General features: G+C 58.7%; 2 protein-coding genes across 7 annotated transcripts in view; one reads left to right on the top strand and one right to left on the bottom strand.

The window, feature by feature from the left end:
• SH3TC2 (SH3 domain and tetratricopeptide repeats 2) overlaps positions 1-6,985 on the bottom strand; it is a 17,398-nt gene extending 10,413 nt beyond the window's left edge. The window contains exons 1-11 of the mRNA XM_050979779.1: positions 6,587-6,985; positions 5,330-5,434; positions 4,415-4,542; positions 3,912-4,017; positions 3,478-3,621; positions 3,174-3,375; positions 2,619-2,692; positions 1,922-2,117; positions 877-1,013; positions 426-467; positions 1-158 (exon numbers count right to left, since the gene is read on the bottom strand). The exon at positions 1-158 is cut by the window's left edge and continues 1,549 nt beyond it. Of these exons, the coding sequence (XP_050835736.1) occupies positions 1-158; positions 426-467; positions 877-1,013; positions 1,922-2,117; positions 2,619-2,692; positions 3,174-3,375; positions 3,478-3,621; positions 3,912-4,017; positions 4,415-4,542; positions 5,330-5,434; positions 6,587-6,866 (1,572 nt within the window). The 5' untranslated portion in view covers positions 6,867-6,985. The remainder of the gene's footprint in view (positions 159-425; positions 468-876; positions 1,014-1,921; positions 2,118-2,618; positions 2,693-3,173; positions 3,376-3,477; positions 3,622-3,911; positions 4,018-4,414; positions 4,543-5,329; positions 5,435-6,586) is intronic.
• Positions 6,986-19,229: 12,244 nt separating this feature from the next.
• Positions 19,230-60,114, top strand: ABLIM3 (actin binding LIM protein family member 3). 6 transcript variants are annotated; one of them, XM_050979757.1, is made up of 23 exons: positions 19,230-19,480; positions 43,602-43,742; positions 46,005-46,188; positions 46,318-46,430; positions 48,483-48,609; positions 48,692-48,785; positions 50,213-50,300; positions 50,617-50,675; positions 50,918-50,989; positions 51,348-51,503; positions 52,340-52,369; positions 52,832-52,961; positions 53,661-53,759; positions 54,984-55,034; positions 56,252-56,386; positions 56,631-56,695; positions 57,015-57,162; positions 57,737-57,766; positions 58,122-58,180; positions 58,765-58,825; positions 58,981-58,988; positions 59,455-59,535; positions 59,860-60,114. In XM_050979757.1, exons 1-23 carry the CDS (start codon positions 19,468-19,470, stop codon positions 59,971-59,973), a joined length of 2,058 nt encoding a protein of 685 aa, XP_050835714.1. In that variant the 5' UTR covers positions 19,230-19,467; the 3' UTR covers positions 59,974-60,114. The 6 variants fall into 6 exon arrangements, 1 of the variants encoding a protein (XP_050835714.1); XR_007778756.1 differs by lacking the exons at positions 51,348-51,503; positions 52,340-52,369 and having other exon boundaries at positions 19,232-19,480; positions 58,981-59,535; XR_007778758.1 differs by lacking the exons at positions 51,348-51,503; positions 52,340-52,369 and having other exon boundaries at positions 19,232-19,480; positions 56,267-56,386; positions 58,981-59,535.
• The last annotated feature ends 834 nt before the right edge of the window (positions 60,115-60,948 follow it).

Here is a 60,948-nt window from a genome sequence, read left to right on the forward strand (position 1 = left end):
CAAGTCATCCAGCTTCTCCAGGAGAACATCTTCCAGTGTAGCAGGACCTGTTTCACTGCCTGGACTGGACTGCTCTGAGGTGCTGCTGGTAGCCCAGTCATTGATTTCCTCCCAAGACTGGAGCACCTGGATTTCTCTACTGCCATGAAGAGCAGCCTCTGGAAGGGACAGGGAAACCACAGTGGGATCAGGAAGAAATTCTTCCCTGTGGCTGCCCCACCCCTGGAAGTGTCCAAGGGCAGGTTGGACAGGGCGTGGAGAAACCTGGGATGGTGGAAGGTGTCCCTGACCGTGGCAGAGGGTGGGGCAGGATGACCTTAAAGGTTTCTCCCAACCCAAACCATTCTCTGATGTTTCCTCCTGTCCAAATTCACCCTCAGAAGCCATCACCAAAGCCTCCCCCTCTGTCTCCTCCTCGTACTCACCTGGTAGCACTTGTGGGAACACAGTTGTGGGTTCAAACCCAGCTGTACAAAGAGACAAACAGAAAACAAACCCCCAAATCCTTGGTCAGTGTCAATGTGCAGAAATCAGCTGAAGTCCCAAAGCCACCCAGCCAGAACAGAGAAAGTGAGAACCCCCAGAAACCACAACCCTGGTCCTGCAGGCCAGGCTCAGTGAAGAGCAGCATCTGCCAGGGTGAATCCCGGCTCAGGAGCTGCCCTGGCAGTAGAGAGGGGCCCTAAAGACTCCAGCATGGCAGGGTCACCTCCTGAGGACACCTCCACCCTCTGTCACCATGCTGAGCACAGGTTTGTGCTGCCTCCACCCCAGAAGTTGCCTCCACTGCACCCCCATGGTCCTGGGGCTCTCCAGGCCCTGTCCAGCTCTCCCTGGGGATGCAGGGACTGGGATATGAGGGGAGGGGACACTCACCCAGCCTGTACACAGAGGTGATGTCAGTGTGTGCCAGGTCCCCCAGGAGGGTGGCAAAGTGCTGCTCGTCACCATTGCAGGGGATGTGCAGCACTGGGGACTTCTCCTCTTCGCTCAGGAACACAAAGCCCTTTCCCCTGGGGTGGGGCAGGAGAAAAGAGTCAGTGTGTGCCCAGCCCCTGACACTGCAGCTGGCCTGTGGGGTGGGGTGGGATGGGGTGGGAGGGGATGGGAGGGGAAGTTTTCCCATCCCTTCTCTTCCACCACAGAAGTTGTGTTGCAGATGAACACAGGGTTCTGGACACCTTCCCCATCAGGTTCTCCATGAAGGAACAGAAAGGCACCAGGGGAAAGGACCTGTTGGTCTGGTTTGGAATCCAGAAGCCACAGGACACCACCTGATCTGCTCTGTCCCTTCTGCAGTGTCAGAGGAAAGTGCTACAACTCACCTGGAGTGACTCTGAGAGGGGAAAGCCCAGCAGACCTTGGTTAAAACCTTGTCCTCCTACACCCACTCTTGGAAAAGCATTTTGGGATGGGCATTGAATGGAAGCCACCACCAGAGACAGCTGCTGAGTCAGGGTGGGATTTACCACCTTCCCTCCCTGGACAGCTCTCACTGGGTCCTTGGGAGGGTGTGGAATTCTGCTCTGTGCCAGTGGCCTCCACACCCAGGGCAGGAGGAAGGAGAGCAGGATTTGTTTCCTGGGCAGGGAATGCTCTCCCCATCTTTGCCAGGCTCCCAGCCCCTCAGAGCTACAAACTGAAGACATTTCTAGGACAAACTGGGAAGCCACCTTGCAGGAAGCCAGATTAGCCCAGGGCTGTATCTGTTCCTCTCCAAGAACCACCTGAGGCAGGAGAAATGCAATTTCTTTGTCTGGGCTGCAGCAGAGCCTGGCCAAAGCTTCTGCTCACACCTCAAACCCACCCTCTGTAAAGGTCCTGCAAAGGGAATCACCTGCCCTAGGCTCCCACACAGCCTTGAGGTGGGATTTGGAGCCTCCCCTCCCTTTTCTCCAGAATTTAATTTAAATAAACTCACAGAGGTTCGCAAGCCTCGGGATTTACGTGTCGGGTGGGAACGAAGCCAATGCTCCTGGTGCTGAGGGATTTGCCCACAAACCAGGGCAGCCCAGGGATGAAGAATCCAATGATTTCTATGGGGTCTCCTTTGGAAAAGCTCAGTTCATCCCACGCTGCTCCTCTGTGGTCCTTGGTGGCGATGCACCTGCCTCTGACTGGAAAACCAAGACAAAAAAGGGAATTTCAGTGGGATCCCTGCTAAAACCTCCTCACTGGAAGAGACCTGGGCAAGGAGAGGCCATGATTCCAGCTGCAGAGGGCTGCCCATCTCTCCCCTAAGATTTGCTGTGATCTTGGGCCCAGCTCTATGCCATTTCTCCTTGAGAAGAGGGTTATAATACAAAATAAAAGAGGGATGGATACACTCCCACCCCTCTCGAGCTGCAGCCTGGAAAGTGACTGGAAATATGGATTTTCACAGACACTGTCCTATCTCATCTCTGCCAGGAGTGAAATCCTGAGCAGTGCAAATATCCATCCCTACATGACAAAGTCACAGTTCTGATCTGCATTCCAGAGAGTCCAGAGATGCAGCATTCCCTCAGAGCCCCTGTGGTGGGGTCAGTCCCAGAAGAACAGATGGATTGGGGCCATTTGTGGTCAAACCCAAGTTCTGTGCCCAGCCTGGGACAGTGCCTTGCCCAGGAGTCACTCACCAATGGCCCGAGAGCTCGTCCCACTGATCTCCTGGGAGAGGCCAAAGCTCACAGCATAACTCCTCAGGAACCACCTGCAAGACAAAAGGGACCTCAGTGGTCCTCGTGAGCACCCCTGAGCTCAGGCCAGCCCAGGGATGGTGTCACACCACAGGGGAGGAGCAGGATAAATCTGCCATCTTTAGGAAAGGTTTCTCCAAGTAAAAGGCTCAGCCAGGTGGCAAATGTTAAGTCCCACTTTGGCTGGCATTGCCTGAATTTTTTCAGCCACTTCTTCATCTGTTAATCAGAGATAACCTCATGTATGACCTCAATCAATAGCTTACAAAAACCACATCTGAAGTAGGAGCATGTCCTTGTTGTGTCCCATTGACAGAGAATGCATCGATTCCAGTCTTTATGCCTAATGTGGATCCTCCTGGAAATATCCTCATGGAATTGTGAGGCTCTTGCCATTTGCCAGGGGCAGGAGGAGTTTCCCAGCCAGCCTTGGTGCCAGTCATGCACCAGGATCAGGAAAGAATCCTGCTTTGAGCTCTTTCATTCACCACTTACTGGTAAAAGGGGTGAGGTATTGGCTCCAGAGCAGTCACGGGCACCACGCCTCGCTGCCCCGTCAGCAGGGACATCCCTTCCCATTTGGAATCCTGTCCAGCACTCTTCACATGGATCAGCTCGTTCCTGCAGAGCTGCAGACCCTCCTCTCCCTCCTGCTCCAACCTGCAGATGCCAGGCACTGCCCTGCAGAAAAAGTTCCCTGCAGAGAGAGAGTCAGAGGTGGGATCAGTGCACCAAGGGGCTCCAGCACAGCCCTGCTGGAGGAGTTCCAGGAATTCCCCCATGTGCATTCCCATCACACCTTCCTGGAGGAGCAGATCCATGTAGATGGTGGCCAGGTGCTCCTCATCCACGGTGACCCTGAGCTCTGTGTCCTCCACCAGGGCACAGTCCAGCCAGAACTCCTGGGCAAAGAGCAGCTGCTCCAGGCAGGTCCCCACGTACCCTGAGAAGCCAGGAGGGGCATCAGGATCAGCACCTCCTTCTCTGAGCAGCAGGAAGGGTCTTGGGGATTTCCAAATGTCAGGCAAAAGCTTCTAATTTTGTCTCCAAAATTTCCCAAAAGGAATCCCCCGATTCTCACTGATCCAAACAGAGATTTCAAAAACAACGGATTGCAAAGTTTTCTAATTCATTTCTCACTGCCCAACCTGAACATTGCAGTTCTGTAGTGTCAGGCAATGCCTTCTCCAAAAACCCTCCTCACACTGTCTGTTTAGACCTTGGAAACATTACCTAAAGTCAGATAGGTGGAAAACTTCCAGACTTCCTCCAGGGTTTTGAAGGTGAGGAGGAAACGATCCTCGTGTGCCTGTGTGCAGACCAGCCTGGCTGACAGCTCCTGCACAGGGGAGACAAAGCAGCATCAAGGGACACTCCTGGAGCCTCGAAATCCAGCAGGGAAGGAGAGTTCAATCCAGGCATTCTCTCTGCAGCTGGGATTTGTTTATATAAAACCCAGCCTGAGAACTCTGTGCCCGTCCAGAGCTGTCCTCTCCAGCAGGGACATGGATTTGGTGATCCCAGCCCTGTGAATTCCTATTTAGGCTCAGATGCCCCAAAACAACACAAGGCTCAGCTTTGCCTCTCACTTGCCATCAGTTCATCTTCCCCATCATTCCAGTCCCCTCCAGAGCCCCCTGCAGTGACCTTGGAGGAACTCCTCAGCTGGGTTTGGCACCCCAGCACACCTCCCACCATTCCAGGAGCATGCCAGCATGCTGGCACGGGGTTTGTACCTTGAAGAGGGCACAGACACTTCTGTCATCGCTCTCCAGAGCCCAGAGCTTCCTCCTGGCAGCCTCCTGGAGCTGGGCATTGCGGCGCCGGCAGGAGCGGCTCTCCACGGAGAAGGAGAGCGAGAGCTCTTGGAAGGGAAAAGAGGAGGATGGAAGGGGAGGAGGAGCTCTGTGGCACCCAGAGCCACCCCTGCCACCCTGCCAGGGCCACCAGAGCCTCCAGCTGTGGGTTTCTCTGGGGCTGGATTGAAGGCACTTGAGGCAGCAGTTCACATTGGGACTCAGGTGTTTATTATTTATCTGTAAAACAGTCTCACTGCTGGGAGCTCTGCAGCCTTTCATTAGAGGGCACAAAATGCCCAACAGTCTCTTGGTACAAGGGCTTTTAAGACTAAAATCTCCAATGAAGAACTGACCCCTGGATTGTTTTCCCTTTTAACCCAATAACTGATCCCACAGAGCCCCCATTACAAAATGCCTCCCAAATTACAAAATGCCACCCAAACCCATGGAGAAGGAGGAAGAAGAAGCATGAAGAAGCCCAGGACAACACCCTGTGCCCTCCATCTTGCTTCCACCCACAGCACACTAAAAATCCCAAACCCTCAATTTCTCACCCAGTGACACACCTGACTCTCTCTATAATCTATTTCACACTTTTGTGGGTTCCAGTCTATCTTGAAGTCTGGGAAACTTTCTCCATGAATGAGGGTCACAGTCAGTGCTCCTCTGGGGGTCAGGGCACCCCAGAGCAGACAGAGAAATATTCCCTTGGTCCCTGGGTTTGCACATCCAGCCTGGCTGTGATGCTCACACAGCACAAGCCCAGCCTGTCCTCGTCCCTCAGGCACCAAGGTGAGACCCGAGGCTCTGTGGGGAGCCAGGAAATCTGTGAGGTGCCCAGGAGCTCCTTACCTGGGGGAAAGCTGTCCCTGAGAGCCAGCAGCACCACCGGGGGCTCTGGGGAGCCGTGTCCTGCCTCGGGAGCGGGGCTGCTCTGCCCTGTCAGCCCAGCCTTGCCTGGAGAGGAGGGGAAGAGCAGAGCTGCTGGGAAATGCTGTGCCAGAGCTCTGGGATGTCCTGCCTCAGCTGAGAGCTCATGGGAGCACAGCCCTGCACATCTGGCTGTGTGACTCTGGAACCACCCTGAAGTCATGCTCAATGTTTGAGAGATCCACGGGATTGATGGGGTCTAACTCCCTCATTCCCTTGATGTTGGGCTTTTTTCCCAGTGCTGGAGTGGCTCTGGAGTGAGGGGATTCCCCTCCTTTCTCCTGGCCAGAGCCTCAGATGAGCAGATCTGTTAAAAGAGTGAATCCCCAATAGAGATTTTTTTGGAGGAGGCCTCAACTCCCCAGCACAGGAGAGCCAAGGCCTTGCAAAACTCTTGTTTCAAAAATTTGAAAATCAAAATTAGATTTTCTCCCTTGCTTGCTCTGCTGGGTATCCAAAATGCAAGCAGCATTCTCCCTGCTTCACACATCATCAGCCATTGCCATAAAGGATTCAGGGCCTGCTATGTGAGCTGCTAATTATGTTAATGAAAGCTGAGGCACACACAACTCCAGCCCTGCTCTTCCACAGCTGCATTGGCAGTGGAGGGATAACCAGATTAAACCCCAATTTTTGTCAGTAATCAGACAGGATTTGTAAGATAAACATGTACCTGGAGATGTGGAGCTGGAATGTGCAGCAGCTTTTTAAAGTCATTTCTTTGACCAGAACTCTGCTCTACAGTTCTTTTCACTGAGCCAGCTTTGCCAGCCACTCAAATTAACTGGTGTTTGCATGCAGAAATAGAATTCTTATTTAAAGAAATAGAATTCTCATGTAGAGCTAGCAAGTATAAAAGACAGTCCAAGGGTGGACAGGCCATGAATAAGTTTTGCTTTGAAAGAAAAGGGTCTACAGTGAACAAAGTCTCAACATTTCATGTGGCAGCTCCGTCCCCTCCACATGAGGAAATGGAGAAGGGGAAGTGAAGGGAGGCAGAGGCAGAACTAAATCTGAGCTGGCTCCTGCCATTGCTGCACTCCTCACTGCCCTCCTCCCCTCTCTGTGCCCACAGAGCCTGGGGATGTGTACCTGGTGCCATTCCCTGGGGATGGGGATGGGTCCCTGGTGCCATTCCCTGGGGATGGGTACCTGGTGCCATGCCCTGGGGTTGGGTACCTGATGCCATGTCCTGGGGATGTGTCCCTGGTGCCGTGCTCGTGTCCCTCCACCATTGTCCCCGGCGGTGCAGGCGGTCCCCGTGGGGCAGGAGCTCGGGAGGGCGGGGCCAGCAGGACTCACACTCCTCACCTGGGGAACACGGAGGGGGGGCAGAGGCGTCCGCATCCCTGGCAGGATTCTCCCAGCCTGAGAGGTGTCCCTGGGATGTGCCACAGGAGGTGGCAGGTGGGACACTGCTCGTGCCACCTCTGCCAGCAGCAGGGCACAGCCCGTCCATGGGTCCCCGGAGCCAGGGCTCGCTCTGGTTGCTCTCACGGGTTCAGTGTTTATTTTCATTTGAGCCAGGCTCAGAAAGGGAACTGGGAGCTTTTTTTTCAAGAGACCAATTGAAACTGCAGCTGGGGAGTTGTTCCCAGCCGTGCCAGTGACTCACTGACCTCCTCAGTGCCAAAATATTTTGTACCAGTGGGCAGCAAACAGCCCCAGCCAGGTCCCAGCGCTCAGGGCTGCACTCCTGGCTCCAGGGCTGGGTGCTCAGGGCACCTCCTGGCCCTGGCTCTGCCGGGCCACACATGGCTGGCCCTGAGCCATGTCCCTCCTCCAGCTCACTGGGACACCCTGGAACAGGAATGGTGCCCTGGGGTATGCCAGCACCCCACAGGCTGTGCTTAGAGGGCACCTGGGCAGGGAGGGGAAACACCAACAGCATGGGAATAAACCAGCCCCAGAGTCACCCTGTCCCCTCCCTGGCCAAACACCCTACACTCCCTAACGCCCCAGTCCAAGAGGAGAGAGTGCCAGGAGCCATCCCAGAGGAAATGGCCAGAGGTGCCAGTGCTCAGTGCCAGGGTGTCCCCAAGGCTCCCAGCCCATGGAAGGAGCTCTGCAGCCCCACGGGCACCTTACCTGTGCATCCCAGCGCCAGGTCCTGGTGCCAGGGGGTTCCCAGGCAGCAGCCCATGTGTGCAGTGACACCAGCAGTGGGCTGGCAGAGGGCTGGCAGGGGCAGGGCTGCTCGCTGCCCGCCCGGCACCGCGGCTGGGCACGGCCACAATGCACAATGTCCCCTTTGAGCGGGCACTGCCACGGCGGGGGTGGCGGGCACGGGCTCAGGGGAGGGCTTGGGAGGGAGTCACTGTAGCAGTTAGCTTTGAAAGGCCTTAAGGGCATCAGGTCTGGCCACACACCTGCCAAGGGCACCACTAAACCGTGTCCCTAGGTGCCACGTCTATGTCTCTTAAATGGGGACTCCACCATGTCCTGGATGGGCTGTGCCAGTGCTTGCCAAGCCTTTCCATGGAGAAATTCTCCCTGATACCAAACCCAAACCCTCCCTGGTGCAGTTTGGGACCACTTCCTCTCCTCCTGTCCCTGTTCCCTGGAAGCAACCCCCTGGCTGTCCCCTCCTGGCAGGGAGCTGTGCAGAGCCACACGGGCCCCCTGAGCCTCCTTTGCTGCACTCTGCCTCCAGGAGGGCAGTGCCCATCCCACATGGCACATTCCTGCCATTCCTCCTCTCGCTCTGCCAAGCCTGCCCCAGCTCCCAGCTGATCTCCCCCGGCTGCAGAGGCAGAGCTGTTCCTCACCTGCAGGGATGTCCAGCTGGGGCCCATCCAGCCTCCTCCATCCGGGGCTGGCTGTGATCCTGCACCTCCTCCCTGCCCGATGCTTCTCCTGTGTCACCATGGGGGCAGCTGGCAGCACCACGGGCATCTCTGCCAGCTGCATCCAGGTGAGTTCTGCAGCCCAGGCACTGCAGGCACCCCGGGGGCAGCGCTGTCCAAGCCCCACATCCAACAGCAGCAGGAAAGGGCTGGCTGCCCTGCAGGATCCCTTGGGCATCCCAGGATGAGGGTGAGCCTCATTGCCTCCTCACTCACATCCTCAGAGCTCCCCCAGCCCTCAGGGTGGGGATTTGGGGTGGCTGGAGGGCTCACTGGGCTGGGGGGGGTCTGCAGAGCATCTTTGGGCAACGGCAACACAGCCCCTGCAAAATAAACCCCAAAGGGGTTTGGGGAGAGAACTTGCAGGCTGGGAGAGGTTTTAAGGATGGGTTTTTACTCCAGCAATCAGGCAGAGCCACCACTGCAGGGATTTGTGTGCTGGGGGTGCTCCAGGAGCATTGCTGGCTCTCCCAGACTGCATCCCAGGCCCTGGCAGTGCCTTGAACTTCTCCAGAGTTCAAGAGAATACTTGAACTACTCCAGGGAATAATTAATCCAGGCAGTGATTGAGGCCAGGCTGGATGAAGCTCTGAGCACACTGGTGCAGTGGAAGGTGTTCCTGCCACCAACAGAGGTAAACTTTAAAGTCGTTTTTAGCCCAAACCTGATGGTCTCTATGATTCCATGACCCCAGAGAGGGAATTTCTCAGCAGACAGATTCCCATGCCTGGCACAACTGCAGTGCCCCTAAAGAAAGCCTGAGGAGTACCTGGCTGTGGGAATGGCAGGATGGAACCCACCTGGCACGGAGCTGGCAACTTCCACATGAAAGGGAAGCCAGACACAACCCTCTGCAGGAAGGGCTGCACTGAGAGGGGCTCAGGGCACACTGTCAGAGCAGGCTGCAGGAGTGGGGATTCCTCATCCAGATCCCCAAATGCTGGGCTGGTCTGGAGAAGGGAGCACCCCCTCCATCCTCCTGCTGAGCCCCAGGGCTTTGCCCCCAGAGCTGTGGGGCTGCAGGAAGGGCAGCGCTGGGCCAGGCCAGCACTGCTCCCCCTGGGCAAAGGCAGAGCCTGGTCCCTGCTCACCAGCCCTGGGAAGCTGCACAGCTAAAAACCTCCCCCACTGACCCAGGTGCAGGAATCAGAGGGGGAATGCAGCCTGCCTGTGCTCAGAGCACACAGATGGAATTCTGTGATGGATTCAGGCACACCTTTACACAAGAGGTGTTGCTGCTTTGGGCCCATGCTGTCCAAGTGCTCAGAGCTCGAGCAAGGCAGTGTTTATAGACAAAGCTTTTTGTTTTCCTCATAATGTTCTTGCTTTTAGCTGTTCCTGCTCACCAATTAGCATAAATTTCTTCCATACAGGGGAATGTAATTTTTTTTTTAATCAACAAAATGGGGGGGTTAATTTTTTAAACACAAATGTCTTCCTTTGTGGTTGTGAAATATCTTTTTGTTTTTAAGTCTACCTGACAACTTAGCAACAAAATCCATCCCTGTACAAGCAAAGGTGTCACCTCCTGTTTGACCTGAGCTGGAATTTGCCTTTTGGCCAGCAAGCTGAAAACCTTTCACTCACTTCCTACCCTTCTGCTTCCCAACAAATCCTGGATCTCCCCTGGAGAGCCTCCATTGCTGCTGCAGCCTGGCCTCCCTGGAAAAGCCAGGGATAAGTTTGGAATATTCCCTGGGATCTCAGCCTGTTCCAGAGGGGGTTCTCTGCCTGTGCCTGCTCTCCAGGGGCTCTGCTCTGCAATCCCAGTGCCAACCACGCTCCCCTGCCCTGCAGGAATGGGTGAGAGTGGCTCTGCAGGCACCCTCGGCTTGGGGACAGAGCTGCCACAAACCCCAGAGCTCTGCAGGGCTGACACCCAGCCCTGGCACCAAACCCCCTTTCCCAAACCCATTTCTCCCATCGGTTCCCACACGACCCAAACCCTCCTGTCCCTCCCTCCGTGCCCATCCCTGAGCCCCGGACCAGGCAGTGCCAAAGCCCCCAACTCCGCACTCCAGCTGGGAATTCCAGAGGTGCTGGATCGCTCCAGCCACCGGCACCAGCACCCGGCTGGGTTTGCCCAGCTGGGCCAAAGGGCAGGGGACAGTCCCGGGGACACACAGCGGCTCCACTGACCTGCTCCCAGCTCCGCTTCCCTCCCGGAGAGCTCCCGCATCCAATTCCAGCCTCTCCGAGCCCCGAGGGAGCGCTGCGCTGCCGGGATGGAGCTGCCAGGGCTGCGGACGTGTTTGCGAGCGTGCCCAGCGCTGCCACTCCCTCACACGAGGGGAGGAATTCCTTCCAAGAGCTCCTTATCATCCTGGGAACCTCCGCTTCCCAGCAGAGGTCAATGAGTTACCCAGGGCTGGGTTATAAACACGGCACCGCGGCTCCCGCAATTCCCAGGCGCCTCCTTCGCCCGGCTGGGCAGGAAACAATTCCAGGGAGGCTCCATGGGCACCGTGTGCCCGTCCCGAGCTCGGAGATCTCCCCTCCCTGGCAGGAGCAGCCTCTCCCGGCCTCACCTGTGTGCTGCTGGCAGTCCTTGGGGCTGTGCAGCAGCAGAATCCCGGGAGAGGCATTCCCTCGGGAATCCCAGCTCCGACCCCCCCTTCTTCCCTGGCAAAAAGCAAATACAGGCACAAAGAACAAGAGATCTGTGGACCCAGCAGTATTTGTGCTGAAGTCCGCGGCAGAGGGAATCACGGGGAGGTTTTTCCTCTTGGAAGCGATGAAACAGTTAACACCGAGCTTTCCCGACGCTTCTGCTCCTTCTGAAGTCGGCCTTTTCTTGGCAGGTTCAAAACCGAAGCCTCGTGGCTTTTCAGCTTGTTATTTCACACTGAACCTGAAAGCAGAGGAAGTCAGCCCCGAGCCGGCTTCGCTGGAGGAAAAAGCAAACAAAAAAAGATGAAAGGTTTTGTTTGAGGCCAAAGAAACTCTTGGTTCATGGTTTGATCTCTGGTACCCACTTGGGTGTGAGATGGAGCAGAGCTTTCCTTCCCTCCCTCTGAAATCCCAGTGGGGGAGGGCTGGGCCGCTGGCAGGAGCACAGGGGACAATTCCTCGGGGACATTTCCTCATTCCAGAGCTCTGCCTTTGCTGTCACCCTGTGCAAATGGGCACAGAGCAGCGATAAGCACCTGCCCCCACCAGGTTCTCCAGGAATCCAGGACTCCTCGGGCTGCTCACCTGGAGAAGCTGCCTCCAGGAGCTCCATGTCCCTCCTGTCCCTCCATCCCAAGGCTGGCTGGCCTTGGGACAGCATTTTCCCAGGTGTTTTGGGCAGCTGGGGCACTGGGGAAGCGGGGGTTCAGGCGTGGCTGAGGACACACGGAAATCTCAGGGCTTTCACAGCCAAACTGGTGTGGCCAGTCCCTGAGTGCAGCCAGACTGGCCTGGCTTTCAGATCGTTCTCCTCATGGATTGCCCTCCCTCAGGAATTTTCTTCCACCTCCAAGCCCTTTCTGACTTCTCTCAACACAAGGCAATCCAAAGCTGCTGCTGATGCCCTGGGAATTCTGCTCCATGCCACAGCTAAAGGGTTAAGAGGGCTCTGGGGCTGAACTGAGCTGAACTCAGCGCTTCGTGTTCAGAAATGCTGAGTCCTGCTCCTCTTGCATTGTTTTCAGCCAGGGGAGGAAATGAACCCTCCTGGAAAACTGCAAAACTGGAAAATGGCAAAACTGGGAAAGTGGAAAATGGGAAAACTGGCTGTGTGTGTGTGTTGGATGGATCCATGTGGGTCTGGAGCCTTGGGCACACCAGGAGCTGTGGTTTGAGGTCTCCTCCCTGGCACTAGGGTGGGAATCCCAGGAACCCTCCCTGCTCCTGTCACCACCACTGCAGGGCAGCAGCTCAGTGCCACCAGCCAGGGCAGCCTCCAGACTGTCCCAGACACAGCCAGGGAAGTGAAGCCATGCATGAGGCATGGGAAGAAGGAAGGGAGGACCAGAGGCAGGGTGCTGGGCACTGCCCAGGCTCCCCAGGGAATGGGCACAGCCCTGAGGCTGCCAGAGCTCCAGGAGGGTTTTGGCAGTGCTCCAGGGATGCCCAGGGTGGGATTTTGGGGCTGTGCAGGGTGAGGAGTTGCACTGCTGATTCCACAGGTCCTGACAGCTCAGGATATTCCCATATCCGTGCATTTCAGGATGTGAGGGGCATTCACCCTGCCCCAGGAAGGGCAGAGCTGCTGGCACCAGAAGCATCATCCCAAAGGAGCTTGTCCTGAACTTTGCAATAGGAATGTCTGTCCCTGCCCTTCGCCGATGCCCAGTGTCTCCTCAGGAACATCGTGCCGTGTTTTGGGCTCTGTGTGACCTCCTGCAGCCCTGGGGAGAGCTCAGGGACTCCCCATGGCAGCGCTGGCTGCAGCCGGGCCCTCCCTGCTGGGTGTTCATTGTCAGAGCCGTTAGATGGCAGCAGGAACCGCTCCGCTGCATCCCAGCCTGGGGAAAACGCGATTGCAGCCTGCTGTCCCAGCCCTGCTGTCCCAGCCCTGCTGTCCCCATCCCTGCTGTCCCCATCCCTGCTGTCCCAGCCCTGCTGTCCCCATCCCTGCTGTCCCAGCCCTGCTGTCCCCATCCCTGCTGTCCCCATCCCTGCTGTCCCCATCCCTGCTGTCCCAGCCCTGCTGTCCCCATCCCTGCTGTCCCCATCCCTGCTGTCCCAGCCCTGCTGTCCCCAGCCCTGCTGTCCCAGCCCTGCTGTCCCCAGCCCTGCTCTCCCAGCTCTGCTGTCCCAGTCCAGCACAGGCAGCTCCACAGGCTGGCAAAACCCCCCAAGCCCCGTGGGGCTGCAGAATTGGAAAAATGAGGTGAAGCTCCAAAACAGGGGAGCAGCACCCTGAGCAGCAACAGGGACACAGGACCTGGGCCTGGAGGACATCTCCAGAGAAAAAAAAACCCTCTGGAGCCTTCTCCCAGGGATTTTGGGAGCTCCCAGCTGAGTGTGCCTCAGTGGTCAGCGAGGCCACATGCAATTCCAGCAGGGATTTTATGGTTCCTGAGTTAGACAGCCCAGGTCAGGTAATGCTGATGGGAATGTCCAGCTGAGCTTCATCCAGGTGCTGCTTTGGATGGAGCTGACTGAAAATCAGGAGGAAAAACTGCTCCAAACATCAAGGCCATTCTCCTCTGAGAGGCTTCCAAAGGAAATATGTTTCACCTCTAGAAAATGAGACTTCCAAAATATTCAATATTCAATTTCCCTTCCAGTCTCTCTTTTCTGTATTATCCTCTGCTTTTTCCCTGGTGCTGTTTTGCCACTGGAACAGAAATAAACAGGACAAGGAGAAGGAAAAATGACAAAGCGAATTTAAATGAACCACCCCATGTAATTCCCACAGCTGAAGCTCTAGCTTAACCATCCAGTGAGGGGATCATATTTAAAGAAATCTTTGGATAAAATGGAAAAAATCAATATTTTTAGACTTCCCTCTGGAAGAAAAAGAGAAAATCTAATTAAGAAATTAATTGCTTATGCTGAACTAAGTTTTTTTTTTTGAAGTGCTTAATGATCCAAGCTTCTTGTAAAGGTGTTGGTCTCGATGCCATTTCCTTTTAGAAAGCAACAAAGCAGCTCAGCGAGGCTCAGCATCTTTTTTTTGATATTTTCAGGCTGGAACATTTTGATTTTTCAGCTTCCAAAGCTTTGCTGCTTTAATTTTTTGTCCATAAAGCAGAGGCTGAAATCAGAATGAAAGCTTTCAGTTTAAGCTAATTAATCCAAACACTTTGAATCAAAGCCTGGGATGTTTGCACAGTGGTGTTCTCTGGGAATTTATTTTCAGGGTCTGCATTCCATTTTTAGACTGGGGAACAAAAAAAAAAAAAAAAAAAAAAGTGAGATTTCCTAGAAAAGAGATAACCTGCTGCTTACCTGGGGCGAGCCATTCTGCAGCTCAGAAGTGGAAAAAGAAATTAGCTCTCCTTAATTACAGCATTTGGCCTCCCCCTGAGGATCTGGAGACCTGGCCTGAGCTCCAGGCCCTGGAGGTGCCCTAAATTCCCCCAGAATCACCCTGATTCCTGTTTTTCCCATGGAAAAATCTGAGGAAGAAAAGGAAAACTCAATTATTGTGACAATCCCACTGCAGCAATAAGAAAGCAGCAACATTTCCCAGGTCCTTCTGAGCAGGGGGTGCTCCCTGAGGAGCTCTGGGAAGGTTGGAGAAATTCCAGGAGTGCACAGATCCCAGAGCTGGCCTTCCCACAGGTGGTCCATGCTGGGCAAGGCTGTCCATGAACATCTCCTGATCCCAGCCCAAGGGGACAAATTCCTTCTGCCAGCAACTCTCAATGCTCCAGGACAACTTCAAAGAGAAAACTGAAACGAATCCCAACTTCCCTTGCCCTCCAGTGGGGTGAAAGCAGGGCAGGGACCTCAGGCTGCAGCTGGAAGCGAGCTCCCTGTGCCAGGCAGGAGCTGCCAGCTGGGGTGGCTGTGCCCACAAAGGGTCCCTGTGTGTCACACACAGGGTGTGACAGGGAAATGAAGCAGCCTCAGCTCAGGCAATAATTCCCGACAGAGCCTGGGAGCCCCAGCCCTGCTGCGTAACACAAAAATGGCTCCTCCTTTTCCAGAGCTCTCCAGGGGGAAAGATTTGCAGGTTTTAGGAAAAACACTGACTTTTAATGCCCTTAGGCCTTTGCCATCACTCCTGCATCAGTGCAGGCCATGCAGCACCTCTCCTCTCCTGCTGCCCAGGTCTTGGAGGAGGGAATGTGAACATTCCTGAGGTTCAGAGCTTCTGCAGGACTCGCCTTGACTCACCTGCTGCTGGTTTGGGAATATTTGGAGCATTTGACCCAGAGGCAGCCTTGGTGAGGGTAAGAAGGAAGGAGGATGCAGGAGCCAGAGGATGGAGCCCTCCCTTAGTGGCTTTGCAGGATGGCTGCAGGTACAGATGGGCTGTGGTGCATCAGCTTTCCCTGGAGCACACCCAGATCCCACCCATCCTCCACTGCCTGGGTGCTCTTTTCACTGCCTCTCTTTGCACAGCACTAAAATTAATGCCTGAAAATGAGAGTTTGCTGGAAAATAATCTATCATTTGATTATCACTTTAATGCAGGCAGCCCGGGGAACATCTGCCTCTGCCAGGCTGTGTCTCCTCCTGCTGATGTGGGGAATTGCTGGGAAGGGCTGCTGGGGAAACTGGAAGGAAGCCAAACCACTGGCAAATGCCTTGGTGGTGGCTGTGAGGAGGATGAGGAGGAGGAGGAGGATGAGGAGGAAGAGAGGAGACCTCTGCTGGACGAGGCACCAGGGTCCCACTGCCCAGTTCACTGCCTCTGCTCCCAGTTGCTCTGTGGTCCAGGGACTCACAAATTAAAATGTTCATCTCCATCACATGGGAAATAATTCTGCCATCACTAGGAGTGCCTGGCTTTGCACTGGGGCAGTGGGCAGCAGCATCTGCCCACCCCTGACCCTACCCCAGCCAGATGCCACCCCCCAGGGGACCCAGGGACAATGAAAATGGATGGGAACTGCCCAGCGAGGCAGAATTTCCTCCACGCCATGCCACAGCCCATGTGCCGTGGTGGAATGGGGTCTCCAGCCCCCTTAGGCTCCTCTGCTGCCTTTTGGGAACATCACAGCCCTGGACTTAGAGGCTTTTTTTGGAAAATGTCACCAGCTTGTGATGAGTCAGCCGTGCCTCGGTGCAGCCTGCCCGCTGCTCCGTGCGGGACGTGGGGCTGTCCCCAGGCATTCCCGCTGCTCTTTGCACTCGGAGCTTCCTGGGGACGGGAGAGGCTGCGCTGGCAGCGCTGGGCAGGAGCTGAGCCGGGAGCTGGGGCTGCCAGGGCCGTGTTCAGCCAGCTGGTGCCGCAGGGACAGACGGACACATGGGTGCTGCAGCTGCCATCCCCGGCAGAGGCATTTCCAGCCCGCCGGGGATTCTCGGAGCCCGGCAGCAAAGGCTGTGCACCCAAATGACTTCCAGTGGAAGGGAAGGGGCTGGGAAAGCGCGGGGAGAGCGCTGGGAGCTGGTGCTGCAAGCACGGATGTGTGGGCGGTGTCCAGGTGCGCTGGAAGGGATGCTCCGGCTCCGAATGAACCAGAAACGCCAGAGGCTCTATGGACCATCCCCTGTGCCTCCAGGACAGGGGGTTCCTGTGACCTTTTTACTCTCCTGACTGTCTCTCCCAGCTCTGGGACCTGCTATCCGAAATTCCCCTTGCAGCCTCACCGTTCCTCATCTGTCCCCGAGTTTCAGGGCAGGGAGGAGGGATCCCCTTCCCTAGGGGCTGCCCCTCCAGCCCTGGGGACCAAAATCCCCTCCCAGGGACAGCAGCTGAGCACGGAAACATGGAAACATATGTATCTGCCGTGTTTCCTTGCATGGAAACACGGCAGATACACATGGAGAGCTCCTGAGCCTGATTTCTCACCATTCCCGGTGCAGGTGTGGCACGGGGTGTGTTTGAGCCCAGTTCTCGGTGGTTCCAGGTGCAACCAGCAGCTTGTCCCTTCTCACTGGAGGGTGCAGGGTTCCCCTTCCTCTGCACAGCCTGAGCTCTGTGGGACCTGCAGGTGCTGAACGGAGCAGGAGCCTTGTGGGAAAAACACATCCAATAATTGCTGTGAAAATTCATGTTGCAGTGCACAGACACAAAGGGATGAAAGGAGGCTGCCTTAACATCCTGACATTTCCTCCTCTCTGACTCCCGTCTCAGGCATCCCGAACATCCTCTCACGGCAGCTTTCGCAGGCAGTTCCCTCAGACAAAGGAAAGGAAATGGGATTTCCAAAACGCCCTGGGACGGCGCTGGTGGTGAGGGGCTCGGAGCAGCGCCCAGGAGCTGCTGGCTGAGCTGGGGAGGTGACCAGGGTCACAGCTCCTTGCTGCCACCTCTCCAGCACCAAAACTCACAGACCCCACTGCAGGGAGCACCTGGCACCCTGCCCAGCTGGCAGTGCCCACTCCCATTCCCCACAGAGCACCTCTGGCACCACCCAGCTGGGGAGGGGATGCAAGGGCAGAGGTTCTGCACCGGTGCCCCCTGAGCTCCAGAAGAGCCCCCCATCCTCCTGTGCAGCCCTCTGCAAACCCAGCCTGTCTGTGCTGGAGATTTCAAGTTGTTCTAAAGGCAGCAAGTTAACAAGATTTGGAAACCAGGTCAGCAGAAGAAGCTCAATTAGCTGCTGAACCGTGGGGAACCAGCTCATGTCCTGGCTGCTTTATTGACTCCTCAGATGGGGGTCATTGACACCATTCATGACAGTCTGGCTGGGAGGGGGACCTTCCCTGAGGAGGGCACACCTGGACACTATCAGGCACAGGAAACTTTACAGAAGGCCAAACTCAGTGCAGCTTGAGCCATCCCACCGTGCTGTGCCATAGAATCACCACAGAATTATAGAATGGCCTGGGCTGGAAGGGATCTTAAAGATCATCCATGGCCAAGGACACCTTCCCTTAGCCCAGGTGGCTCTGAGCTCCATCCAGCCTGGCCTAGGACACTGCCAGGGATGGGACAGCCACAGCTTCTGTGGGCACCCTGTGCCAGGGCCTCCCCACCCTCACAGGGAGGAATTTCTTCCAATATCTAATCTAAACCTCCCCTAAAGCCACTCCCTCTTGTCCTGTCACTACATGCTCCTGTAAACAGTGCCTCTCAATCTTTCCTGTATCAGCAGCTCCGTTCCCCCCAGCCCTGCAGGAACCTCCCGCCTCCCACTCCCACTGCTCGTCCTGCTCTTCCCTGACACCTCAGGGGAGGGGACAGCCGAAGGGGACGGGCAGCAGGGCTTGCAGAGAGCTGGCAGCACCAGCACGGCTCCCTGCTACCTGTCTTGTCACGTCACCGCCAGCATCTGTGCAGAGAAAGCAGCGAGAGGGAGGGAAGGCAGAGGGGCTCTCTGAGCAGCTCTGCAGCCCCAGCAGCGCCTGCCACGCTGCATGACAAACCTCTCTCATTAGTGGCAGGGCTGCAGCTCAGATCCTGCAATCACAGCAAGGATCACGGCTCGGGAGGGCAGCACGGCTTCCTGAGGGCTGTGTGGGCAGGGGGCACAGCCCTGGCTCCGTGGGCACCCAGGGCATGGCTCTGTTCTGACTGAGAGCATTTCAGCCGCAAAACAAGGGGCTCAGGGCTTTGGAGCCCCTGAAGGGATCCTGAGGTGCTGCCAGCAGGGGAGGCTGCTCTCATCCCGAGGGAAGGGCCCCTCTCTGTCCCACAGCCGTGCAGACACCCGCAGCTCCCTTCTCCATCCTGGCGTGGGACAGATGCCCAGGCTGCCAGGAGAGCCGGGGGTGCCAGCCTGGACAGCTGCAGGAGGGAACCTTGGCATGGGAGGAAATCCAGTTAACTGCATAAACTGCATCCCTCTGTCCTGGGACAGCATTTCTGGGATGCTCAGCTGGAGAGCAAACAGTGCAGGGCAGGCAGCATTGGCACCCAGAGCTGGGCAGGAGCCCTGTGGCAAGGAGGGACCAGCCAGGGGGCTCAGGGGCTGCAGGCAGGGCTGAAGGCAGGGCAGGGGGTGAAAACGGGGCAGCTGGAAGGGCAGGGCAGGGCGGGGCAGGGCAGGGCAGGGCAGTAGGCAGGGCTGGGCTGTGGGCAGAACTGAGGGCAGGGCGGGGCAGTGGGCAGGACTGCAGCCAGGGCAGGGCAGGGCGGGGCGGGGCAGTGGGCAGAAGAGGGCATCGGGCACTGCCAAGGCTGAGCATCCTTCAGCCGCCTCCGGGTCCGTGCGGGGATCCGTGTCTGCCCGGCCCCGCCCGTGTCACCCGGGCCGCTCGCTGCCCGCGGGTGCCGCCGGGCCGGGGCGGTGCCGGGGCGGTGCCGGGGCCGTGCCGGGGCGGTGCCGGGGCGGTGCCGGTGCTGCGCGGCCCCGCCGCCGCTCCCAGCCGCTATAAGCGGGCGGCCGCGGCCGCGCTCCGCAGTGCATGGCCGAGCTCCGGCCGGCCCCCGCCGCTCCGCCGGGACCCTCCCCCGGGCCCGTCCCCTCCCCCGGGCCGGTCCCGGCCGCCCCCCGCGTCCCCTCCCCGCCAGCCGTGACCTTGGCATCTGCCGGCCGCGGGGACGGCGCCGGGGACAGCCGCCGTGGGATGCGTTAGGCGGCGGATCGCACGGGAATATTCTCCTGGGAGGAGGAGAGCGGCAGCCTCCTCCCGCGGCCGGGGAGCGGCAGGAGAAGCGGATTTAAAGAGCATCTTCGCCCCTTTGTTGGATGAGAAGGACGGGCGAGGAGCGGCAGGATGAGCACTAGCAGTGAGTACGGCGTCCTCTCGCCTTGGCTGAGGGAATGGGGCTGATACCGCACCGAGCTGGCTCGGAGGAATTGGAAAGAAAATGTCATAGCATTGCTGACAAGCCTGGTGGGATGGATTTTGGGTTATTTTCCTGCCTGCCTTTTGCTCGCCTGCGTTCTGACAGGCTCTGGCTCGGCTGTGTTTGATGTGGGCTGAGCCCTGGTGCTTATCTCCACGGAGTACTTTTCTTGGCTTGGATTTCTGGGGTTTTGGAGGGCAGAGCATCGACTGAAATGTCGATACGCAACATGGTGAGAGGCAGCCAGGAGCGCTCTGACAGGCACAGCCTCACTTGCTGCTGCCTCTGCCTGGGCAGAAATGGATGTGAGGGGAGGAGGAGAAGGGTGAGGAGGGACCCAGAAACCTGAGCGAAGCACAGGTGCAACCCTGAAAAAACAAAACCCCAAACCTTCTGCAGCTGGCGATGTGGGTGTTGCTATTGTGCGAGAGACAGGGACGGAGGCACTCATGCGCTGTGGATGAATTTCTAAAGAAGCAGAGCTCGGAAATGTGCTGCATAAGATGAGAACTAGCACCAGGCTGCTCACTTTGGATTCTGTGCTTTGCTGGAAAGTCTGGGAAGATTGATCAGGGCCGAGCAAGTCATAATCAATTTTTTTTTCCTTCCTGACGTGCTGTGTGACAGCTGTGCCCACCTCGCTGGCACGGCTTTGATCCCTGTCTCTAAAAGCAGCAAGTCCCTGGTAAAAGAGTTGATGCTGATGGCTACCTGAGGGGCTTCCCCCTGGCCTAACCTCTCCAGGAAAGCCCCCCTGCCCCTCCCGTGGGTCCTGGAGCTGTGTGAGGAGCGGAGCCCTCCCCCAGGCACAGAATAGCAGAGCAGCAACTTCTCCATTGCACTGGCGTGCTGAGGTTTCTCAATCCGAGGGCTTGGGGTGGTTCCCGAGCAAAACACCGTGAAAAATGCCTTGGCACGCTGCGAGGCAACAGAACAGGTGATTCCAGCTCTGTTGGGCTGTGTCAGAGGCGAGGAAACTTTCCAGATGCCCTCTGCCCGAGCCACACCTGGGGCAGGAGCGAGCCCCCTCCCGGGGGAGCGGAGCTGGCGCTGCCTAGGTGGGAAACAATAGGGACTGATCCTTTCCGAGCCTGCAGGATGCCTGATAACAAAGGGGCCTCCCTCTGCTCCTCCGGGGGAGCAGCTCAGGTCTGCTGCTCGGCACTGCCGGGATCACTGGCCACCCTGGTCAGGTGGGACTGCTAAGCTTCCTCTAAGCCAATTTTGACAAATGCCTGTTGGTTCCTTTTGGGATTCCTTCCCAGCTCTTAATAGCTGCCTGGGCTGCTGCTGGAGATAAGGGCTGTTTATGGCACTGCTGTGTTCCAGCTATCTGATGGTGCTGCAAAACTCCTTCAGCTGCGGCCTCCCACGCCCATGGAGGTGCCAGGGAGCCAAACCCTGCTGCCTGCCCATGGAGGTGCCAGGGAGCCAAACCCTGCTGCCTGCCCATGGAGGTGCCAGGGAGCCAAACCCTGCTGCCTGCCCATGGAGGTGCCAGGGAGCCAAACCCTGCTGCCTGCTTTCTGCTCTGCCCTCTGCTCTGCCCTGCCACACGGGAGAGGCCCCTGGGCATAGCCTGGAGTTCTTGGCAGCTGCTCCTCTGCCACCACCCAGCTCTGTGGCCCTGGGCACATCACTCAGCAGCTGCCAGGGCTCTTGCCAAGCCTTCTGGGGGGCTTTGCAGTCTTTGCCTAAGTTGCCACTACCCCATTTTAAGTAGCCACGTGTTGTAGTCAAGGCTTGGCAACTCTGTGACATGCCCTGGTTGCTCAGGGTCCTGGGGGTTGGTGATTTATGGGTCACTGCAGGTGCCTTGGGACCACCCCAGGGCTGTGCTAACCCTGCTGGGGGCTGGCTCTGCCCTCCTGGGCTCCCACTGCTCTCCCAGCACCTGGAGTGCTCCAAGCAGGGCTTGGATGCCCAAATGCAGCTTCACTTCTGTTCCAGCGTGGCTCTGTGAGCCAGGCCAGGCTGTGGGGCCATCTCTGCCATCAGCTCCTTCTGGGACTGCTGTCAGTGCTGCCAAGAGTTGCCTCGCCCAGCTCTGGGCATCCCTCCTCAGCCTGTACCCCTCCAAAACATCCACAAGGCACAAAAACCAAATCCTGGCAGTCTTGTGCCTGTGCCATCTCTGTTTCACCCCCGTGATGCCCCTGGCACTGACCTACCATGGCTTTTTTACCCCTCTGCTGGTGGCCAGTGGCTCACTGGAGTTTGGGGCCCCTTCCCAGCCCTCCCAGCATGGGCAGATCTGCTGCTTGGATTTTTTTGGGGCTGTTTTTCCCCCCAGGACAAGGGCTGAAGAAGCCAGATTGTGCACAGATTTATGATGCCCAGGTGTGCCTGCGCCTGCAGGGCTAAAATTTTGGGGCTGGCAAAGCAAGGAGATGCACAGCTGAGGACAGAATGCCACCATCTGATCTGTGAATTCCCACCCCTGCTTCCCACTTCTCTGGGTGCATTTTGTTCACGCTTCTCCCCTGCCTGAGGCTGATGTGAGGCAGGAAACCTGTGGCTGTGGGCCATGGCTGGCCCTGAGCCACGCTGCTGAGCAAATCTGAGAGGCCTCCAGGAGCTCTGGGCAGGATCTGCTGGGTTTATCTCTGGAGATGCTCCATGCACAGCACTCAGGAGCCTTGCTGAGGGGACAGAGGGTGGTTTGCAGCCTGGATTTGAGTGTCACCCTGTCATCATCTGTCCCACGATGAAGGCAAAGCCGGATGAAAATTGTGTATTTGGGGTGAATAGATAAAACCCCTTGGTGTCAGGTGTAAATTCCTGTCCTGAGGCTGCAGAGCAGCTCAGGTGGCCCTGAGGGTAGGAAGGTGGCCTCTGATCCTGGGATTGCAGGCGTGGAGGGCTTGGAGGGCACAGTGCTGCTGTTTACATGTGTTGGGCTATCAGTGCCTCTCACTAATTGCTTACAAATGGATCCCTACCTCAGCAAACAGGTCTGTGGTGCTGCTTGGCATTTCCATGGGAGCTGGAGCTTGTAGGAAAAACCCCTGGCCAAGAGAAGATCCCTTAAAATCAGCCCCTGGAATGTGCTCTGCCTGCAGCCAGCACCTCCCTGGCAACCTGGGCAGGGAGCTCGAGGTGACTGATGCTTTGTGCTGAAAGGGTTAAAGCTGCCACTGCCCCGAGGATTTCAGCCTCTGAAGGGAGTGGGAAGGATCCCTTCTGCTGCTCTGGAGGGAGCCAGCAGGTCTGGGTGCTGCAGGTCCCTGGAGTGCTGCCTGTGAGTCACCCCGTGGGATTTGCACATCATCCCTCCTGGCCCAGCTCCTCTGGGGTGGCAGAGGGGCTCTGCCAGCCTGGGCACTGCTCTGGGCAGCAGCAAAGTGCCCCTGCTCGTTCTGGGTGAGGGGCTCTGCCAGCCTGGGCACTGCTCTGGGCAGCAGCAAGGTGCCCCTGCTCATTCTGGGTGAAGGGCTCTGCCAGTCTGGGCACTGCTTTGGGCAGCAGCAAGGTGCCCCTGCTCGTTCTGGGTGAGGGGAGAGGGGCTCTGCCAGCCTGGGCACTGCTCTGGGCAGCAGCAAAGTGCCCCTGCTCGTTCTGGGTGAGGGGAGAGGGGCTCTGCCAGCCTGGGCACTGCTTTGGGCAGCAGCAAGGTGCCCCTGCTCGTTCTGGCTCCCACCAAGGACATCCCAGCCCCTGGCCAGCTCAGGGTTGGGCAGGGTCTGGATCAGTGTGGCATGGGGTGATGGGGCCTGGCTCACACACCTGGCATCTTCCAGACTCCCTCCTGTCCCCAAGGTGCCCCTGGGAAAAACAGGGCCAGAATCTGATGGCAAATCAGCTCAGGGTGGGCTGAGCCATTGATCCCCATCCTTGGAGCAGCTGGGAGCCCGGTGGAGCACGGAGAGCTCCCAAAGTAGGTTTGGTATGCCAAGTGCAAAGTTTCATCCCCATCCCTGGCACCTCCCAAATTCCTGCCCCTGCTCTGAGAGGAAAGGCTGGACAGTGAAGCGTTTGGGAAGGGAGGCTTCCTGACAGATCCTGGTGAGTGCAGCATGTTTGCCTGGTTATTTTGGTCTTCCCTCAATCATGCTTCTCTCAGATCGTGATCCTCTAAGCGTAATTACCCCGTAATCTGCAGGCACATGTGGTTACAAGGTGTTTACCAGCAAACTCCATTAAGGGCCTGTGTAATTAAGGAGGAATCCCGTGGTGCTGCCCATCTCTGGGAGCTGCAGCTCCGCTCCTGGGGCAGGTGATTCACCAGGTGTCCCCACCCAGCTGGGAGGGTGTCCTGCAGTCAGAAATGCAGGGGACCCGGAGGGATCAGCCTGTTGATGTCACGAGCAGGGAGTTTTCCAGAATTTGGGCACCAAGGGGAACTCCCAGACTCCCAGACTGGCTCTGACAAACAACCAGACACAAATCACTCCCTGTTTTCCTGGGCAGCCTAGCAGAGGGACAATCACCCATTGCATTCTCTTTGCTGCCAGAGAATTCCAATGCCAGGCAGCAGCTCTGTCCCTGGCTGGGTGGATGGGCTCTGTCCTCTCACCCAGGCCCTTTCAGACCCTCTTTCCTGGCAGCTGGCCCTTGGAAGAGCAGGAGCCATGGAGCCCTGCAGGCCCGTGGAGTGCGTGCTGGAAGGTCAATGGGAGCCACTGAACTCTTCCAAGGGCCTGGCGTGCTCCTCTCAAACAAAAAGCACATTTTCTAATCATCAACTGCCACTGCTTTAGCAGGAAAACAGCGTTTGGGATGCCAGCAGGCTGGGCTGATGACAGGAGCCCATGTGCTGCTGCCTTTGCTGGGAAGGAGGGAGGAAAAACCCACCCAGTTCCTGGCAGACCCTGCAGCCCTGTCGTGCCGGGGCCATCACGAAGTGCTGGGAACACCTCATCTGGTATTTTTAGTTCTGAAATGCATCAGAGCCTGAGCTGGGAGCGCTGCAGAACCTCCAGAAAGCATCTGGGGGTGGAGTGGTCATGGCAGGAATGGGGCTGAGCAATGATGGAGAGCTCTGCAGGATGGAAGGGAATGGGGAGGGAAGGACCAGGTGCCTCAGGCTCGGGGATTGTGGCTGTGGGCAAGGCTGGCAGGGGGCTGGAGCAGGGATTGTGGCTGTGGGCAAGGCTGGCATGGGACAGGAGCAGGGATTGTGGCTGTGGGCAAGGCTGGCAGGGGGCTGGAGCAGGGATTGTGGCTGTGGGCAAGGCTGGCAGGGCAATTGGAGCAGGGATTGTGGCTGTGGGCAAGGCTGGCAGGGGACTGGAGCAGGGATTGTGGCTGTGGGCAAGGCTGGCAGGGGGTTGGAAGCCTGGAGCAGGGGTTGTGGCTGTGCCAAGTCCTCCTGTGCCCAGCCCCTCTGCAGTCAGGGGCTCCGTGAGCCCTGGGCGAGCAGAGCAGCTGGCATGCAGTGCCCCATGGACACTCCTGGCTCTCAGGGAAGGGCTGCTCAGGGTTTCTCAGGCCCAGAGTGATCCCTCCCAGGAGCAAACTCGGCTGCACAGGTGCCATCTATTGCTGCTGGCTCAGGTATTTGATAGGCCCCAGTTTCTGGGTGCATTTTTCAGCTCAGGTGGAGTTTTCTGAGTGCTTTATCACATCAGCCATAAGCCCTGGCCTGGGAATTGATGAGCTCTCTCCACTGCCTGGGGAGGAGAGCAGGAAGAAAAAGGAGCTGCTGCTGAGGATTCCTGAGCCAGCCTGTCTGACCTTCCTTTCTCCTCACCCTTGCTGGCCTGGCCAGGTCTGCAGAGCCCCCAGGATTGTTTTGTTTTTCTGCTCATGGACATTCTACTCCACTTCCATTTTGAATCAGCTTCTTCCTGGCCTTGGGAAAGGCTCAGGCCTGGCTGATCCTTGTGGGAGGGTTTCTCTGGGGAGCAGGTCTGAAACCATCCCCTTGGCTTCTGGTTTTTCTTGGTGACAAGTGGCACATTTGGAGAGCAGGGGGCAGGAGAAGCTGTGCTGGTGCCAATGCCAGCCTCAAAAACCCTCCCTCAGCCCAGGCTGGGTTTGAGCTCCAGGCTCTGACCTGTCCTCAGGGCAGGGATTGTGTGACTGTTTCCCAGAAGGATCACACAGCCAAATGTAGAGCAGGGCTCACGGGGGGCTCCCAAATCCATGAGCCAGGTCCTGTGGAGCTGCCCCGCTCAGAAACACCTCACTTGTGAGAGCCCCTTTCCTGTCCTTCCCAGCATCCCAGCTCTGCTGTGCTGCCAGCCCTGGGCACCCTGGGATTTTTTTGTGGGAATTTTTATTTTTGTGGGAATTTTTATTTTTGTGGGGATTTTTATTTTTGTGGGGATTTTTATTTTTGTGGGGATTTTTATTTTTGTGGGGATTTTTATTTTTGTGGGGATTTTTATTTTTGTGGGGAGTTTTATTTTTGTGGGGATTTTTATTTTTGTGGGGATTTTTATTTTTGTGGGGATTTTTATTTTTGTGGGGATTTTTTTTTTGTGTGGGATTTTTTTTTTGTGTGGGATTTTTTTTTTGTGTGGGATTTTTTTTTGTTGTGGGAATTTTTTTTTGTGTGGGAATTTTTTTTTGTGTGGGAATTTTTTTTGTGTGGGACTTTTTTTTTTTGGTGGGATTTTTTGTGTGGGATTTTTTTGGTGGAATTTTTTTTGGTGGAATTTCAGGATGGCCAGGGCTGGAAGGGACCTCCCAGCTCTTGTAGCACCCCCTGGCCTGGCAGGGACACCTTCCACAGAGCAGGGTGCTCCAGGCCCTGCCCAGGCTGGCCTTGGACACTTCCAGGGATTGCTCCTGCTGGAGAATGGGAGCTATTTTTGACTCCCCTTGGGGACTGGGTGGGTCCTGGCCTGGCTCAGAGTCACTGGCTGGGACATGTGGGCATCTCCCTGTGCCAGCTGCTGCCAGCCTGGCTTCCCAGGACAGGCACAGGGGGTCCCAGCAGGGCGGGTGGGTGGCCCAGGGTGGCCCTCAAAGCTTCAGAGGAGCAGGGGGAGCAAAGCTGAGTGTGGAACCCCTTCCTGAGGCACAGCAGGAGCTGCAGCCCCTCCAGGGCCCAGTGTGCCCACACCTGGCTGGCAGTGACAGCTGGCACTGTGCCCACAGCTGGCTGGCACCGTGACCAGCATGGCCACACCTGGCTGGCAGTGACAGCTGGCACTGTGCCCACAGCTGGCTGGCACCGTGACCAGCATGGCCACACCTGGCTGGTACTGACAGCTGGCACTGTGCCCACAGCTGGCTGGCACTGTGGGCATCCTTCCCCCGTGGCACAGATGTGCCAGCCTGCTTTAGGCTCTCGCCAGGCTGTGCCAGGTTGCAGGTGGCACGGGTGGGGTGTCTTTGGGGTTTGTGGCCAGACTTTGGGACAGAAGGGGGTGGCAGCTATGCCACAGGGAATTACCAGGTTTAGGAGGGCAAAGAGGGGCTTGTGGGGTTGGTGCCATGCCTGTGGGCATCAGGGTGACCTTGGTCCTTCCGTCTGTCTGTCCAGGCTGTGCTTGTGGGCATCAGGGTGACCTTGGTCCTTCTGTCTGTCTGTCCAGGCTGTGCTTGTGGGCATCAGGGAGGACTCGGTCCTTCCGTCTGTCTGTCCAGGCTGTGCCTTTGGAGGCAGTTGGGCCGGAGTTTCCCCCACCTTTTGACCATGAGCCAAGGAGCTGAGCAGTTCCAGGTGTGTGGGCACACAGGGAGAGCTCAGCCCCCCCTCAGCAAGGCCATCCTTGCTCTGCTGGCAGCTGCTGAGGCACGAAGCTGGATGATCCCAGCTTGGAGCAAACCCATCCCTTCATCCACCCCCAGAGACCTTGCCCTGGTACCCCACCAGGAGAGGAGTGGGCTGGGCTGATCCTTCCCCTCTGGAAAAGGAGGTGCCTGGTGAGCTGGCTGAGGGGTTGAGTGTGGATGTTCTCCCCTCCCCTGCTTTTGAAAATAGGAAAAAGAAAAAAAAGGCACTGCCTGTGTGGTGAGTTATGTGGTGATGACTCCTCCTGATGGGCTCCATATAAAATCCCTTGCCTCCCTGAGGATGCTCCCTGTTGAAAGCTTTTATGGCATCTTAAAAATAGCCCCAGAGGGGGAGAGAATGAGGAGATGGATAGGTAGGTGGATCCCTAATAAGGAGAGGAGAGGAAACAGCTCGAGAGGGAATGGAAAGACTCTGGTGCACGGCATGTGAGTGGCTGCTGAGGGAGGGGATGGGTGGCCATGCCGAGCTGAGCTGCTGCCCAGCAGGAGCAGGAAACCCCATAAAAAGCCTGCCTGGGAGATCTGTGCCCTGCACGTGCTGGGGACAGGGCTGGGCTGAGCAGCAGCTCGGGCTGTGGCTCCTGCAGGCTCTGCCTGCATTCTACAAGTAGCTGTTAAAAATAATCCATGCCCTGGCCAGCTGCTGCTGCTGCTCCTGTGTGATCCCCCAAGTGCTCCTCCCCTGCTGCAGGCTGCAGCTGAGGGATGGGCTCGCTCCTGGATCCCCCTGAGGTGCCCTCTCCCACCTGGGCTCTGCTCTGGGAGGTGCCTACCTTGGTGCTCCTGGCAGTCTGAGATGCCCAGGGTGAGACCCGGGGCTGGTGGCACTGGCAGGGGGCTCAGGAAGGAGGGCACAGCCCCCAGGGCTGGCAAGAGGGCCCTGCAGGGGGACAGTCCTGCTCTGCACTGCCAGCACAGCGTCTCCCTGGAGGGGAGGTGGCTCCAGGCCCTTTGCTCAGCTTGTGGCAGCTCTCCCCAGCGCTCAGGGAGGATTTTCCAGAGTGTCTCCAAGAAATGCTAATTGCTTTGGCTTCTCTTGGTACAGCACAGCCACTGGGCACAAAGGGCTCTTAGTCAGCTGAGATCTGCCAGATCCTTGCTCTGGATCCCTGGAGAGCTGCTGGAGTCTGCTGTGGCCTCTGCTGCTCCCCACATCCCCTCTTGTCCCCAGGCTGGTCCCAGTCTGCGGTGGCACGGGGCACTGTGAGCTCTCTTTGGGGTGTGAAACCCCCCAGACTCAGCCCTGGTGGGCACAGTGTGCTCAGATGCTCCCCTTGAGCTGCATGAAGGGTGGCTGGAGGGGTGACAGGAGTTTCCCATCCCGGGGATGTGGCAGGAGCCATCAGCTGAGCCCCTGGGGTGCCACTGCCCAGCTCTGCCCCTGGCAGGAACAGCCCTGTGCAGGCAGCTGGGAAACTCTCCTGGCTTTGCCCCTGCTCCAACTGCAGGGAAAAAATGCTGCTAACGAGGCTCCTGTGTCACAGCCACCAGCCTGTCACATCCAGCCCATCTCTCTCTGCTTTCTTGCCTTTTTAATCTCTCTTTTCCCTCCCTCACTAGACAGAGCCCAGGGAAGCAGAGGCTGTGGAGGGTTAGCAGTGCCCACCTGAGGGAACAGTGGAGCTGCAGAGACCCTGCCTGGTCCTGGGGTGGCTCTGAGCCAGCAGCACCTCCTGGCTGGGGAGGGTCCATCCCCCTCCCCACCTGCAGGGCTGCATCCTGCTCTGGGCTCCCAGCACAGGAAAGCCTGAGAGGCCTGGCGTTGTCCAGCCTGGAGGAGAGGAGCTCTGGGATCACCCAGCTGTGGCCTTGCAGTGCCTGAAGGGATGTGGAGAGAGACTTTCCAGGGGATGGAGTGGCAGGACACAGGGCGTGGCTTCCCACTGCCAGGGAGTGAGGTTAGATGGGATATTGGGATGGAATTCCTCCTTGGCACGGTGGGCAGGCCCTGGCACAGGGTGCCCAGAGCAGCTGTGGCTGCCCCTGGATCCCTGGCAGTGCCCAGGGCCAGGTTGGATGGGGCTTGGTGCCACCTGGGACAGTGGAAGGTATCCCTGCCATGGCAGGGGGTGGAATGAGATGAGTTTTAAGATCCCTTCCAACCCAAATTATTCCATGATTCTACCCCTGGTCCCTGCTCCCACCTTCCTACCCTTGGCTGGGGGCATCCCCTGGGTGTCCAGAGGGACAGCAGCCCAGGATGGGGACACTGCAGCAGCAAGGCTGCTCCCTCTCTGCCCGCTCAGGTGGCAGCAAGGCTCCAGCTGGGGACACAGTTCTGTTCCCTGGCAGGCAGGTTTTGGCTCACTTATCCAAAAGCACAACAAAGCTCATTTTCCCCCCGCTGAAAGGGGACTTGTTCCCGGAAAGTGCCAGCTCTGGCGGGCCCTTTGATTGCCCGTTAATTGTCGCTAATGAGGAGCTGGGTGAAGTGGCATCCAGAGGCTCTTGGGGACAGACTGTCGCTTCGGCTTGGGAGGGACATCTCAGCGGGGAAGGCAGCCGTGCCCTCGGCCTGGGCGAGCCGAGCTGCATGAATGGGTTTGTTAACGAGGAATGCTCCGGTTGCTGTGCCCGCAGCTCGGGTTCAGAGGGTCTCTGGTGATCCCCTGCCCACAGATGGATTTATTTCCACATGGAGAGGGCTAAACCCACCCTGCCAGGAGGGAGTGATGCTTTCAATTTGAGCTTTGCTATTTTCCAGACTCTGCCTTGGTGAATAACTCTGAACTCCCTAGAAAGTGTCAGCAAGGTCTCCTCCCAGCTCAGTCCCACAGAACAATCCTTGTCCAGCCCCAGCACCAAGGACACCGCTGCAGCTTCAGCCCAAAGAGTGCAAACAGCAGGGAATGGAGGAGAGCAACCTGGGAGGGTGGGACTGCATCCCCTGGAGCTGGGACTGGACACTGAACCCCAGCATGGAAATGGAGCCAAACCTATCCAAGGGGGAGAACTCATGGCCAGGAGTCCATCTGGGGTGGAGCCAGGGCCGGGCTCTGGCACTGCCCAAGGTGTGCCCTGTGAAGGGATTTCCATAAATCCCTGCTTTATTCCTTTCCCAGTCCAGCCTCCATTCTGGGGAGCCTCTGAAGGCATCAGCAGCACTCAGTCTGTGCCCAGGAGCAGCAGGAGCTGTGCCAGGGCTTGGCCCCTCGCCTGCAGCCTGCCAGTGGAGGGGAGGCTGTTGTTCCCCAGCCCCAGGAGAGGCACCAAAGGCTCTCAGCAGAGCCAGCCCTGCCTGCTCCCCAGCCCTGGGATTCTGAGCAGGGGAGCCAAGGGGAGCAGGAGTGTTAGAGGGAGCTGGGGGTGCTCAGGCTGAAGAAAAGGAGACTCAGGGGTGCCCTCATCCCTCTCACAGCTCCTGAAAGGTGCCTGTGCTCAGCTGGGGCTGGGCTCTGTCTCCAGCAGCACTGACAGAACCAGAGCTCACAGCCTCCAGCTGTGCCAAGGGAAATACAGGCTGGATATTAAGAAAAGGTTTTTTACAGAAAGGGTGATAAAGTTCTGGAATGGCTGCCCAGGGAGGTGGTGGAGTCCCCATCCCTGGGTGAGTTTAACAAAGCCTGGATGTGGCACTGGGTGCCAGGGTTTAGATGAGCTATTTGGGCTGGGTTGGACTCGATGATCTTGAAAGTCTCTTCCAGCCTGGTGATTCTGTGATTCTGTGTGTGATTCTGTGAATCCCATTTGTGCCAAGCCCCTCGTGTGCCAAGGGGGGTTCACTGTTTAAGGTGTGCCTGTCCTGCCACGTCCCTGCCATCCCCAGCCAGGTTGGCACCTCTTGCTGGGCAGCCCCACATCCCCCAGCTGAGGCTCAGGATGGGGCTGGGGGGTGTGGAGCCCCCTTGGGAGTGTCACACTGGTGCAGAGTTGTGGTTTTACTTGTGGAGATTCCTCTCCCACTGCAGCAGCTTCCTGGGTGCCCATCCCTGCTCCAGCAGCTCCTTGGCACCTGTGCCACTCACCTCAGTGGCTCCTTTGATCTCCTCTGTGCTAAAATGGCTGAGCTGCTTCACCAGGCCCTTTTCTGGGTGTTTTCTCTGTTTTTCTGCCATTCCTGCCAGGTTTCCATGGACCTGTGAGCTCCTCCAGCTCTCTGGGTGCCCGTTCTTGTTCTCACAGCAAGAGGCTGTGTCTGATTCCTGCTCAGCTGCAGGCAGGGCTGCTCTGCAGAGGGGATCTTCCCTCTGGATTTGTTATTCCTTTAGGATAAACAGCCAAGTGGGATGTTATTTTCCATTCCTGCTGAGAGAGGTTGGAGCTGCTTCTTTCTGACCCAAACCCTGACGTCTGGTTTTGGATTCCCTGCCTCTGAAGTGGGGAGGGGAAGCGAGAGTGGAGAGTGTGGATGTGTTCTTGCTGTACAAGGGATCGGTGGCTGCACCTCTGCCTCCCACCCTGGCCCTGCTCTGGGCTCCAGGGGAGTCCTAAGCCATGAATGAATTGTCCTGGACTTTGTTTTCCCCTGGCTCCAGGCTCCTTCCACACCAGCCACTGCTGTGCATTTGGGACTGGTTATTGTTCATGGTCTGACCCCTAAAATGCCTTTTGGGGGGCTCAGGCAGCCCTGCTCCCCTTGGGGAGCAGCAGGACAAGGAGCTGGCACAGCTGGGCAGAGAAATGGGCCCCAAACTGGGGCAGAGTGAGAGAGCCCTGAGCTGCTGTGATGGGTGTGCTGTGCTGTGCCCCAAAACTGAGCCAGCCCCTCTCTGCTGGGACAAGGAAAGGTCCTGAATCACCTGGTCTGTCCATCCATCCCTCCATCCCTCCCTCCATCCCTCAGGGTCTCTGAGGTGCCCCAGGGCTCCTCTGGGGTCTCTGGCACTGTCACCTCCAGCAGCACAGTGGGACAGTGCCACTGGCAGCGGGCCAGAACATGTCCTGGAGGGCTCCTCTGCTGGGACAGTGGAAGGAGACAGAAGATGTCTCAGTGGTGGCTGTGTGAAGGTCATCCCAAGGGGAGCAGCCTCCATCTTCCAGCACAGCTGATTTCCCTCCCCTTGGCTCCTTCCTGCCCCACTCTTTGCTCCATAGCCTTTTGCTTTTTCTGCTTTTTTTCCTTCCACCCTTTCCCCACCTTCCTTTCCTCTCCCCTTCTGCTGTTTCTCTCCTGGCAGCTTTGTTCTCCTGGCTGTGTACTGGGGTTGCCATGGCGACTGCCAGAGCATCTCTGCATCCCACAGCCGTGCTCCTGTGCCCGCCCTGGCCATGGCAGAGGCAGGGCACCCTCCTGCCCCTCCCAGGGATGGGATTCCCTGGGGACATCCCTGTGGCACGTCCTGCCCTCTGGGCAGAGGAGGGGACAGCATGGGGTAGCCCTGAGCAGCTCAGGGTAGGGCTGGGGTGCAGGGCTGGCTGCATGGCACAGCTTCACTGCTGCCCCAAACACACCAATAAAACCTTCAGGAAATATTTCTTAATGAGCAAACACGTGTTGAGGAAAGCAGAGGAGCTGCTGCAGCCCGGGCAGTCCCTGGGGTGTGGAGGCAGAGCTGCTCGTGGCCTCTGGTGGCGATTTGCAGCTGACAATATCTCCTTGCAGCGTGGGTCAGAATTGCTGGGCCCCTTTCAGGAGATAATTAGGTTGATGTGTTATTAGCTGATTACTGGGGAAACATACATTTACTGAGGATTTATTCTGCAACCAGCATTAATCTCCTGTATAGCTGCTAAACCTCCATAAATAATCTGATTTTGATAATCAATTGCTATTGCAAGTTCCCCTATAAATCTCAATTAAATGCACATTTAACAGGCATCGAGTTGCCAAATTTGCTCGTGCCTGCGTGCTGCTGCTTGCCTGGGGCAGATGTTGGGGCTGTGCAGGCTCAGCTCTGGTTTTCAGGCAGCCTGAAAGCAGAGTGGGCTTTGCCAAGGCAGAGCATCCCAGAGCAGCCCTGCTCCTCCCGGGGGTCCCACCTGGGGAACCCAGCCCAGCTCCCTGGTGCTGGGCCTGGCTCTGCTGGGCCTGGCTCTGCTGGGCTGCACCCAGGGCAGCAGGAGGGGACAGTGCTCGTGGTGCCTGAAGCACCACAGGAGGAGTGCCCAGCCCTGGAGCTATCCAGGGAGGGCTGGAGGTGGCACTCGGTGCCCTGGCTGGGGGACAAGGTGGGCACTGGGCACAGGTGACACTCAGTGCTGGGACAAGGTGGGCACTGGGCACAGCCTGGGCTGGCTGGCCTTGGGGATCTTTTCCAACCCAAACCATTCTGTGTGGCCGTGGGGCTGTCCCTGGCATGTCCTACCTGCTGCACCCACCTGTGCCACCCATCTGCAAGGCCAGGTGTCCCCAAGGAACCCCCTGGGGGTGGCACAATCTTTTCAGGGCCCATTTGCTGCCTGGGACAGCATGGGGGGGGATGGCAGCAGGGGAGGCTCCAGGTGTCTGTGGGGCCCCTGGGGCTCTCCCAGCTCCCCTCTGAGTGCTCTGCAGGGCCTTGGGGTTGCTCTGTGGTTGGGGTTGCTCAGGGGGCTGCAGGAATGGGTTTCATCTCTTCCAGCCCCATGATTTGCAGGGGTTTGGCTCAGGAGGGCTCCAAGGGGACGTGGCAGTGCCCTCCCTGCTGCAGCCCCGGCTGTGACAGAGCTCCAGCTGTTCCAACCAGCTCTTTCCAGGCTCTGGGTGCACTCGGAGGAATCTGGGCCAGCCAGGGAAGTTCCTGCTGGAGTGCTGTCACTCATCCCCTGGAATGGGACTGCTGCTGGGTGCTGGTGGCTTTGGGAGGGCTCTGTAACAAATATCCCAGCCCTGCAGCCTATTTCTGGGGACATTGTCCCCTCGGTGACGCCAGGGCTTGCTTTGCCAGCTGTCACCCCAGCCCAAATTCCCATCTCGTTGCATTAATATCCACACAGTGCCTCTGGATGGGGATTTGATTTCAGCTGGCTGCCCGGAGTAGAAAGGGTTAAAAATAGCCAATCCACCACCCCTCATTCCCTGGTTCTGAGGCAGTCTCCCAGGTTGGAGTCACAATGCTGACAGAAATAGGGTTTGAAATAAAATCAAAGCAGGGAGTGCCCTGCACTCTGCAGAAGGGAGGAAAGACCTGGAGGAGCCCCTGGCTCTGGAAAACAGGCAGGAGTTTGTCTGCCCTGCAGGTAAAGGATGCTGGGTGCTGCAAATGGACACTCCAATTGAGTAATTAAGGAAATTTATTAAATTCTCAAAGTATGAAATTGGAAAAAGCCACGAGTGTTTTCGACTCTGAGCCAGGCTGTCAGGGCTGGGCAGAGTCAGGATTTGGCCTCCATCACACCAAAGTCCCCAGATGTGGGTCTCCAAATGTCATTTCTGGGGTCTGTTTTATTCATTCCTTTGGGCTCTGGCCTGGCCTCTTCTTTAGCATATTTTAGCATATCATTGTAGTGTTTTCTTTCTTGCTGCCGTGTTTCCCGGTGGATAATTCCTGGAATTCTGTCAGGTGAAAACTTTTGGGATAAACTTCTGGGGATGTCTGTCTAATGCCTCCTGCTGGGGTCTTGTCAGGTGAAAAATCCCTTGAAATATCCATCCCTGGAGCCAGTGTCCTCCTGGTGTTGGACTCTCCATTCTTTATCAGGTGCTGATATTATTGTTACTGCTGCCTGACCCTGGCTTGGCACACAAAAATGCTGTGGTTTTCATTTCCTTTAGCACAAATTTTTGTAAATATAATATAATAATATATAATATAATCATATATATTGTAACGTATATCACACTGGGCACACACAGAGATCAGTGGGGGAATTCAGGAGGTTCCCAGCCCCAGGGAAACCAGGGAGGAAGGAGCTCAGAGCACTCTGCCCTGGAGCTCTGCAGCTCAGCAGGGCTGGGTTCAGCCTCCTGGAGGTGCAGGCAGGGACAGAGCAGGCAGATCCTCTCCCAAAAGTGCTCCCAGACTCTGGAAGCAACAGTCTGCTGCAGGGTGGCGAGGTGCCAGCCTGGCTCTGCCTCATCCCACGGGGCTGCTACTCTGATCTGGCAGAGAAAATCCTAAATCCCCACGTTTCTCCCTCTCTCAGAGGCTGGCCTAGTTTAAAAAAATGTCAGCTCCTGGCTTTTCTTTTGTAATATTTTAAATATAGCAGCCTTTATGTCTCTGATGGATGCACCATATGTTTGGGAAACGGCCCCGAAATCCACGGGGCTGGTGGGTGGAGGTGAAAGGGAAAGAGCATTTCCACAGGGGAAGCTGCAAACACAAAAACCCAGCAGCAGCAAACAGCAAATCCCTCCTGCAGCAGCCAGGAATAATCTCCTTTCTGTCCTGCCTGTCTCCGGGTGCTCATGTGAGCAGCAATGAATGTTTCCATTGTGTCACCTCCTGTCCTGGCCACCCTGGCACTGCCTCCACGGTGCCCAGCAGGACATGCCACATCTGACAGCTCCTTTGCCTTTCCCCTTCCTCGGAGAGCCCCTTTGCTGCTTTCTCTCTGGGCTTTTGGGGGGGTTTTCAGCTGGGATGGGTCCCTGGTGCTCCAGCTGGCCCAGACTGCTGCTGGCCAGGCTGGGGGTGGCTCTGGCAGCCAGGGACATCCCCCCCGGGCTCGCTGCACTCCCACACAGCCAGGGCTGTGTCCCAGCACTGAGCACAGCCCCTGTTCTGCAGGAACCCTGGCCCCAGCAAAGGGATGAGCTCAGGCTTTCAGCTTTTGGCCAGCACTTGGATTCTTCACTCCTCACATCCCTCAGCTTTAGGACCCAAGTGCAGCCCCTTGCCTGGACCCCCCAACAGCTGTCCAGCCCAGCTGGAGCTGAAAAGAGCTGAAATCCTCTGGGCTGGGGCTGGGCCCAGCCTCAGGCACGGCCACCTCTCCTGCCCTGGGGCTCCCAGTGCAGGAGAGGTGGCCAGTGCCTGCTGCCAGGGGCTGTGCCCCTGAGACCACCCTGCAGGGGAACTCCTGGGATTCAGGGGAATTCTTGGGATGCAGTGGAACCCCTGGGATGCAGTTGAATTCCTGGGATGCAGTGGAATTCTCAGGACACAGTGGGACTCCTGGGATGCAGTAGAATTCCTGTGATGCAGTGGAATTCCCAGGATCCAGCGTGTCCCTGGCCCTGCCCAGCCCAGGGGCAGGCTCACAGCCCGGCTGTGCCTTCCTGTTGTCAGCACTCAGGTCATCAAATCTCCCCGCAGCTCTGAGAAGGGGAAAAAACAACTTCTCCCTCTTTTTCCTGGGGGTCTGGGAAGATCCCAGCAGCACTCAGTGCTTCCATCTGGTCCCAGATCCCTCAGGACACCCGAGGTGGGGCTGGGGGTTCCTGCAGGCAGGAGGGGCCAGCTCTGAGCCCCGGGGTGGGGGGGGTTGGGGTGTCCCTGGCACATTCCAGCCCTGCCTGTGTGGGATGTGAGTGAACATCCTGCAGGCAGGCAGGGGCAGCCCTGCAGCCAGGTCAGCCTGGGCAGACCATCACAGCTTCCCCCATTATTTGGAGAATAATTTCCACAAACGCAGCCAGAAGCAAACTCTGCTCTGCAGGCAGGGCCCTGGCGCTTTTTTTAGTTTTTTTTTTTCCTTGTTTTCCTTCTCTCCCCTTGATTTTTTCCTTGTCTCCTTCCCTCCCTTGTCTCCTGTGTGCGTTTCTGACCTCCTCCTGTCTGTCTGTGCAGGATGTCCCCGTGTGACCCAGCTCCCACCCTGGCACTGTGCTGCCGTGCCCTCCCCACGCTCTGGCACCTGTTTGGGCATCCAGCCACGCTCCCTGCAGTCCTGGGATACAGGGGAATTCCTGGGATTTAGAGGAACTCCTGGGATGCAGTGGAATTCTCAGGACACAGTGGAGCCCCTGGGATGCCCAGCCTCCCCAGCCCCGTGCCCTCTGCCATGGTGGCACTGCCACTCCAGCTCCCTGGTGTCACCCAGGGCTCGTCTGTCCTGTGTCCCACCCAGGGAGTGGCAGCAGTGAGGGGCAAGGGGCCACTGTGAGCCAGCTGGGGGCAATAATTGGTCCTGATCTAATTAGGGAAGCCTAGGGCTGGATTAGGAGCTGTGGCAGGAGAGGGTTTTTAGCTGTAAGCCACAGATGGCTTTGCCTGGAAGCCAGGAGAGGCTGGCATGGGCTGGAGGGGGTTCTAATCCTGCCTGGAATACACTCTGAGCTGACTGACAGGTTTGGGAACAGCCCAGGGGCTGCTCTGGATGCTCCCCAGTGCCCCCAGGCCACTGTCCCAGCCTCAGGGGTTCAGTGCCAGCAGTGGAGGAGCTGCTGCAGGCTCAGACTGCCCCAGTGCAGATCCCACTGGCACCTGCCCTCAGCCCATCAGGAGCACTCGGCCCTCCCCGGCTTAAAAATGTAAATATTAAACAAGGAACCACGTGATGCTCCTGGATTTCACTGGGCGGAGGGATCAGGAGAGAAAATCTTTTGTCCAGAGCTAAATGTGGCTTTTTCTCCTGGATGGAAATGGATTTTACCTGAGGGAGCTCTGTGGAAGCAGTGCCTGAGCACTGAGGTGGCCGTGCAGGGCTGAGCTCACCTCCAGAGCTGGGCACCCCAACTGCTGAGCCCTTCCTGAGCCCTTCCTTGATCTCAGGGGGTTTGGCTGAGCCTGTGCTGGCTCCCTCACCCAGCTCTGTGCTGCTGGCATCCCCCTGCTCAGCAGGGACCTGGGCTGGTCTCAGAGGTCCTTTCCAGCCCGGTTAATTGGGATTTGTGCCTGGAGCAGGCACGTTCCATCATGCCAGGCTCAGGGCAGCCCCACGGGGCACAGCCCCAGGCTCTCCCTGCCTGCTGAAGGAGCAGCATCCTCTGCCTGCCAGCCCTGCCTCCCCTTCCTTCCCAGGGTGTTCCTGGGGCTGCAGCCAAGCCCTGGCAGGGCAGGACAGCAGGCAGGAGCCTTTGGCCCCGCTGCTGATGAGAAAAACCCACATCCCGTGGCCCTGGAGCTCCCACCCTTCCTCCCCAGCACCCCTGGGAGCCAGCCCAGCTCTGCCTGAGGGAAATCCTCACCCTGGGAGCCAGCTGGGTCCCCTGCAGGGGATTGGGGGTGCAGGCTGCTGCAGTGGAGGAGTGTCGGGGGTCAGGAGGGTCAGGATGGATGGAGAGCAGAGATCTCTGAAGGCAGGGCTTGGAGCTTGGGGTTATTGCAAAGGGCCAAGTGCAGGGCTCTGCTGGGAGCTGCCAGCCACAGCTAGAACTGTAAACAGAGGAAAGGAGAGGGGTAAAGAGGATGAGAGAGAAAGAGGCAAAGAGAGTGAGGTTCCCATTCCAATTCAATATCTTCTTCTGTGCTGAATATTCTCATTCTCACTAACCACAACACACAAATCCTACAGCATTTACATACAGCCTATAAGAATCATTACATTACCACTCTGTGTTACATTTTAAACCCTAAAAACTCTTCTTTGGCCCCTTCTGCCAAGCTGGCAGGATCTGCTCTGCCCCTTGGAGCTGTCTGCAAGCACAGGGTGTTGTTCCATGCAAAGGGGATTCCCTTCAGCCAGCCATGCCATTGTTTTCCAGGTGTTCAGGAACTGAGGGATCTCAGAGCTGCTTTCATTTCAATCTCACAGTTTCCATATTCTCCAAATCTTTTGCCAGGCAATCATATTGATAAGGCTTCCCTGTTTCACCTTCCCCAACACTGCAGTGTCCCCTCCTTGTCCCCAATCCCAGCAGAGGTTTTTTCGGCCTCGCTGCGTGTCCCCAGCCCGGCTCGCTGTGTCCCATCCCCGCTGCCTCAGCCCGGCCTCTCCCTGAGCTCCAGCGCTTCCAGCCGAATTCCTTCCTGGACACTCACTGTCCCTCCTGAGCCCCCGGGGCTGCCGGGGCCGGGCTTCCTCTTCCTGAGCCCCCCCAGCCCCGCTCCTCTGCCAGCCCCGGAGCTGGAACCGGCCCTTCCCGGGGAGTGCCAGCCGTGCCCACCGCGAGTGCCCGCCGGGAGTGCCCGCCGGGAATTCCCACCAGGAATACACACAGGAAACGCCCACCGGGAATATCCATCGGGAATGCACACCGGGAGTGCCAACCGGCAATTCCCACCGGGAGTGCCCAGCTTTCCTCACCCTCCCCGCATCCCACCCCCGCCTGTGCCGCGCTGGTGCCACCACCCGCAGGGAGGGCTGAGAAGAGGATTTCCAACCTCAGGGAGCCTGCAGGGATGGGGTGGGCACTGCTCGGTGCCAGGCTGCACTGGGCGGGGCACTGGGAAGCTGCTGGAAGGGAGTTCAGCCCCACGGAGCTGTGGAGATTCCTGCCAGCATCATCTGTCAGCATCCCGCTGACATCCAGCATTGCAGGGGCTGGATCCATCCCACACCTCCCTCCACACCCCAGGGCTGGATCCATCCCACAGTGACACCCACACCTCCCTCCACACCCCAGGGCTGGATCCATCCCACGGTGACACCCACACCTCCCTCCACACCCCAGGGCTGGATCCATCCCATGCTGGCACCTCTTTGCTGTAGGTGCCAGCTCTCAGTCCCTGCATCCCCCCTGGCACCCACCAGCCTCAGTTTCCCATGGTGGCACTGCCTCTCCTTATTAATTTCAGGGTGAATGCTTTGCTTTGCCACAGTCCCCTTCACCTGTGGCTCTCACAGCATTGTGTAAATATTAATTACTGTTAATTAAGCCAGGCATGCCCATCTTCCTGTGGAGATGCTCTGATACAAATCTGCTGGCAGCAGGGCTGGGTGGGAATTTCCAGTTCCCTGTGGATAATGATCCAAACCCCACCTGGAGCAGTTTGTCCCTGATAGACCTTCCTGGAGAGCCAATGGGCTGGAAGAGGGAAATAGGTGGGAAAGGGGAATCACCTGCTCTGGTTCCTGTAAGGAAGGGGGATGGATCTTTATAAATGCCTCTGGGTGCTCGTGGAAAGCTGCTCCTGGTTTGCTGTTCTTGGGTATGTGGGGCTGTGGGGTTTGGGGCTGTCTGGGGGGACCCAAGCTGTTGGGGGAGCTTGTTCTGAGCTTGTTGTGCCCTGCTATTTGTGTTGGTGGTGAGCAGCAACCCCTCCAAATGGAAACTATTCCCAGTTATTCTGCCACTCCTGAAGTGCTCAGAGTGTTCCAGAGGTTCAGCATTTCCCCATCCTGCTGGAGGGCTGGACAGGGGCAGGAAGAGCACAGGAAACCAAACAAGGTCCTTGACCCTCCCAAAGCCAAGGAGGGCATTGCACAGATTGTGAGCTCAGAGCAGCCCTTGGGCAGGGTCCCTGTGCCCTCCTGGGGGTGTCTGGGGGCTGTCCCCTGCCCAGGGTCATGCACTGGCTGTCCCCTGTGTCCTGGGGGGGTGTTTGGGGACTGTCCCCTGCCCAAGGTCACGCACTGGCTGTCCCCTGTGCCCTGGGGGGTGTTTGGGGCTGTCCCCTGCCCATGTCACCCCCTGGCTGGGCACGGGCACCGCTGCCTGACCCCGGGGCAGCAATCCCTGACCGGAGGTGCCACCTTAATCCGGATCACTGGCAAATCTGTCGAGTGCCCACGCAGCCCCGTGGCAGCTCCCTGCCTGGCTGTACCCAGAGCCCACCAGGAGCCAGGCAGGACACGGGCACAGCCCCACAGGAGCCTGGCCCTGGGCGTGTTTTGCACTGAGAGTGGAGCACAAACCCGTGGATTGTTGGCCCAGAGCAGCTCTGAGCAAAGTGGGGGCAGATTATGGCATTCCTTGGGCAGCTCCCACCCCCTCTCCGGGGCTGCTGAATCCCAGCCTGCGAGGCCACTAATGCTATTTACATTATTAGGGGATTATTTGGTGTAATGAGCTTTGCCCCGCTCAGCTGGCCCTGTGCTGGGGGCTCTGGGGTGTGTAATACTTCCTGCACGGGGCCACCAGGCGGGCAGCTGCTGCCTGCCACACAGGCACACAATGCACCAATGTTCCTGGACACAATTCCAGCCTGGCCTGGGAGTCCAGCACAAATCAGGGAGCTTTGGGCAGCGCTGAGCAGAGCAGGAGGGTGAGGGTGCCGTGAGCCGGGTCCTGACCCGTCCCCATGGGCACAGCCAGCAGTGGTGGCTCAGAGCCAGCTCTGGAGCACAGCTAAAAACATCTTTGCCATCCTCAGCTCCTTTTCCTCTGCCTCTCTCCCATCAGACCAGCGAGGGCTTGGATGTGTTGCTATGGACACCAGGAAGTTTTCCCTGGAGACCAGGAGCCCGCACCGAGTGATGCCTGCGTGTTCCGACACAGATTATTATTATTATTTTGGTCTCCCCCCTTTCTCTGTTGTGAATGTTTCAGTGTGGATGAATTCCTGGCTTCCCCCCCGCCTCTGTCCTGCTTTCCTCTCCAGCTTTGTGGATTTCCATGGCTGTGTCCCAGGGCTTGGCTTCCTTCTGGGCCAGGGTGTGAGCTGTGGGTGCGTGGGAGGAAGGCTCAGCTCTGTAACTCTTGCTCTGCTGGAGACCCCTGCAGAGAAGATCCCTGATTTATTCCAGCCTTGGGAAACCTCTTGGTCCCCTCAGGCAGCTGCAGAGCTCCTGGGCACCCATTACACCTGTGACCATCACAGGAGGTGCTGCATTCCTGGTCTCTTGGGTGGGGGTTCCCTGCTCCCTTCCTTTTGTTTGGGACCCCAGAGTGATTTAGGTCTAGACTAATTAGTCTCTGCTGGGCTAGCTCCAGGCCTTGTCACTCCTCTGCTGGCCCTTGGTGTCCTTTAGTGCCTCAGGTACCTCTGAGAGCTCTGGGCTTGCAGGGAAGGGAAATCCCAGCAGCTCCTGGAAGTGGAGGCTGGGTCTGAGCCGTGCAGGAGGCACTGGCAGCTTCCTCACAGCCCATTCCCAGCAGCTCCAGGGATGGAGCTGAGCTCCAGGAGGTTCAGCCCCTGTGGCTCTGGGCACTTGGCACAGGCAGTGGGGTTTTGCTGTGCCACAGTCTCAATGTCATTTTGACTTTTCTTGCTTGGCTTTTGAAGCTGATAATGGGCTGTTTCTGTTCCCTGTCACTTGATCTGCCCCTCGGTGAGCGAGGAGCCTCTGATGAGTGATCTCCTCTGTCCTGTGCCCCTTCTCCCTGCCCTGCAGGGACTTCACAGGCTGGCTCTCAATCAGCTGCTTCTTCTCTTCCTGGGAATGCAGTTCAGCCCTGGGTCAGAAAAGCTCTGGCCCATTGAAATCCTCCTTTTTGCTGCTTGACCTGCCCAGATTGTGACTCCCTGTCGGAAATCTTACAGCAAATAAATCCTGTGGTGCTTGGCGTGGTGTCAGCCTGGCTGGAGCTCCTGCCCAGCCCAGGCACTCCTGGGAGGGGCAGGGAGAGCAGGAATTGCTCTGTTTGCTCCATGTGTTTGGGAATTGCCCTGAGACAGCAGAAGGATCCCTATGGAGCAGGAGGGTTTCACCCTGGAGCTTGGGGTGAGGCTGCTGGGCATCCCTGTGTGGTCTCACAGTGGGGTGAGGAGGGGAGGTGAAGCCCAGCTCTGTCTGCAGCAGGAGGAATTCAGCTCCTGCGCTCCCTGCAGCCCCAGAACCTCCCTGCTCTGAAGGAGCTGTGGGGCTGGGCTGCTGTCCCTGCTGAGGAGGTGACAGCCCCACCAGGGCCAGGCACTCCATTGCTGTGGTGTTTGAAAGCTCCTTGACAAGGGTCTCCTTCCTCCAGCTCCTAAGCAGACAAGTGGAAGCTCCAAGACCCCAGCAGTTCCTTCCTGAGCTGCTGCCAGCTCGGAGCTCTCTGAGGGTCAGCAGGGCTGGCACAGCAGTGGGGGCTGTCCCTGCAGTGTCCTCTGCACCTGCTCTGGGGACAGGAGAGCGCCTGGGCAGCTCTGGGGTGATGCTGTCACCACAGGGTGCCCCACACAGAGTTTGGCACTGCAGGCCTGTGAGTCTCTTTTGTGGGGCAGGGAAATCCCAAATCCAGAGAGGGCTGGGCTCCCATCTCAGAGTCACTGTCCTGTATTTGCAGGGTTCCCAGAAGAAGGAAGGAAATGAATCTGACTCCATGTTCTTAGAAGGCTAATTTATTATTTTATGAACTATAATATATCAAAGAATACTATACTAATACTATACTAAACAATACAGGAAGGATACAGACAGAAGGCTAAAAGATAATAATGAAAAACTTGTGACTCGAGTCCCAACACAGCTGGCTGTAATTGGCCAATAAGTCAAAACAATTCACATGAAACCAATCAAACAATCACCTGTGGGTAAACAATGTGCAAACACATTCCAGAGCAGCAAAACACAGGAGAAATAAATCAGATAATTACTGTTTTCCTTTTTCTCTGAGGCTTCTCAGCTTCCCAGGAGAAAATCCTGGTGAAGAGATTTTTCAGAAAATGTGACAGTGACATCCCTGGGTGCTGTCCCTTGCCCTCAGAGCTGGCCTGGCCCTGTCACAGCCACCGGGCTGAGCTCAGTGCAGTGACACCTGGCCATGTCCCAGATCCTAACAGAGCCTTCCCCTCTCTCCTGCCTCCCCCCTTGCTGCCAGCAGTTCCCTACCAGCAGAACCCCTACAACCCTGGGAGCAGCTCCTCTGCCATCCAGTGCTACCGCTGCGGGGACACCTGCAAGGGCGAGGTCGTGCGTGTGCAGAGCAACCACTTCCACATCCGCTGCTTCACCTGCCAAGGTAGGACGAGAGCCCCCAAAAAGCTCCTGGCCAGGATGTCCCACAGCCCTGGGGACAGACCTGCCTGGTCACTGAGATGGCAGCTGCAGGGGGATGAGTTGTGGCACAGTGGCAGAGCCCTGAGTGATGCCAGCGCCAGTGACACCACTGGGTGTCCAGTGCCATTGTCCTGGGACACCCTGCAGGTCCCAGAGGTGCCCATCTGTGCCTGGGGGAGTCACTGTGTCCTTCAGCTGCTCCCAGAGCAGGGGGAGGAGGCAGTGCCAGCCTGGCTGAGAGGCAGCCAGGTGGGGAGATGCCCAGAGCAGCTCTGGCAGAGCTGGGGCTGGGTGGCACATCCCTGTGACGTCCCTGCCACCGTCCCATGGCATGCAGCTGGGACCTGGTGCCCCCCAGGGCTGGCAGGAGTGCAGCAGAGAGGTTCTTTGGATCCTCCTGAGCTGCAGGGCTGTAAAGCTCATGGTGCAGAGCTGCTGCTGCTCCTCAGCCCCTTTATTGGAGCAGCTGCTCTCAGCCAGCTCCTGCAGGCTGTAAAATTCCCCATTCCAGGGCTCTTTAAAGGCCTCTGCTCTTCCAAGCTCCCTGTGCTAAGCATGATCCCCATCCCCCTGGTCACCCTCTTGCCAGGACAGAGGGTTTGGCTGCAGGTGACACTCCCCGGGCTGTGCCCACCCTGCTGCAGCCCTGTCCCCCGTGGGGGTGGCAGCCCCAGGTTTTTGGGAGGGGGGATCTGTCCCGGGATGCCCTCAGGGCTGACTTGCACCTGCAGGGCCCCGTGCTGAGCTCACTGCCCTTTCCCAGCTCAGCCTGGAGGCTGCAGCAGGAGCTGAGCATCCAGACAAAGAGCTCAGACAGCTTCAAAGGGAGCAGGAGCCAGCAGGGAGACCCTGGCAGAGCTCACTGCCCGATTTCCAAGTGAAAGGGAATAAATAATAAGAGGAAATCCTCCTGTCTCACCTTCCCTCACAGCTCTCACCTCCTGCCACCTCTGGCTGGCTCCAGCCCCGCTGCCTGTCCCCAGGAGCGGGCACAGGAGTGAGCCAGGGGATGTGCTGTTCCCACAGCAAACAGGGCATGGAGCAGCCTTATTTTACCTTGCATTTGCTTTCTGATGCTGTCCCTGAGCTGCTGGCCTGTCTCTCGTTGCTCACAGGATGTTTGGGAGACCCAGACTCCCCTGCTGGGTGCCCCAGGGAGCAGCTGGGCCAGGGGATGCTGCACAGGGCAGGAGCTGCATCCCTGTCCCCTGCAGCAGCAGGTCCAGCTGTCCCCTGTCACCCAGGGCTGCCCCACAGGGACAGGACAGAGGGGGCTGAAGGACAAACCCAGACCAAGGTGGGCTGTGCCAGCAGGTGCCCAGTTGCTCTGTGGTCCCCTCCCCACCCTGTCACCTTGCAAGATGAGCTGGACATGGTGCCCAGGAGCACCCTGTGCCACTCCAGTGCCAGGCTCTGCTGCTCTGCAGGTCCCTCTGGCTGGAGAGGCCGTGGGAGGGAGATGATGCTGAGGCCAGGGCTGGCCATGTCTGCTTGGATTCCTGTGATGGGCTGTGCACCACCCACACTTCCCACAGCAGGGAGGAAGTCCAGGCTGGGCTGGACACCCATGGAAAAACGAGCAGGGAGAGCTCTGGGTGTTCCCAGGAGCTGTTCCCATCAGGGCACGGCTCCATGGCCGGGACTGCAGGTGGCTCAGCACGGAGCTGGCAGGGACAACACCCCTCCCCAGCTGTCCCTGGGGCACTCCCAGCCCTATCCTCATCTTCCTCACACCGCGGAGGGGCTGAGCTCCGGGCAGGCTCAGCAGGTCCGGGAGGGGATGCCTGGGCTGTGCCCATGTCCGTGCGCGCTGCAGGAGCGCTGCAGTGCAGGGGCTCCCTGCCCGCTGCGGGATCCCCGGCGGGAGCGGCCCCATCCCGCAGCCCGACACTGACATCTTGTGGGAGACCCCAGAGCTCGGCTGGCAAGGGAAACCCTTGGAGATGGGAAACCCTGGGAGATAGATGCCTGCAGGATGAGAGGGAAAACCTCAGAGACAGATACCTGCAGGAGGAGAGGGAAACCCTCAGTGATAGGTACCTGGAGGAGGTGAGGGAAACCCATGGGAGATGCCTGCAGGAGGCAAGGGAAACCCTCAGGGATAAGAAACCCTGGGAGATGCCTGCAGGAGGAGAGGGAAACCCTCAGGGGTAGGAAGCCCTGGGAGATGCCTGCAGGAGGCTGGAGAGGGACCCGCCGTGATGGCTGCGTGTCCTCTGCCCAGTGTGCGGCTGCGACCTGGCCCAGTCGGGTTTCTTCTTCAAGAACCAGGAGTACATCTGCACCCACGACTACCAGCAGCTCTACGGGACCCGCTGTGACAGCTGCGGGGACTTCATCACCGGCGAGGTCATCTCTGCCCTGGGCAGGACCTACCACCCCAAGTGCTTTGTCTGCAGCACCTGCAGGTGAGTGGCAGCTGCCACCGAGGGCTGCTGGCCCCTTGGAGAGGCCCTTGCCGAGCTCCCTGCTGGCCCCAGGGCAGGAGGAGCTCCCGGGGGTGCTGCTGAGCCCTCCCCACGTGTCCCTGGCCGCAGGAAGCCGTTCCCCATCGGGGACAAGGTGACGTTCAGCGGGAAGGACTGCGTCTGCCAGAACTGCTCCCACGCCCTCCTCAGCACCAAGCCCATCAAGATCCACGGGCCCAGCCGTAAGTTGTGCTGTGCTGGGCACACAGAGAGGGGCCACGTGTCCCTGCAGGGTGACAGGACAGGTTTGGGGTCGCTCTGCAGAGCCAGGGTGTCACCGAGGGTTGGGAGGAGGGACGGGGCAGTCCTGCAGCTCCACCCAGGATTGCAGCTGGTTTTGGAAACTCCCCTGGCCTGTTGGTGACCTGGGCAGGTGCCACCACCCTGGCAGAGCCCATGGGGAGGTTCTGGAGCTGTGTCCAAGCTGCTCCAAGTCAGTTGCCTTGTGTCTGAGTGGCTGCCCTGGGAATGCTCCTGGGGCTGTCACAGCACTGGCGTTCCTTGCTGGGTCTGCAAGCACTGAAAGGGTTTTTCTGCTCATCTCCTTGCCTTGGTGAACCCCAGAGATCCCCTAAAAGTCAGCTGGAGCAATGGACAAGCTCTTTAGGGTGGGTTTGACCTTGCTTTTGACCCCAGGCTGGGAGAACCTTCCCTTCCTGCCGTGGAGGTCAGTGCCTGACACAGAGTCCTGCAGCCGGGGCCAGAGCCAGGACAGGGTGTCACCCGTGGTCCTTGTCACCATGGTGGCACTGCTGGTGGTGGGCTTTGTGGTGATGGACCCCCTGTGAGCCCCTAAGCTGCCCTCCCCCCCAGCCCTCGATGGAGGGGTCAGGAATTCCCTCATCTTCCTCCATGGGCTCCCAGAGCTGCCTGGAGCCAGGCTCTGCCTCCCTCTTGCCTTCCTCTCCCTCCCCATCGCCTTCCCTGCAGCAGGGTTACCTGAGGACACCACGCCTGTCTCTGGCAGTGCCACCAGCAGGGTGGCAGGGAGCTGTGGTGCATTCCACAGGGAAGGCATCCCCAGGAGCAGCGTGCCAAGCCTCTCCCTGCAGGACCCGAAGGAGGGAGCAGATCCTGCCTTTGTGCAGGGCTCCGAAATCTTCCAGGCAGGGATTTGGGACAGAGCAGCCTGGGCTGGGCTGGCTGCTCCTGCTTCCCCCGTGGCAGGGACAGGGTTAAAGCAAAGCCCCTCCAGGCAGCCCTGCAGCCCAGGGGAGGGGAGGACAGGAGGAGTCAAGGTCAGAGCTCCGAGCCCATGTGCTTCCTGCGGGGAGCCAGGGGAGGAAGAGAGGCCGGAGGAGGGCCGGACACGGGCCGGACAGCACAGCCCTTCCTCTGCCGGACACTTCCCACCCTTGGGCACCTGCCAGCCCACCAGGGCCCTCCCACAGCCCAGCACACAACAAACCAGGCTGGGAAAGACCCTTGAGGTCATCGAGTCCAAGCTGTGACCCAGCAGCTCCTCCTCAGCTACACGCTGGCACTGGGTGCCACATCCGGGCTCTTTGAAAGCCAGGCAGGGTTTCAGAGCCCAGCCCCTCCCTGGGCAGACCCTTCCAGTGCCCAGTCACTGTTTCAGATAAGAATTTGTTCCTGGTGTCCAGCTGGCCTGGCTCAGGCTGGTCACCCCGAGGGAAGGCCAGCTCAGGGCTGTGGCTGGGTGCCAGCAGTACCTCCGAGGTCCCAGCTCTCCTGTGCTGGGGACAAGCAGAGGTGACAGATTGCCACAGTGAAATGATCCCCACGAGGCTGCCTCAGGAGCAGGGTGTTTGGAACAGCATTGTGGTATTTTCAGGGTTCCCCAGACAGAGGAGGAAGGAATGAATCTGACTCCCTGTTCTTAGGAGGCTAATTCGTTATTTTATGATCTATATTATATAGAAGAATACTATACCAAACTGTACTAAAGAATAGAGAAAGGATACAGACAGAAGGCTAAGAGATACTAATGAAAACTCGTGACTCCTTCCAGAGTCCCAACACAGCTGGACCAGCAAAGCACAGGAGAAGCAAACCAGATAATTATTGTTTTCATTTTTCTCTGAGGCTTCTCAGCTTCCCGGGAGAAAATCCTGGGCAAAGAGATTTTACAGAAAAGATGATGGTGACACAGCATCATCCCTGGCTCATCCTCCAGGGCAGGGCTTTCCTCTGGGGGTGAGGGCACTGCCAGGGCTGTCACACAGCAGCTGGGGGTGTCCCTGCTGTGCCCACGTCCCCTCCTGTCCCCCCAGACTGCGCCGGCTGCAAGGAGGAGATCAAGCAGGGCCAGTCGCTGCTGGCCCTGGAGAAGCAGTGGCACGTCAGCTGCTTCAAGTGCCAAACGTGCGGGGTCATCCTCACCGGCGAGTACATCAGCAAGTGAGTGCCCCCTCGGGGCTGGGGCGTGCCAGGGGCTCGCCTGGCACTCGCCTGGCACTCACCCCTCTGTGCCTCTCCCGAGGGATGGCATCCCGTACTGCGAGTCCGACTACCACGCCCAGTTCGGCATCAAGTGCGAGACCTGTGACCGCTACATCAGCGGCCGCGTCCTGGAGGTGAGTGCCGGGGCTGTGACAGGGACCTGCCCCGGGGAGGTGTGCCAGGGTGCCACCGTCTATCCCTGGGCACCGTGCAGCAGCTTTGTCACAGCCTGATCGCTCCTCCGGAGGGTGGGAGAGGGGGGAGCAACACCAGCCCTTGGATCTGAAGCTGGGACACCTTTGGGGCTGATCTGGGGCTGGGGGAGATCAGCCCCCAGCAGCTGCTGCCATGCCCTGGGTGTCCCCAGCCCTCCCCAGCCCATCCCTGTGCCAGCAGCCTGCCTGTTGCCTTGGAAACGCATCCCGCACTGCTGCCCGCTGCCGAGCCCGCTCTGCTCCGGGGCTGCTGCACCCTCCCGGTGGGCACCGAGCCCCTGCAGCACCCCCTGGCAGGGCAGGAACCCAAGCACGGCTGCCCTGCATCAGGGCAGGCTTGGCTGGGCAGCAGGAGCTGCTCTGGCAGAGCCAGGGAGGGATGCAGGGACTGCCCAGAGATGCCCCCATGGCATGGGGGGATGCAGGGACTGCCCAGGGATGTCACCATGGCACAGGGGATGCAGGGGCTGCCCAGGGATGCCACCATGGATGGCAGTGATGGACAGGGAGGTCTTTGGGGTCCTTCTTCTCCCTTTGCTGTTGAGTTTGTGAGGGTCCCCAGGATAAGGTGAGAGATGAGAATCTCTCCATGTTCTCAGAAGACTGATTTATTAGTATATTATATTTAGCTATATTATGCTATATTATACTATACTAAAGAAAGAGGATGCATCAGAAAGCTTAACAAGAATGAATAATAAAAATTCATGACTGACTCCTCAGAGTCCAATACAGCTGATGGGGATTGGTCATTAAGTAAAAACAATTCACATGAAATCAATCCAACAATGACCTGTTGGTAAACAATGTCCAGATCACATTCCAAAGCAGCCAAACAGGGAGCAGCAATCAGATAATTATTGTTGTCATTCTTTACTGAGGCTTCTCAGCTTCCCAGGAGAAGAAATCCTGGCGAAGGGATTTTTCAGAAAATACGACAGTGGCACTTTGCTACTTCCCTGCTGTGATATCTGGGGCCAAATTTGCTGGTTTTGTTCAGATCTCTGGAGGAAGAGCCAGTGCCAAGCCTGGCTGCAGAGGGTGTTGGCCATTCCCAGAGTGCCAGCTGTGTAGGGACACTGTCCCTGCTGCCCTGGCACCCCTGGCTCTGCTTGCTGTGGGAGGTTTTGAGGAGAGCAGAAGTTCCTGGTGTGGCTCACAGCCCAGCAGGTTTCCAATGGGGATGAAGCCGTCTCTGGTTCCTCCATGGGATGTGGAGGCCTCCAGGGCCACCCCAGTTTGCTCAGCTGGTCAGCAGTGGGCTGGCAGGGTCACTCAGGGACAGGGGACAGGGCCAGGTCACCATGTCCTGCCTGGCTCAGGGCTCCTCTCCGCTCTCCTCACAGGCAGGAGGGAAGCACTACCACCCCACCTGTGCCAGATGTGTGCGCTGCCACCAGATGTTCACAGAGGGAGAGGAGATGTACCTGACAGGTAACGTGTGACAGCAGGGCTGGTTTGGGTCCTCCTGGCACTAGGAGGGGTCTCTGGGTGTGCAGTGCCAGGGATCCCCTCCCACTGCTCTCCATGAGCCCTGCCCTGCCCCTGAGCCCCAAATCCACCTGAGTTTGCTGTCCCAGCTGAGGTTTGGCCCCTGCCCTGCTCCATTCCCTGTCACAGACACTCAGTCCCCACTGCCCTGCGTGTTCCTGTGGCACTGCTGGAGGTGGCAGGGACGTGGCAGGGGGACCTGGCTGAGCCCTGCCAGGGGGTGACAGTGAGTGAGCACTGTCCCTTTGCTGCCCTGCAGGCTCTGAGGTGTGGCACCCCATCTGCAAGCAGGCAGCCAGAGCAGAGAAGAAGCTGAAGGTAGGCACCAGGGTGAGGGGCATCTGAGAGGTGGCACGTCCTGGGTGCCATTGTCCTGAGTCCCTGCTGAACTGTTCTGGCAGTGCCCACATCTGGAGTGGCTTCCTGAGGCTGCCCAGAGGATGGTGGGTGGCCGTGGCTGGGGCTGGACAGTGAAATTCAGCCCCAAGCCAGCAGTCTGCCTGCTCAGGGGACCCTCCTTGCCCTGCCCTCACCTGCCCTCCCCCTTTGTGCCTCCACAGCACAGAAGGACGTCAGAAACCTCCATCTCGCCCCCTGGCTCCAGCATTGGCTCCCCAAACCGTGTCATCTGTGTAAGTCCAGCCTGCCCCTCCCCAGGGGTGGCAGCAGCAGCTGCCAGAGCTGCTCTTGAGTGGGACAAGCCCAGAATTTGGGGACAGCAGGGATAAATCCCCCTGTCCCTGCAGCACGCTGTGCCACCAGTGCCATGGCACAGCTCAGGAGCACTCAGGGGCACAGTCCTGCCCCCCCAGCTCTTCTGCCCTCCCCCTGCTGCCTCTCAGGCCTCTCCTCTGACCTGTCCCTGCTGCTGGGGTGGCAGTGGGCTCTGTCTGCCCTGTGCTGGCTCCATGCTGCGCTCCAGCCTCCCTTCCCTTCCCTTCTCTCCTCCTCTTCCTTTCCATCTCTGTGTCTGTCTCTCCCTCTCCCTAGGCTAAAGTGGATAATGAGATCCTTAATTACAAAGACCTGGCAGCTCTTCCCAAGATTAAAGCCATCTATGAGGTGCAGCGTCCCGACCTCATTTCCTACGAGCCCTATCACAGATACACGTCGGACGAGACGCTGGAGAGATATAGCTATGGGGAGGTACTGAGGCTGCAGGAGCCCTGCTGGGGGCAGGAACGGGCCCTGGGCTGGGCAGAGCTCTGGGGGGCTTGTCCATGCCAGGGGGAGCCGTGCAGGGAGGCAGGAGTGGGGCAGGGCCTGGCCCAGGGGCTCGGCGAGGGTCTGTGATGGAGGCGAAGTGATGCTGCTGTGGTCAGAGAGATGCCAGTGAGCTCAGGGCATGTGCAGGGACAGACAGGGCTGTGTGAGAGGAGTGATGGGCAGGGAATCCACCCCTCCTCACAGCCCTGAGCCCAGCCCCTGGCAGGCAATCCTGCAGGCAGCCAGCACAGCAGCTCTGGGGCAGGGCTGCCCTGTGGGTGCTGGCCCTGCAGCCAGGGAAGGGGCTGGCAGTGCCTTTCTGCAGGGCTGGGAGCAGGGCAGGCTCAGGCACAGGACTGTCCTGCCTGCCCAGCTGGGGCTGCTGGGTGAGCCCAGGGAGTCCAGGGAAGGAGAGGAGCTCACACAGGGGGGCACCTGAAAGGGTGCTGGAAGAGGATTTGGCAGCAGCACCTCTCACATCCCCACCCCGAGGTCTGCCACAAGCCTGGTGTCCTGCAGCCCACCCAGCATGGTGCAGGCAGCGTGGCCATGGCCCTGTGTGCCTCCTCCTCTCTGAGAGGTGGCAGCTGCTGATTGCTCCTGCCAGTTCCTCTCCTGGCCAGGGCTCCCTGCCCACCTCAGCTCTGGCTGCACCCCCAGTGTAACCCAGGGGATCCAGCTGCTGTGGGACCCCAGTCTGTCCCTGCTCCTCCTAACCATGTGCTGTCTCTCTCTCTCTCTCTTTTCCTCCTCACTTTGCCTCCTACTGCCTGCAGTCCCTGGGGACCCTCTCCCCATACTCACAGGTAATGTCCCTGTGGGCACTGGGGTCTGTCACCTGCTGCTGCCCCAGGATGTCCCTCTGCCCAGAGCCTCTGCTGCTCGTACCCCTGGGCTGGTGGCTGTCCCAGGGTGTGGGGAGATGAGGGAGGGGGACAGTAGTGTCCTTCAGGCCCCAAAGAGAGCAGGGTGAAAGCCCTCCCTGGCAGAATGGCCCCAGGGTGCAGCTTCTGCCCAGTGACTGGGAACAAGTTCAAGGGAAGGGAACAATCTCCAGGCACAAAACCTCTGTCACCTTCTCCCAAACCCAGGCTTTGCTGCCTGTGCCTTGGCAGGGGGAGGCAGGGCAGGCTGGGGACCCCTCCAGCCTCAGAGGACACTCAGAGCCACTGCCCAGTGTCACACACAGAGCACCCCCAGGCAGGGACCCCACCCGTGGGACACCCCCTGCCAGTCTAACCCCGCTCTCCACGCCTTCCCCACGCCAGGACATCTACGAGAGCTTTGACCCGAGGCAGAGGCGAGCCTCCAGCCCTGGCTACATCGACTCCCCCACCTACAGCCGCCAGGGCATGTCCCCCACCATCCCCAGGTCCCCCCACCACTTCTACCGCTCAGGTGAGGATTTGGGCTGCAGCCCAGCCGCCAGGGGGAGAGAGGATCACACAAATATCTCTGGGATTGCTGTGCTTTCTCCTCTGGCGAGCAGCAGGAGGCCCGGGGTGGCCCACGGCGGGAGCAGTGCCCAGCTCGGCACATCCCCTGGTCCTCCAAACTCTTGCGAGCAGCAAGGAGAGGCCAAGGGGAATTTGGGGCTCAGACAGGACGGGGTGGGAGGCAGGAGACCTCCAGCTCTGGTGAAGACCCCTCAGCTGCCCTGGTGGCTCTGGGAGGGGTGTGCAGGAGATGCTGGTGCCCGGGGAGCTCCTTGCACACGCACATGCACGCCCAGTCCGGAGCACGGCGGGGAGCAGGGCGTGCCTGGGCCGTGCCTCCTGTCCTCTGGGGCTGCGGAGGAAGGACTGGAACACTCTGAGCTCACCGAGAGCCCTGCTGCACCGCCAAGGGCTCAGCACTGCCTCTGCAGCACGCTCGGCTTTCCCGGCAGCCCCGCACTGGGCTTTCCTCCGCATCCCGGGGATGCGGGAACTCTCCCCCGCTCCATCACCGCCACTCCCGGACCGCAGCCCGGCGCACATCCCCCCTCACACGGGTGGCCCCCGCTGTTCTAACACCGCTGCATTTAACACCCATTTTCTTCTGCCTCTTGTTCTCTCTCTCGGTCACTCACGGCTGCTTCTGCTCGGCCCCGCGCAGGCACCGAGAGCGGGCGCAGCTCCCCCTACTATAGCCAGTTAGATGTGAGGTCCTCCACTCCAACCTCATACCAAGCGCCCAAGCATTTCCACATCCCAGGTAGGCTCCGGAGCGCCCCGCTGCCCGGGGAGCCGTGTCCGTGGCATGCCCGCATGTGCCGTCCCCGCTGTGTCGCATGCCTCGCTCCGCCGCCTGCCTAGAGCCAGCTGGCAGCAGGATCTACCCCTGGGAGAGGCCATCCATAAACAGGACCTACGGCTTGAACCCTCCTCCTCCTCCTCCTCCCCCCTGTCACCACCTGGAGGTCGCAAAGCCGCCCAGAGTCTGCTCGATCCTTGCAACATCCCTCTTCTTCCTCCTCCCCGCCCTCCCTCCACTGCTCCCCACACGAAGATGAGTGCCCTGGTGAGAGCCTGTCCCCTGCCCTGCCTTCCCCCAGGGTCACCAGCCGGAGCGTGTCTGCCAGAGGCCTTTCCAGCCCCACCCGCTACAGATGACTATTTTATACTCCCCCTAGGGCCCGCCGCTCCCTCCCCCCAGTGTCTGCTGGGCTTGCCAGATGCCTGCTCCCCTTCTGCAGGGATTGCAGGGGGCCACCAGGTAAGGGCCACCCCCCGCCCCCGGCCACGCAGAGCCCACGGGGACGGGGCCGGAGCGGGCAGGAAGGGAGAGGGGGTTGGGAAGCAGGCAGAGCTGCCCATCGCCCCTCGCTGGGGTCAGAACCCCCCACCGTCCACCCAGCTGTGGCATCTCCCCGTGCCCAAAAAGCCTGGCACCCTCCCCAAGGCATCGCCGATGCCCTGAGGACACCGGGAGGCTCCCCCAGCTCCGCTCCCACCCCATCCCATCCCTGCCCATCCCATCCCTGCCCTGCCGGCTCGGTGTTTATGGATGGCCCCCTCCCTGCTCCAGCTCGCTTTCCCTCCCGACTCGCTCTTTTCTCTCTGTGCTGCGGAAAGAGGCTTTGGCTGATGCTGGCTCGCCCCAGGTAGCTCGCAGGCGGTTCTTGCCAGTGCTGGCACCCCGAGCACGGTGCCTCGCTGCCGGCTGGCAGGCTGTGCCCCCGCCCCGGTGCATGCTGTCGCTGGGCGCTCACTGCATGTCCTGGCGCTCCTGGGCAGCCGGGTCCGCGCTCCCGTGCCCGGGCTGCCGGCCCGGAGCCTCCCGGAGCCCTCCCGGGGCACTCGAGGGCTCGGAGGCTGCTGTGAGATGGAAACGTGGCGTGGGGATGGTGGCACCCGCAGGACCCGTGTCCTGTGCGCTCTCAGCTCGCCCACGCTCACCTCCCTCTCCCCTTCTTTCTTCCCTTTCTTCTCCCACCAGCTGCTGGCGAGAGCAACATCTACAGGAAGCCGCCCATCTACAAGCGGCACGGTATGGTCTGGCTGTCTGTCCCTGTCCCCGGTCTGGCTGTCTGTCCCTGTCCCCGTGTCACCCCGGGGAGGGGACCAGCATCCTTGGGGCTGGGTGGGAGATGGGGCAGGCATCAGGGTGTGGGTGCTGGGCTCTGGTGGGATGCTCCTGCTCTGGGCAGCAGGGAGGGATCAGCAGGGGACAGGTGTGACTTTGGGCCACGTCCCTGTTGTGAGGGATGCAGCAAAGGCTGGCAGGGACACCAGGGATGGCTGTGGGAAGGGGAGCAGGGCCTTGGTGGGATAAGAGAGTCAGAGCAGCCTCAGAAAAGGGATGAAAAAACCAATTTGCAGTTTCACATGGAGCCCTGGAGAAAATGCAGCCCATAGTGGGTGGCTGCTCCAGCATGAAACAGGCCTGGGGGTGTTACAGGTTGGGGAGGGTGCTTGGGTGACCCTCGGTGCTTGGTGGCCCTCGGTGTTTGGTGGCTCTCAGAGGGGCTGGCTTGCTCTGTCCCCACCTGCTCCTGCTCACGGAGGGACAGCAGCTCCCCTGAGCAGTAACTGTGTCTCCTCTCTCTCCCTGGCTCTCCCCTCCCTCCTGCCACCTCCCACCGCCCGCTGCTGCCTGCTCCTGCTGCTGTAAGTACCTGCTGGGTCCCTGTGCCTGCTGGAGGTGTGGGATGGCTCTGCCACCTCCTGTCCCTGCTGCTCCTTCCCCTCTCACCCTCCTGGCCTCTGGTGCAGCAGAACTCCCCCCTGGGCTCCCCCGTGTGCTGTCGAGGCTCTGTCCCCAGCCTGAGCACCCTGTGTGTCCCTGCCATGAGGAGCCAGCCCTGCCAGAGCCCCTCTGCTGCCACCTTTCCCTGTCCCTGCTGGGGCTGAGCCTTCCTCCATCCCCTCTGTCACCTCCTGGGGACAGGACAGCACAGCCACCTCGGTGGTACTGCTGGCACTGGGATGAGCACGGTGCAGGAGCCAGCACTTGTGGTGCTGTGGGCTCTCAGCCATTTGGGTCCCTTCCCAGCCACATCAGTGACATCCCCTGCTTGTCACTGTCCCCACTGTCTGCCTCAGCACCCTGGCGGAGGTGTCAGCAGTTGGAAAACTGATTATTCCCAGCTCTGCTCTGTGCCCAGACAGAAATCCCTGGCGGTCCTGGGGAGGGAAGAGGATCTGCCTTGGTTTAGGGGGGATCTCTGCAGATCCTCACCCTGGCTCTGCCTTCTCCTTCTGCAGACACCCCCTCTGCAGCCACGAAGAGCAAAACCAGCGAGGACATTGCTCAGTCATCCAAGTACAGCCCTGCCTACTCCCCTGACCCCTACTACCACTCCGAGTCAGAGTACTGGTCCTTCCAGGGCTCACCCAAAGGTAACAAATTCCCCTGGGGCTGGGAGAAAGGGAAACCCATTCCTGCTCCACGTTTTCTGGGAGGAAACGCTGTTTTCAGTTGGGTCTGGACACAAAAGTGGGGTTGGGCTGAGATACCTGCCAAGGTGACCCCAAAACCCAAGGAGTGTCTGGGAGCCAGCTGTCCCCACACAGCTGGGGACTGTCTTCTCCCTGCCTGCCCCCACTTTTGTCCCCATCTGACCCCTGACGTGTCTCCTTGCAGCTCCCCGGGCCCGGAGGTTCTCCTCAGGTGGTGAGGAGGATGGCTATGACCGGGGCATGCACAAGGTGAGTGCCAGCCCTGCTGGGCACAGCCAGCACCAAACTGTCCCCAGCTGGCTCTGGGGAGAAGGCTCAGCCCAGCCCTGCCACCCGAGAAGGTGCCACCACCATCCCTGCTGCCCTCAGCCATCTGTCCCCTCCTGGCCACCCCCAGGAGGGGCTCTGAAGGAGGGGAGAGCATCCCCAGCTGAGGCACCCCCACCCCAGCAGCTGATCCTCAGGAGATGCCCAGCCCATGCCAGGGGATGCTGTGCCCTTCTGTGGTGTGCCAGAGAGGGCTGGGCAGGGACAGGAAGGGTGACAGGTGGCTTTTCCCCCCTGGCAGATCCAGAGTGGCATTGGGAGGCTGATCCTGAGGGAGGAGATGAAGGCTCGCTCCCACTCCTACGCAGACCCCTGGACCCCCCCTCGCAGCTCGGCCAGCAGCAGGGAGGCCCTGCACACAGCGGGCTACGAGGGCTCCCTCAATGGCTGTAAGGCTGTCCCTCTGTCCCTCTGTCCCACCCAGCACAGCCCCAGCCCCTCGGGAGGCTTGCAGAGTGGAGAGAGAGGAATAGGATGAGGAAAGAGCTGATGAGAGGTGCTGGGCATGGAGCTGGGCTCTTTTCCTCTCTGGAGGGCCCCATCCATCCTCTGTGCCCCAGATGGGATGGGGCATTGCCCAGTGGGCAACCTGGAATGGCTGAATGATCTCTTGGAGATCTGGCAGCACGGCCATGCCCAGGTGCTGTCACCTGTTCTGGGCTGGCACCCCAGGGCTGCCTCGCTCGCCCTCCTCTTCTGACAGAGCCCCCAGGGTCCCCAGCCCTGCCCTTGGGGCCTGGGGGGACACTTGAGAGCCTGGCAGCACAGCTGGCCCTGTCCACTCCATGCTCTCCTTCCTCGAGGCACATCTGCCCTCACGGAGCTGGCTGGGGATGCTCAGGGAGCCCCTCAGCCCTGGGAGCTCCTGGAAGCCCCAAGGAGGGTCTGTGGGGCTGGGGATGGGCAGTTGTGCATGGATGGGGTTCTTGGCCCTCCCTGACAGTGGCTCTGCTCTCCTTGCAGCTCCCCGCACCCATTACCTGGCTGACAGCGGTGAGTGCCTGACCCGAGCCCTCCCCAGCTCCTCCTGGGGGTCCAGAGCCCGAGCTGGAGGAGGTGCTGGGACCAGGGAGGGGAGAAGGGAAGCCAAAAGGAGCCCTTGAAAGCCTGGGCTAGGATAGAGCTGGAGCAGGGCAGAGAGGATGGAGAGGGGGAGCTGGGAGAGGAGAATGGGTTGCTCTGAAGGGTGGGGAGGGAGGGTGCCACGGGAAGGGAATTTGGGGAGAGGAATATCAGCCCAGGCTGGGAATGAGCTGGAAGGAGACAGAGCTGGGAGCACAGAGGGCTGTCCTGGGCTGTGAGGCTCATTGCTGCTTTTTCCCTGATGGAATTGGTGCCTTCTTTGCAGATCCCCTCATTTCCAAGTCAGCCTCCCTTCCTGCCTACAGGAGGAACGGGCTGCACAGGGTGAGTGCCTCCTGCTGCTGCCAGGCATTCCTCAATCTCCCAGGCATTCCCCCTTCTCCCAAGCATTCCCAATCTCCAAGGCATTCCTCATTTTCCCAGGCATTCCCCCCTGTCCCAGGCATTCCCAAATTTCTTCTCCCAGGCCTTCCCCATTCTCCCAGGCTCCTCCAAGTCCCCAGTGCTCCCTTTCCATCCTTTTCCCCCCTCCTCTGCATCCCTGCTGTCACTGCTGCCCTGTGCCAATCCAAAATTATTATTATCATTAATACTCATTATTTATTGGGATCCAAAGTGTCCTGTCCAGGCAGTGTCTGCCCTGATTTCCCACAGGGCAAATCCAGAGGAGTGCTGGTTTTGCTTTCCAGCAGAAGAGCTTTACTTTATATCCCGGGAATTGTTTGGGATCAGGAGCTCTGCTCCTGCCTCCCTGTGACCTGGCCTTGTCACTTCACCTCCTCGTGTCTCGCTTTCCCTGCTGCTGGGTGGGGATCTCGGTGTCCCCGCCTGGGGGCGTGGGAGGTGCCACTGGAGTGTCTGGAGGAGCCTCCCTCTCAGTGCCCCTCTCTCTCTCCATCCCTCCGCAGCCTCCTAGCGCGGAGCTGTTCCACTACGACAGCACCAACGCCGTCAACTGGGGCATGCGAGGTGAGGGGGGAGATGGGGACCCGGGGGCACCCCGGGGACTGCCCATGCTGAGGAGCTGCCAACCCCCCTGGCAGCTCTGCAGAGGGGGCTGCAGGGGGCTGGGGGTGGTGACACCAGAGGTGTGGCTCATGGCTGTCTTTCTGCTCTCCCCACAGAGTACAAGGTAAGACCCTTCTGCTGCAAGGAGAGGCCACCAGCCAGAGCCCCAGGGATGTGTCCGTGTGTCCCCAGGCTCTTCAGAGGGAAGCTCAGCCCTCTGCATTTGCTCTGCTCCATCCTGGACGTGACAGCCCCATCCCAGGACTGTGGAGCTCACAGCAGAGCCCCTCCCCTCCTGCAGGTCCCAGGTGCTGCTGAGCACTATTGTCCCCTGGGCGAGGAGCAGAGCAGGGGGTTGTGCTGGTGGTTTCCTCTCACACCCCTGCCTGGGTCATTCCTGCTTTTGCAGAGTGAGCAGGTTGTCCCAGAGCCACCCTGAGAGCAGCTCCCACCTTTCCCTGTCCCATCCAAGCCCTGGAGGCAGCTGTGCCACCCAAACCCTGCTAAATACAGCAGGAGGCCTTGCCCTCATTCCCAAGGGTGCCCCAAGTGTCTCGTGGCTGCCCCACGGTGTCCCTGTCCCTGTGCAGATTTACCCCTACGAGCTGCTCCTGGTGAAGACGAGGGGGAGGAACCAGCTGCCCAAAGACGTGGACAGGACTCGGTTAGAGGTGAGAGGAGCCTTTGGCACTGGGGACAATCAGGGCACAGAGGGACCAGATCCCACGGGGTGGCCCTGGCACGCAGTGTGTGGGGGTCATGGCTGTGTGAGGAGCATCTCCACACCTGCTCCAGGGCACACGAGTGGCAGGGCACTGTCACAGGGCTCCCTCTGCTCCCCTGTGCCTCTGGCAGGGGCAGGAGGGAGGCAGGTCCCTCCCTTCCCAGGGGAGCAGTGCTGGGCTTGTGTCACCCCATGGTCCCAGAGAGCAGGGGATGCCCTCAGAGCTCCTGGCAGGTGCCCAGCTCTGGCCCAGCCTCCTGTTTCTCCCCAGAGGCACCTGTCCCAGGAGGAATTCTACCAGATCTTTGGCATGACCATGGCCGAGTTCGACCGCCTGGCTCTGTGGAAGAGGAACGAGCTGAAGAAGCAGGCCCGGCTGTTCTAACCCAGTGCACTATAAATATATACATACCTATAAATATATACATAGAGAGATCTCTATATTGCAGCTCTGTATGATTCTGGGGGCTGGACGGGCCACTGGGGCCCTCCCTGCACCCCTGAGAGTGAATTGGAGTCTTGCAGATCCTTTGGTGCTCTGTGTTTCCTTTCCTTTTCCAGCCTGAGTTCTGTTCGGATCCCTGGGCTCTCCCCTTGGTGTCTGTCACTGCTGCCCCACAGGGACACGAGGGGAGGGTGAGGATTCACATCTGACGTTTCAATTTCCACAGGGACACGAGGGGAGGGTGAGGATTCACATCTGACATTTCAATTTCCACAGGGACACGAGGGGAGGGGAAGGATTTTCCTGCTGCAGCCACGGAGCCTGGGGCTGGCAGAGAGCAGGGGTTTGGGATGGGGGCTGCACTGGGGTGTTCCATCCCCTCCTGCTCACCTGGGCTGTGGAGTTGGGGTGGAAAAGGTCCTGGGCACAACGGCAGGAAAGTGGGATCTCACTCCAGGCTCCTTAAATCCATCCCTGCCTTCACGTGGCCAGGACTGGGGGCACTTCAGGATCTGAAATGCAGAGCTTGGGGCAGGGGACAGAAGTGATGCAAACCCTGAGTGGCTTTCCCTGCAAAGCCTGGGCTGCTCCAGAGCCAGTTTATCCTCCCAAGGTGCCAGAATAGCCACTTTCCATCCCCAAACCCAGCCCTTCCTAAGTGGAGCAGCCAAAGCCACCTCCTGCCTTGTGCAGTTTCCTGCTGCTCATCAGGTTTGTCCAGGGCTGAGTATTCCAGGATATTCCTGCTGGGAGCTTGGGAAGGCCAGAGGAGAGGAGTGGGGAATGCAGGTCCCACGACCTGCTGGACCTCTCCTGGGTTTTCCTGAATTCCCCATCACAACTGCCATCATTCCCTGATGAATCCCCCTGGGAATGCAGACAATTCCCTCCTCTGCAAACTCTACATCTTTGTAT

Source organism: Serinus canaria, chromosome 13 (genome assembly GCF_022539315.1).
Source record: "Serinus canaria isolate serCan28SL12 chromosome 13, serCan2020, whole genome shotgun sequence".
Taxonomy (NCBI): Eukaryota; Metazoa; Chordata; class Aves; order Passeriformes; family Fringillidae; genus Serinus; species Serinus canaria.

What these genes read in the sequence shown, in the direction of transcription:
- ABLIM3 (XM_050979757.1), top strand. An exon ending in CCCTCTCCCCATACTCACAG is followed by an intron (nt 52,370 to 52,831) that starts GTAATGTCCCTG and finishes TCCCCACGCCAG; the next exon opens with GACATCTACGAGAGCTTTGA. An exon ending in CCATTACCTGGCTGACAGCG is followed by an intron (nt 57,767 to 58,121) that starts GTGAGTGCCTGA and finishes CCTTCTTTGCAG; the next exon opens with ATCCCCTCATTTCCAAGTCA.